A 70554-nucleotide genomic window follows, 5' to 3' on the forward strand; every position below is an offset into this window, starting at 1 on the left:
ATGGACCAGTGGCTTCTGATAAGATTGAAAATTGACATCTGCTCTATTGTTACCAAATGGATATGGCAGGTTACGCTGCTGTAGGTGGCTCCTTTCATAGTGCTTTAATACGGAAACAATATCTCTTTTCCTAGACTGAGACAAAAACAGAAATATTTTGCCAACAGTTTTCAGCTCCAAAGTTTCAGCTGTGATTCTAAAAACCCTTGGCATGAAGAGTGTAATATCTATAGTGAGCAGTTTCTCACATCAAACTGCTTTGTTTTAAGGCTGTATCATTTTGGGTGCTTAGAGAATGGACATCTTATTTTTATTTGTGCTGTATCTATCTGTCAGCTGGCCTCTTTGAATGTCTAAGTCAATAGAGCTACTCCAGGATACATGGCTGAACTGTGAAGGTGTTGGAACTAGGTTGCATTAACATTGGCTTAGTTTAACCAAGTGCCTCCCCCTTCCTCAGACCTATACATTAACCAGACCACCATTTAATGGAAGTTCAAAGACTTCTCCCAAAGGTTCAGAAGTCTCTCTAAAAATATTTGTTTCTTGTTCACTTTCTTGGAAGCCACTTGTTCTGCATAACTGCAGAACTCAAACTGTTCCCACTACTTATGCAGGGGCCTGATCAAAGGCCACTGAGTCAAAAGAAGGATTCCCATTGATTTAGTGATCCCATAGGAAGAAAGGCATTATGGTGAATCTATGTATAAATGCACATGAACATGCATATACCATACATGTGTTTATAAATATTTACATATACATACATGCATACATACATATATATGTAGAAAGGGCTGAATTCCTGCTATAAATGCAAAATTCTATTCTATTTTAACTCCAGAATTAATGCATATAAATGTGAATTTAATGCATTTAATAATGCTGAGATTTCAGGCATGGCACCATAATGAAGGTTGCTTTGAAATTTTCACTTAAAGCAGAGATTTCTCTGTTTTATAATTTAGGGTGTTTTTACATGTGCTCCCAGGGGAGGGAGATGGGGTTGTTGGGGCACTTTAATTAGGGTGGCTCTGAGAGCTGCTCTAATTAAAGCAACTGCAGCTTATTGAAAGAGCTTTAGTTAAAATTGCCCTGCTGCTATTTTGTTGTGCAGGGATGCTTCTACATGAGGCATGGAGGCTGCTGTAGGCACACTAACTTGTATGCTGTAGCACATCTGAGCAGCCTCCTCACACCTCTACAGGCACTCGTAATGACTAAAATTAGTCTCCCTATGTATCACAATATTACTTCATGGCTAAGATGATTTTTCCCTGTTATGGCTCGCTAATATTTTTATATTTTTTTCAGAAGCAGTATTTAAATATATCCTCCAGGGCTTTTTTGGCTGTTTATATTACTTTTCTTTACATTACTGTTGCTAAACAATCACAATCCTCCAAAATACGTATTTTACACTTGGATATTCTAATATCATCTTAGAAATTAGCTAGTCTGGGAATTTTGAGATTACTTGCATAAGGATTTAGACTCCCTGTTCATGATAATCTAATTGATCCTCTGTAAGGAATATCTCTGATATCTGGTAAAACAAGTCATGGCCAGTTTAGAGCCTAAATTAGAGCAGCTTAAATTAGAGCAGCATTTAAGTTGTTTTAACTTGTGATTTTGTACTCAGATACACAAAATCACTACTCAAATACACAAGGATAAGGGAAGTTTTTCAATACAACAGACCCTCAAACCCCTGTGCCCCTCAGGAACCAGCATCACTTCTACTGTATGGTGCTTTCTCACAGTGGAAGATGAGAGTTACTTTCTGAGATTTTTTGGTGAGCAGTAGCCATTACTGGTCCAAAAGGTGCTAGGTTCTGCAAATGCAAAGTATTACAGTTAAAAAGCTTGATAAATGAATTTTTCACTTAGCTGAATCTGTCTTGCTCTTGTTTAGTTTTGCACTAGTCAAAATGCACAGCAGGTCTTCTTCAATAAGTATCTTCCTTTAAAGCATATACGGAAATGTTTTACATTTGTAGCATTACAAATTATGGTGAAAAACAATCTCCCTTTCGAAAGTGAGAGGATATCTTAAAATGCTTTGGACTGGTAAAGTGTTCTTCCTAACACACAGCATGGCTTCACCAAGCAGATGAGATTATGCCTTTGTTTTTTTCAGACAAGCAAGGGAGCAATGGCTCCCATAGATAGCTGGCATACCAGGGTTTTTGGCCTGGGTTGGTGTGTATATAACATAACCTCTGTTCTCCTATTATTCTGAGCAGCTGTGGGGTGTGGGCAGTGACCAGAGTAGCTGATCATGTACAGTGCATCTTTCAAGGGTGGCAGTAACTTAATCTCCATTCCATCACCTTCAGAACAAGAGAGGAACAAAGGAAGAATTTTGCCTTTAACAGGAGTCTGTAAATCATAATATTTTCTAGGACTGTACTTGGGTAAGAACAACTCACACACTGTCCCTTGGTTTGTACACAATCAAAGCTTAGGTAATGAGATAAAAGCCAACGTATGAAACCACATTGTAATGGCAAAAAAAGCGTGAAAGAAATTAACTTAGAACTGAAACCACTCAGGAAATCTTGCCTCTGCTGAGCTGCAGTTTGGATGAATGTAAATGCAAATTCAAGCAATATAAATGTAATGGATATTAAAAAATGGTAGCTTCTGAAAGAGCCCCTAATAACATATTTTCCAGTAATATAAGAAATGTTCATATTTCTGAGGAAACTGAGATTATCTATGTTTTAAACTGAAATAGCTCTGTTGAATCTTGGACTGATTTTTTTTCCCAATCTTGTAATGCCACCATTTAGAATGTTATGCAAATTTAAGAATCACAATGAAGCACAAAAATGGTGGTTTTCACTTTTCTTTTAATTTTCCTTACATCATACCGCATGCTTGATTCTTGGTATAGAAAAAAAGCATGTTGTGTCATGTGTCTTTTGTCGTATTGGAGGGACCTGATTTTCCCCAGATGTGGTGATATGCAGCAAGCAATTCATAGACTCTTTAGGCTCCTTATTTTACATGGTATCACAAGGTCATTTTGTACAGTTTGTAGTATCGTGAAAGGACAGTTAATTCCATAAATTGTACCATAAGCAGAAAGCAACTCTTGCTGTTGAAGAATTTAGGAGCAAGAACTGAGCTCAAACAAATGTATAGCTGTTGGAATCCAGCCCACAGTACTCTAGTTGTTCCCTATGGGTGAAATTCATGCTGGTGCAGAGAGCCGGTGAAAGGTCTTCAGCTCTACCTAAAACCCTTGATGGGGGGGTGTTAAGTAGCATGGCAGGGTTTACGTTTTAGTTTTGGAAAGAAGAAAAGAAAGAAGCTAGAAGCAGCACAGCACAATTTTAACAAATGGCTTGTGAAAGAGCTGACCTACCTTGTTTGTAAAACCAACACTGACAACAATTATTTGGCCTCTACCCAGTATTACTGTACACCCCACTTCCTGCAAAACAGATGGTGAATATGACCCAATCCAAGCATATCAGCAGAAAGGATTTACATATTTCATGTTCAAGGAAGTGGTTGAGTACAGTGGGTTCTCTGGAGGTTCTAAGTATGGCTGTGCGAAATGCCTGTGTTTCGTTTTGGATTTGGCACTTCGAGGGGATTCATTTTGGCATTTTGACTCGCTGTTTCATTTTGTTTCGGCCAAAACTGTTTTGAGTTTCAACACTGTTTTGCTGCTGTTTCGGTGTTTTGGCCATAGGCTATAATGAGGAATGACTAAAATGCCTATAACTTTGTCATCTCTTGCCTGATTCTGATAAGAATTGCAGGAATGATAGTCCTTTCTGAGTGCATGAAGCCTGCCAACCCCTGTAGCTTCCACATGCAGGGGTTTCTGGGAAACTGTACCTCAAGGTGCTGGCAAGCAAAACTCATGATGTGTATGTGTTAAGGTGGAGCAGGGTGAAAATAGTAGGCATGGTAGCCCCTGCTGAGGCCATGGAGCCTGACAATGCTTTGGGTGACCTCGCTCACCTTGGGAATGCACCCAACTGTGTGCCCAACTTTCTCCCACTGTTCCAGGGTGTTCTGCCTCTGCTTCGGGGGGACGGGGGCTTTTCAGCGAGAGGGGAACTTCTTTTTGGGCATACTTCCACTGGTGCCAGGCTGTCAAGGAGCAAGGGCAAGGGGTGGTGCCTGCAGAGATGCATCAGCATCCCTGTGGTGCTCATGTGTTTTGCTCCCTTGTCTCGGCTGGTTTTGGCTCGGCACTGCAGGCAGGTAGCATATGTGAGATCAACTGCCACCTCAAAATGATCCCAGACCACACTAACCCCTTGCTCCTGGGGTGCAGGGGGGGGCTCCTGCCTTACCCCCCTCCTCAGCAGGCAGAGGCACAACAACAGGAGGAGCTGAGCCAGCTGCCCCCACAGCCTACTCTGCAGTCCCTTCTGGGGAGGGGGACCTGGCTGTAGGGGAACTTTGAGGGGTGGGGAGCACAAATTCTGCTTCCCTCTCCTGCCTCAGAATTTCTTGTGCCATCAAGCTGAGGTCCCCTACTTTAAGATTGATTTCCTCTAAGACTGGGAGTGGGAGGCTCATCCTGCAATTGAGGTGGAGGAGACTGTGCTGCTGATGCTACTTGTTGTCATGCTGCTGGTGCTGGGGTTTATTATCACAGTTGGCGTCAGAAGGGTTGCAGCTGCAGACACTGCTGAGACCTCCTTGCTCCCAGTACCACCAGAAGCCTCATGGCTGGCTGAAAAGAAGCTGCATCTCACCTTGGGTGGCGGGGAACTGAAACCTCTCCCAATGCCCCCTCTCACTCCCCTCCCAGACTTGGCAGCACTGGCCTTTCCAGCACACTTCATGTTTTCCTGTGCTGGACAAGGTGTCTGACTGTGTCTAGTGTGTGTATATGTAGGTGTCTCTGTGTGCAATTTATCTAATCTATGCTGTGCTTTCTTGAACAGTGTCCAGCGATCACACTGTGAGGCAAAACACAGATTTCTTTTTCATCAAGTAAAAAAAAAAGCATAATTTCAAAGGAATGGATATAGGAAAAGAAAAGAAATGATATAGGGACAACAATACTAGTATTGAAGTTAGACTGGTAGAGCCAAGCTATCAGTGTAAACTGTACCCTATCCAATCCTTTGCAAGTAGAAGACACACTCCCTAGCTAGAGAGTAGCCGCTAGGGAGCAGTCAGAGTCAGTGGCTTTCAGATGTGCCTCTTGGGGTAACAAGGAACAATGGTCACAAACTGACAGAGAACAGATTTAGGCTAGATATCAGGAAAAACTTCACAGTAAGGGTGGCCAAAATTTGGAATGGGCTTCCAAGTGAGGCAGTGCTCTCCCCTACCTGGGGGGTCTTTAAGAGAAGGCTGGATAGGCATCTGGCTGGGGTCATCTGACCCCAGCACTCTTTCCTGCCCAGGGCAGGGGGTCAGACTCGATGATCTGTTGCGGTCTGTTCCGACCCTAGCATCTATGAATCGGAGAGATGGGATTTAAAAAAATGGCAGAATATTACAAGTCTCAGAAAGTTGAAAAGGTTGGTACAAATAGGAACCTACGTCATGGGATTCCTAAGCAGACCTGATCCAGTGTTTCCACATTTTTAGAGTCTGACAATCTGAGCTAGAATCCTCAAGTGAACAGCCTTTTTTTTACGCGTCACCAGATGTCTCAAGCAACAGGTGTATTACACTGGAGAAAAAAGAATAGGAAAATATCTATTCTCTTTCTGTAAATAAATAAACTTCTACTGATATCAGCAAAAGTTGAAGTCATGCAGCACCTTGCAAGCCTGGATGCTAAAACAGCAATAAAGCTGAAACAAAAAAAAGCATTGGTTTTAGCACTGGCTTGGAATCCATTCAAAAAGTGTGAGCCAATCTTTGAGCATTTGTTTACTATTACTGTGTACACAAAATAGCGTTGTATTGCTGATATGAAGTCAATCAAATAACCAAAGTAACACCATTCAAATTCCAAAGTGATGTTTTCAACAAACAAGGGTGCAATCCACCCTTACTATCTTTAGAGCTTTTCCATGGATTTCAAGTCAACCATTCATATCAGATGCACTGTAGGAGCTAACTTGAACTGACTCAGATTTCATGGAGAAATATAAATACATCATTATCAGTGACTCCAAGGTTATTAAACAAGCTAGAGCCAATGGTCATAATTGGAGATTTACTCATCTTACCAGCTAGGGATTAATTCAGATTTCAGCTACCATCTGTCATGTTCCCATCTCTGCATGTTCCTATCTTTGAATACAATTGTTCTTTCCAAGCTTAGTTTGTGCCCGAAAGCTTGCAAAGAGCATTTTTTCCAGTTATTTAGCTGGTCTAATAAAAGATATCACATTTACCCAAAGAACCTTAGACCAACACAAATACAACCAATAACCCTATGTTTGCATGTTCTCTGCAGTATCTAGAAAAAATATATACGGCTGTGATTCATTGAACCTACCGCCAGATGTCAGTGTTTACTGTGTACAAAGATGAATGAATGTATGCTTATGGTCTGGCAGTAAAAAACACAAAGTCTTAAAGAAAGCAGATGAAGTGTAAAAATCAGTTAATTCATTTAGTTTGTGGTCAGAGTTTGTTACTTTTGTGGCGGTCAAGATCAGACCTTATAAAAGCATGAAATTTTCTGTGTGAGATATACAAGGTAAACATACATTCTTCTACTCTGGTGCTGCTCACATGAAAACTTGGAGATCCAGGTCATTGATTAATAAAATCAGAGAGTCACAATATAATAATTCTACGATATTATGACAACCTACTGTGAGGACTGCATTGTGATGCTGCATCACCATTGAAACTCTATTGTCTCATGCTAATCTGCCCAAGTGCAGGGGGGGATGGACCCGATGATCTGTAAAGGTCCCTTCCAGGCCCTAAACAACTTTGAAACTATGAAACTCTGCCTCAAATTTCAGAATGCAGATATCTGTAACAAAAATATCTGCAGGAACTTTTCAAATACCTGAATGTGGCTAGTATCAGGCTTGCCAGTATTATTTTGTAGATCTGTAGCCCCTTTTTTATTTCATATTTCTTTTCGCTACTTGGACCGCATCCAGAAATTCAGGCACGTGTGGTTTGTGGCAACACAGCCCTCTTTGTGGCGCTGCAAGCTGCATGTGTGGAATGTTAAAATGCGTTGCAAATTTGCAGCATGGGGAAAAAAATTGGTACTGGGATTTCCAGGTAGCAAAAAAAAGTAGCACAGAGCGTGTGAAAATAGCATACACTGGAACAAATGGAGACTTGTTGTCCCGTGAGATACTCTGGCTGCTGGCCAGGGCATCTCTATTGCTCCATTTGTGCCCCAGCTGCTCCAGCATGGTGGGAGCTGGGAGGAGCTGGACAAGGTGGGACAAAGTGGGACAGTGTGTCCTTTAACAAAGCACGTGTACAGGGGCATGCACAGAGTCACAAAGTAAGTCAATTTGTGCTGCTACTTTTTGTGCTACAAGCACCCTCACCTGCATGTCTGGACACAGCCTGGGAGGAAGTTAAAAGCTATGGGGGAGTGGGTTTTATTTTCTCTCTTCCTTCTGTTTCCCCTGCTTCCAGAACAAGCTGTTTGGGTAGATGAAATGGGTTTCAGATAGCTCTGGTCTTCCACTGAGCAGTCTTTTGACATCTAGATAGCTGGACAGGAGCCATTTTTATAGTGACATAGACTTCAAAGAAACTCGATAATCAGAGAGGATGAGTACTGAAGCTCTAGCAGACATAAGTGTTACATAGGGTTACTACTACATATTTCGGTTTTCCCAGACATGTCCTCTTTTTGGATCCTCTGAACTCCACCTGCATGGTTTTTTAAAATATGAACAGATGTCCAGGGTTTTGGTCAGCTCCACTTCAAAGTTTTTCCCAGCTTGCCTTAGGAAGGAGCTGCTTGGGGCTGGGGGGAGGGGAGGGTGATTGGAGGCAGGGCACACATGCATGTGGCTGGCATGTAGCCTTGGCAGCTGGATTCAGGTAAGTCTGGGCGGGGGGAGGCAGGGTTGGAGGACCAGGGATTGGAGACTGTCTTGGCATGTGAGTGCGCATGCATGTGTGTGTGTGGAGGGGGACAGGGGTGTGTGAGGGGATGGCTGTGTGAGGGTGGCAGGTACCTGCCAGTGCTAGGGGAAGCTGTTCTAAGGCTGGTGGGGGCCCAGGGTGGGGCAGCAGGAATGTGGGGCCCAGGCTGGCAGGGATACATAGCCTCTGGGATACATATAGGAATCCAAAGTCATAACTGCCTATTGGCCTTAGCTATAGGCTATTTACCAAATTGTGATTCATGGCAGTCCCTTGGTGTGTTTTTCATATGTATGTTAGTGGCCCAAAGTTTGTTATTTATTACATAAATGCTAGCAGTGTGAATAGCATGTTTAGTTACATTTAGCATTTAATGCATCCTACTTTTTCAGTTAAGTTGGTATAATCAGAGCTCTATGAATGCAATTGAATCAATAGCTTATGATTTAAACATTCCTAAATATTACCTAAATATTGCATCAGGAGGAGAATGTCAAACTTCTAACTCTCAAAAAGGTTTGGAGCCAAGCCCTGAATTGTCATTTTATTCAGTTTATCCATCCCTATGTAGTGCCTCATTTGGACTGGCCACTAAATTAGTCACAAACATATGTTGGTTAGAATTGGCAAGACAAAGAGTAATATGCGACAGTCTTCCACTGAGACCTCACAAATCAGCAGAGGTGATGAGTCAACAAAAATGTGTAATTGCAAACACTTTTATTGCAAGTGTAAATTGTCACTAATTTTAAAGATGCATGATGAGATAGAATGTACCATTTAATTTATTGAGTGCTCAAAATGAAAGTGAATAAACACACTCATCCTACTAAATAACAGGATGATTCTCAGTAATAATCATTACTTAATTCCCAGTTTTAATTACCCATAATCAGTGATGAAGAAAATTTCAGTTTTCTCCTTTTATTCATTAGCTTTCATCAAATGGCTTCAACAACTCAAACCAAATGTTGGCATGATTCACATGTTAATTCACTGAAATGAGATCTGAAGGCATCCTCCAAAAAAGATTCTGCCGCTAATTAAAATTGATTCAATATGGCATTTAAAATGGAAGAGGGAAAAGATTCCTTTCTTTTATATTAAAGGTATATTGGGATTTCAAAATTAACCAATCAAGCAGAGATGTTCTACTGTGCTTTCAAAAAAAAAAAGAAAGAAAAAGACAAAAAGATGGTAGGCCCTATTTTCCAAATAGCTTTTGCGAACCCTCAAAACCTAAATTTTACTTTGTTTAGGAAAATCTGGCTCCAAGTCTCCATGCTTAAAACTGCCTTAAAGTGTGGTTCTGGTCAGAAAAAAATGTTAATGTATAATTGGAACATTAATATTTAGCACATCTGCTCTTTGTGTGTGTGTCAAATCTTTTTATATGAATGACAAGAATAAACTGGGATGGAGGCACGCAGTCTCATTTGGGACTTTGAGCTATTACTATTTTGAGGAAATGGGGTTATGGAAGAGCCAGCTGAATTTTTATTCTGTCTTATGCAACATCAATAACATGGTCAGATAAGCTATATACATATGACATGAATGGATCTGGCTGGGATAATCTAGTTGGGAATGGTCCTGCTTTGAGCAGGGAACTGAACTAAATTGGGGTGGGCAAAACACGGCCCGCAGGCCAGAGCTGGCCCTACAGGCTATTCTTTCTGGTCCACAGGGCCCCTAAAAAAATTAGAAAATTAATTGTTATCTTCCCCTGGCTGCCTGTCAGAGATGACAAGGCCCCAGCAGCAGTAGGACCCAGGGGGAGTTGGGGTCAGGACCTAAGGATGGCAGGACCCAGCAGCCACAGCAACAAGGCCCGCCCAGCCCTGCCCTACTGCCAGCCCCCAAATGGAGCCTCTGCCCAGCAGAGCCTTCTGGCCTGGGACCCTGGGGCTGTTTCCTGCCTCCCTCCACCCAAGATGGAAACTCAGCTAAGAATGGAGGGGAGGAAGTAGGGAGAAGGCAGCCACAGGTGATCACCCCAGTGCTTGAGGCCGGGCCAGCTCCTGTTGAGTCCTGCAGTCTGGCAATGCAGCTAGGAACCATGTGGTTCCAGAGCAACTGGCAGGCAGAGGGTGGGGAGAAGCAGCAGCAGCAGGTGGGAAAGCATGGAAATGGTGGCAGCAGGCAGAAAGGGCAAGTGGAAGCATATGGGTGGGTGAGCATGAGCTCAGCGACAGCTGGGGAGGAGTGTGGGGCATTCCACCTTGTCCAGTCAGGGCTGGAGGAGGTTAGTGGGGAGAGGGGGGAGCCAGCCTAGATCCATAAATGTCCTTGCTGATGATGTACATTTTTAACTGACTGTGCTGTTGTCATGCTCAAAAGTTGCTGATGCAAGTTACTGTTTCCATTCTCTATTCCCTCTACTGAAAACAATATCTTCTAAGGACCATAATATGGAATACCATACAACATTTTGTGCCAGCCCAGATTATTTATGGGAAAGGGATCAAATTAAAAGAACACAATGCAATCCATGCCCTTTGATGTTATCACTGGTCTCCTTTTAATTTCACACTCATCCTTGTTTCTCTTTCCCTTATTTCACTTTTGCAAATGGTGCAGAATATCGATTCTGAAGTAAAGCAGTACTTATTTCATTTTAAAATCCAGACAGTTATTTTCTTGCATTCAGTTTAGCTACCAAATGTCTTTTAAAATAATATACTTTAGCTGCCTATGGGACAATACCAGATAAGAAGCCTGGGTGCTGTTGCCAGCTCACGTATTTTCTGCTGTGTGTGAATTAGGAAAAGTCACTATTATGTGCCATTTTCCCTTTCAGATCTTGGTCTATAAGCACATCAGGACAGTGTCTGAATCTTACTGTCTTTTTGTTGATTACCTCACTTAAGGTCCTGACCTTGGCTGGAATCTCTATGTAATCTAGAGCAATGCAAATAAAAAGCAATTAATAATAATTACCCACCCATGTTCTATTTTGACTCTAGTCCATCTTGATTAATTTATGCTTTAATGCTCCTCAGCTGGAACACAACATATTATTTTTGTTTTGCTGGAATTTGTTTATCAACCCATTATTTTAAGAGTATTTTGACTAGGTTTTAATTTATGAAACCTTAGTACAGATGTACTTTCTGTTGTGCTTGTTTATTTCTTAACCTGACATTTTTCAGGATCCTGTAAAAAATATTCTATTAATCCAGTTCATGATTCTGTATATGGTAAAATACAGATTGAACTAGACTTGATACAGAATGATAATGTGAATTAAAAAAATATAATAGTAAAGAAATATTACAGCATTAATTATATTAGAGACATCATACTGTTTAAATAAAAAAGACACATTTAGAGAGTAAGACTTTGGCTTTGGCAATGAATAATTGGAACAGACAGTCCTGCATATTGTAATGGGTTTTGGATTTTTCCAACTGTCAGACAGTTTGTCCCTTTGAATTAAATCTTAATTTTAAGATTTTTTTTGCAAAATGAAGAATACCAAAGCAGCCAGATTTCTCTATTAAGTTGCACACAACCCTAGGCCTAAGAGGAGAGTGATGGAATGGGCTGTAGGCTTGCTCAGATTCTTGCATGACGTTCTTAATGGAAGACATATTGCATGTGTGCTGAAGTGATGGTTGACATAAACAATGAAGAGAGAAAAATAAGAAAGAAGTTACTTGCTATTTATGCTACTAAGGAGCAAAGAGTGATATGGAAAATGTGAGGTTTCATTTGTTGTGCAAATTATATTAACTGGCTCATTTAATTCAGTATTATTTGTAGTGTTGAATTTCCCCCAATATCTCCAAATTGAATCAGAGGCTTCCAATTCGATTTGGGGAGATTAATGGGCCTTCTGATTCGATTCAGATTTGGAGATTTGGCCACTGAATCGATTGGAACCTCCACCGAATCGACTCAGCAACTGAAGCGTCACACAGCCCTACAGCTTAGTACTTTTGTGAAGTAGCTGAAATAGTTATGTATAGTTGACAAGCCAGCCTCCATAGTGAAAGGAAGAGTTGTGGACTTCAGTAAGCTATGAGCTGAAGTGAGTGGTAGATCATGGAACAAATTATATGTGTTAAATTCAAAAGTTTAAGGTAATATGAATGTTAAATGCAAAATCTGCCTTCCTGAATATGAATAGCAACACAACCCTTGTATGCTAGCAGATGAAACCATCTTTACCACTAAGCTAAGAAACCATATTTATTTATTTATGTGATTTATATTCTTCCCTTCCCAAGAAAGGCTCAGGGGATCTTACAGAAAGAGAAAAAAAAAATGTTTTAAAGCAGGAGAGTGACAAGAGGTGAAAAAAACTTAAAAGCAGAACTAGAATATCAACATAAAGCAGAGTGCCCCTAAACAATATCTCCACCTAGCTTTGTTCGCTACATGCTTATCCAAATGGATTTAATTACAAGCTATTACATTTGATCGTTAATTAGAAGAGGGTAGTTGATTATGGAGCCTACACCTTTCATCCCTTTGCCAAAGCATATTGCCCTTTGCAAGGTTCACCTGTTCTCCAGGATAGAAAACATAACAGTATTTTATTGTGGTTATATGGAAAATGTGAGGTTTCATTTGTTGCTCCTTCACTCTGTTCTTGTTTTACAAATATAGTTTTAATAAGTATGCTCAGAGACCGGAACAGTAAAATTTTTAGAATTTAAAATACACTTATGTCTTTTTATTTGCATGTCAATAAACTTTCAGAAGTGTGCATACTTAGTACTTCTCCTGTATTCCAGGTTGTCCCTAAGGATTGACTAACAATTTTGCTTATAGACAAATGGTACTTCACATATATACTTCACATACTTCCTCACCCTTTTTTTGCCTTCTACCATTTTTCCAAGTTTTGAGCTGAAATTCATGAAATGGTTGTGCAATTCTGTTTCAAGATTATTCAGCTATATTGGTCACAATTTATAGTAAAGTAGTTTAGTTGCCTTTAATCATTGTTAAGAGGTTAATAAATGCTCAGTAGATTTTAATGTTTACATTTTATGTTGTCTACCTAGTCTACAGGTTGCTCCATGATACGCTGTAGATTATAACCATCCCTAACACCTTTTATTTATCTGCTTATAATCACCTATTGGCACAGGACTTATTTATGCAACAAGCTGAAAACATCTCCTGATACATTATTAAATCATTATGAATCGTTTTTTAATGGGAAGTCTAACAGATATGTTGTGGCTATATTTTTATTTTTCATATATCGGATTATTTATATGTTGAACCCAGTGAGCTATTCTTTACATTGTGTCTTATAAAAAATTACAAAGAATGCTATTGTAAAGTAGTTCAAGGTAGAAAACATTTCTTGGTTGTGGGCCAGAATGACCTACCCTGGGTCAGAGGAGGGTGGGACCTGGTTGCTGCTGCTGCTGCTTGTCCTTAGATTGGCATGGGGAGAGTGCCTGCACCCAGTGCCCCTGAACACCAAATGTCACCAAAGCCCTGTGCCCATGGGCAAGATCCAATGGTTCTTCAGGATGGATCTGGCCCAAAGATCATATGTTACCAACCCCAAGACTAGGTGAATTCTGCTGTAGAAGCATAACGTATGGGGGATGCTTGAGGCAAGCAAGGCTGGCACCTCCATCATATGAGAATGTCATGAGGCAAGTGACAGAGAGTAGCACTGGTTAGTGGTACTGAAAGCTTGGGGCTTGCCTCTACCTTGAGAATTGTACTGACACATTTTCATGATCACTTAGTTCTCAGCATGGGATTGGAGTTTATGTCTAGTCCTTGAATTCAAAATCAAGGACTCAGACAAAAGTTAGATAATTTTCTTCCAATTTGGCCACAGAAAGCAGTCTATAGTCCAGGACCAAACGCAGATGTGCAACTGCAGACAGCTTCAAAAATGGCCAGTCAGGTGACACTCTGAACCCTCAGTGCATAAGGGGTCCAACGAAGACGTTTCAAAACAGAAAGCCTTCTGTAACTTCTGTCTGCCTGCCTCCCAGCCTCATGCTGTTTTCAGAATGGGAGGGGGAAAAAGGAGTAGAAGGCTTGTGGTAGAGGGAGTTCAGTCTGGACAGTACCTGCTGGAGGGTGGTGTGGGTGTATTGGAACCCCTCCTGAGGTGGGGGGCCTCCAATTCACCCACCCCACTCTCCAGCACCGGCGGGGGATCCCCTAGAATGAGTTCCCTTTCTCCACTCCCATTCTGACAACTTTGCAGCCTCGCAGGGAGGAGGGGCTCTTGCTACGGGAAATGTGCTGCAGGCTCACAGTCAGCAGCTGGATTACCCTCCCCCCTGGAACCAACAGGGAACTTCTGTTTGGTCCTGTGGATTGATGAGACTCAGAAGGCTTCCTGCAAGGAGTTCTCAGTTACAGTGGGCAGCTGCACTTCTGTCTGCACCACAAGTGTTACAGCAGACATTTTGATTTACAAGAAAACAAAAAGACCTTAGTTAGGTAACAGAAGTTAATATTTTGTAATGACTTAATCCTGTTTTTTTAACACGGAGTGCTCTGTTCCTAATAGCATTTAATAATTTGTTTAGCTTTAAGCTCATGGAGAAGCCCTTAGCTGTGCTTAGATCCCTCCTGAAGTTCATGGGGATCCAAACAGGTGCAGGAGTCCATGAGCACAAAGGTTAATGCCTCATGCTGGTATAAACTGAAACATCCAAACCCCTCCCCCCCCCAACCCCCCCCCCAAAAAAAACCCAACCCACCAAAACAAACCAAAAACCAAAACCAAAAACCCTCTCCAAAACCACCCAAAGACATGGTCCAGAAAGGAAGTCTTTATGTCTTCCTCAGTGCATTCCTAGGTTTGTTTTACCCATGTTTTTAGACAGGAATGGCTTTTATTTCATTTTGAAGGAGCTGAGAGGTAATACTATCTGGCAGGCATATTTTTTCCCAAATGCCATGCAAGGAATGTATTAATATCTCTTTGATGCCCCAGAGGAATGTGGAACGTGCATTCTGACAAGATTTCCTAAGCGCAGTTAGGAGGGCAAATGAGGAGAGAGGCTGGAGTGATGGAAACTCTGCTCTCTGCAGGAAGCAAGGATGGAATTTATGTTGTGCCACAGTTTCACAGTGAGACTCTTTTCAGTTCTGCCAGTGGCTTCCATGCCCAATCATCTGTTCCTAACTACAAGCCAATACTCACAGCTTTCAGATGACCTTGTGACAGTTATTCATGAAATACTACCAGGTTGTGAAGATATATTGTTTTGTGAATTAAAAAACAAAAGTAGAGCAAATATCATATGCCTGTTTGGTGCTAATTTTATGTATGTTTATTTAGCCTGTGAAACAGACTTTCCTGTTTGCTTTACCTAACCCAGCTTACTAGTTTAAAATGTAATTCTTGATTGTTTAGGTTGCTGAAATATTATCATCTAGCTATAAAAGTCAGTTCTATGTCATGCCACCGCTTGTGTTTACATTTTTCCAAAGGAAAAGGTACCATTGACATTTTGATTATTCTGTCTGTTTCTAATCATGACATTTTATGCCTAGAAGAAAAGAGAAATGGAGTCTTTATAATTGCCAGATTTGTAGAGATCTTGACCACCTGCAGCCAAAACAGTGCTTAATTAATTAATCACGAGATCTTAATTAAGAGATCTTGACCAACTGCAGCCAAAACAGTACCTCTTTTCTCCAATTTTGCAGCCAAAACAGTACCTTAATTTCAATGGGGTCAGCACTTTGGGATGAAAAATAAGTTTATTATGGTTTTTACTCATTGAAACCTAATATATGTGGACAATTTTATAACTATCTTAATTCTTGACCTTTTCTTCTTTCTTCTTTGCTTTCTTTTCCTATCTTCCTCTGCTTCTGAAGTATATTTGTATGCCTACGCATATACTAACACAAAACAAATACATATTGATGCTATCTTTCTCTCTCTATTTGTTTTTACTGACATCTGTACCAAGCTGGCCTTAGGGGTGGGTGACATGGGCAATTGCCCAGGGTGCCATAGTCAGAGGGTAGCACCCCCCACACACAGAGGCATATGCACATGTATGTGAGCAGCCCAGTCACAGCAGAGCTCTCCCCCTGCCCCACCATCCTATTTGGTGCTAGTTTTATGTATGTTTATTTAGCCTAAGGAGTAGGAGCAGTGCCCAGCCCAGCCCACGCCACCCCTCATCTACAGGAGGAGGAACAAGGCTGAGCACATGTGGGCAGGATGGTACATGCTCAAGGCTGCCTGCTTTGCTGCCACTTACAGCAGCACCACTGATTTGGGGGAAGGGGAGGGCACTAAAATTTCCTAGAATACTTTTTTTCCGAAGGTCATTCTGCATATATAATAGATTTAAATTTCCATTTGTGAGTTAACTTTCATGTATGCTCTCTAGTTCAGATATCCCATGTATTGATATTAGAACTAGTTTTTCATGGTTCTCTATTAACAGGCTAGTATAAGCATTGTGCAAGCTTATTTTCCACCTTTAATTTCAGCTCCCACTCTATTTTCTGCTTAACGTAGTATGTTGGAAACATGCAGGAATAAATTAATAGCTTTGATTTTCCTTTCTTATCTAAACAGGCCTTACCAGTTTTGAATCTACCACTTCAGTTGTCTGTTTCAGTGGATCTCATGTCTTAAATAGATCAGGATTTATAACCAGCTTTCAAAATAACTGCTGTGTCTTAGGTGTTAGGACAGGACTACTACTGACTTTTTATGTGAATAAGAAACAGAGAAGGATTTTTCAACACATTTAAACTTGTATCAATACAAATGGCAGCAGGTTCATAGGCTGTCAGAATTATTCAGACATTTAATCCTGTTGAATAAGGCTTACTAGGGTTAAAACATATCAATTTTAATGAATCTGTCATGAGCTATATTGCCAGGCCCAATTCAGCAAGGCACTTCAGTGTCAAGTCCTCCTTATTTATTGATTTTAATAGTCCAGCTCACATGTTTATGTGTCTTGCTAAATCAAGCCTAAAATTAGACACTGTGTATTTATGTTTTCACTTATCCCAAACCATGAAAAAATCCAAAACAGATTCATGACACAACAAACAAAATTGGGAGAATGCTGGAGAATATCACATTTTATCCTGAATGTCAGTAGGATCTTTTCCAGTAATACAAGTTCAATTTTTGAAGTTCTTCCTCCGGCAAAATCCCATTGACGTCAATGGGAGTTTTGCCTAGAAAAAGATTTTAGGGTTTGGAATTATAACAGCAGATGAATGTAATTGTCACTCTTATATGTCAACCAGTGGTTCCTTTTGATCAAGTCTGACAACTGTCTGTTATTTCTGCAACACAAGCCAGTGACGACCTGGTCAGGAGAGCTTCTGAACACTCACAGCTTTTATTGACTTGAAAGTGAGGTTATCAGGATCTTTTCAGGTTAAGCTATTCTAAAGTCCTAGTCAAGAATATGGAGGTTGTTTTCTAAGAAAGGCATTTTCCAAGGGTGTTAGAATGAATTGATCATGAATGTGCAGTAGTTTAAAAGTGACAGTGGTCTAGAAATTATGCAAGAGGCAAGAATTTCTTAGAATGATAACTTTTATTGGACCAACTATGTAGTCATAGTCTACCAACTATGTAGAGACTATGCGATCTATCATGGACATGTGAAATATTCCCCCAAGATTTAGTATTGTTGCTAGTTTCATAAAATTTCCTCCCCATCAAGAATATACCTCTATAGTTTTATAACCTCTATAGTCAAATTTAGTATAGTAACTCCTAGATTTGGAGGCTCATAAAGACCTTGTAAAGTTACTCTACTACCCTATTCTACCCCTCCCAGCAGGCTTTTGATGCTATTCTTTCTTTTTTGTGACCTCCACCTAATGTTGCTCAGTGTTCTCAGACTTTCTAGTACCCAATCCTAAACTCTCAAGTTTGAGGATTCTGCTTCCCTGTTATATACCCTCTACCCTTTTAGAGCTGTTATGATATAGTTAATCATGTCTTAAGTGGTAACCCTGACACTTATTCAATCAATGAATGTGGTAAAAAGAGATATAAGCTATGGCAATGTAGCAATGATGTGGATCTACACATGATCACCAGCTAAATTGCCACAGTGGCATACTCCCCTGGTATAGTGTGTCGCTACAGTGACCTAGTAGCAAAATCTAACCATACACCGTGCTCATGGCATGGTAACTGCCCGTTCTGCACTGTGCTTTACTACTTCCAAAAGTACAAAGCACGGTGATGTGTAGACATGCCAAAGCTATTCCACAACATAGTTTCATAGATAGTAGGATCGGAAGGCACCTGAGCAGATCATCGAGTCCGACCTCCTGCCATGGCAGGAAAGAGTACTGGGGTCAAATGACCCCGGCACAGTGTTCATCCAGCCTCCTCTTAAAGACCCCCAGGGTAGGAGCCAGTACCACTTGGCTTGGAAGTTGGTTCCAGATCCTAGCCACCCTGACCATGAAGTAGCGCCTCCTGATATCTAGCCTAAATCTACCCTCTGCCAGCTTGTGACCATTATTCCTAGTCACTCCTGGTAGTGCTTGAGGGAACAGGGACTCCCCCAGTGCCTGCTGGTAGCCTCTGACTAGTTCATAACAGGACTCTAGATCCTCCCTCAGCCTTCTCTTGTGGAGGCTGAACAGGTTCAGGTCCCATAGCCTCTCCTCATAGAAGAGGCTGATCATGCAAGTGGCCCTCCTCTGGACCCTCTGCATATTGTCCACATCCCTCCTGAAGTGCGGCGCCTAGTACTGAATGCAGTACTCCAGCTGTGACCTAACCAGTGCCGCATAGAGGGGGAGGATCACCTCCTTGGATCTGCTTGAGCTGCATCTGTAGATGCATGACAAGGTGTGGTTGGCCTTCCTGACTGCATCCCCCACTGCCGGCCCATGTTCATTTTGGCATCAATGATGACTCCAAGATCCTTTTCTGCCTCTGTACTGGTGAGAAGGGAGTTCCCCAGCCTGTAGGTATGCTGCTGGTTCTTCCTCCCCAGGTTCATCACCTTGCATTTGTTGGTGTTGAATCCCATCCTATTCTTATCCGCCCACCCCTGTAACCTGTCTAGGTCTGATTGTAGCCTATTCCTTCCTTCTAGCATGCCCACATCCCCCCACATCTTAGTGTCATCAGCAAATTTGAACAGGATGCTTTTTACTCCCTCGTCCAAGTCACTGATGAAGATGTTGAACAGTGCAGGCCAGAGGACCAAGCCCTGCGGAACCCCACTGCCCACATCCCTCCAGGTCAAAAATAACCCATCCACTACCACTCTCTGGGTGCGGCCCTCCAGCCAGTTAGTGACCCATTTGACTGTGTAGGTGTCGACACCACAGTCCCCCAGTTTCTTAATGAGAACAGGGTGAGAGACCATGTCAAAGGCCTTCTTAAAGTCCAGGAAGACTATGTCCACTGCTACCCCTGCATCTAAGGATTTGGTGATCTGGTCATAGAAAGCCACCAAGTTGGTCTGATAGGACCTGCCTCTAACGAATCCATGTTGGATGCCCCTAAGAATAATCTCCCCCCTGCTGGCCCCTCGTGGACATGTGCCAGAATAATTCTGTCAAAAACATACCCAGGATTGAGATAAGACTAACTGGCCTATTGTTTCCCAGGTTCTCTTTCCTCCCCCTTTTGAAGATGGGAACCACACTGGACCTCTTCCAGTCCTCTGGCACCACACTAGAGCACCATGAGTGCTTGTAAAGCCGTGCCAGGGGTCTCGCAATGACCTTAGCTAATTTCCTCAGTACTCTAGGGTGGAGATTGTCTGGAGCAGCTGATTTGAATACATCCAGTCCCTCCAGAAGTTCCCTAACTAGTTCCTCACTAACCCTTGGCCTAGGTGCACCTCCCCTGGGGTTTATGGGGGGCCTGGGGGATGGCTGTTCCGGTCCCTGTTCAGGAAAATGGAGGCAAAGAAATCGTTAAATAGGTTAGCTTTGTTGTCTGGTGTGATGACCAAATTTCCTAGCTTGTTCTGCAGAGGCCCCATGTTACCCGGAACCTTCTTTTTGCTCCCTATGTATTTAAAAAAGGACTTCTTATTGTCCTTAATCCGGGAAGCTAGTCCCAGTTCCACCTCTGCCTTGGCCTTTCTGACTGCCCCCCTGCATCCCCGAGCAACCACAGTATAATCCTCCCTGGTGATGGCCCCTCCCTTCCATTGGGTGTGCTCCTCCCTTTTAGCTAGGAGACATTCCCAGATGCTTTTGGTGAGCCAGGGGGGCTTTTGCACCCTCCTGCCCCCTTTGATCCGTGTTGGGATTACTTCCCTTTGGGCTTGGAGGATCATCTCCTTAAGGGGCAACCACTCTTCTTGGACACCTGGCTCCCCTCCCCTCCGGGACCTCAGTGCTTCTCCAACTATTCTCCTTAGTCAACACATGTATGTTGTAACTTTGTAGTTGCTTCCTATCATGTTGTGTCCACCTGACTTCATGTAGCCTCTCCCGTGTAGCTCTGGAGTGTGCACCGGGGGTCTGTTGTGAAGATGGCTGCTGCTGTCATGACATGGGGTTGCGTTCTCTGCAGGGGATACCCCAGTACTCTCCTGTCATGTCTTGGGCATTATGTTCAGTAGAAGAGTTCCCCTTTGTCATGGGGAATATGCTGGGTATCGTTATTAGCAGGCATTCCTGGGGCTCCACCTTCCCTACATCCCAGCCATAGGCCAGCCTACTGGGCCCACCGAATGATGGATGATTCGGCTTCACCTTGCTGTGGTGTCCCACTCCATCTTTGCCGCTCAGGCCCCGGTACCTGTGACAGTCTTTATTCCTGCCACCTAGTTTTCCCTGGGGTGGTGCGAAGGCCTAAATAATGGGCCTAGCTTCTCTGCCTGCTTAGTCCTCAACATCTGTCCTATGGCCTCCTCTCAGGCCCTGGGGCTTCAAGGTAATAGAAAAGAAAAAAGGAACCAAAAGGAACCTCATCATCCAGGGTGGCATGGCCCTTTAAGTTAGGCCCTGGGCCCTTTTGTGGGGTCCTCTCTGCCCCCTCCTTGCAGGTGTCTAGGGTCTCTGATCAGTCCAGGGGGGCAGTCCTGCAACTACCTCCTGCTGCATCCTACCACTGCTTTCCCACCTCCAGCTTTTATTCCTGCTGGGCAACACTCCAGAATGATATCATCAGGGCGTGCCAGCCCAAGCCACAGAGAAAAGTAGCTGATGAAGTGCGTGGGTGCTCTATCCGTTCACGGCTCATCCAGCCTGTCTGTGTCTGGAGGAGCTGAGTTTGCCCTGTTCTCATGGCTTTTCTTCTCATTGCTACAGTGGGTAGTCTCTGCCATGACCCATACCAGGGGAGGGGTCTCCCGCCCCTTTCTTATCATCCCCCTGGGACACATACCATTGATTGAATATGTGACATGGGGTTCCTATGGCTGGAAACCCTGTCAACTGATTGGAGTTCCCAGCTGAGGGGGCCCATGTGTACCCCTGAGCTTGGGAGCTCTCAGCTGAAAGGGCATGCACCCAGCTGTGGGGGTATTCATGAGCTGTGGTCTCCCAGCCATGGGGGTGGATGGTGCACAACTGAGGGGGCCCCCAGCTGTGGAAGCTTGCTTTTTGATGGTGCACAGGGAGACCAGGACTGGGCCCCCTCTGAACTGGCAATTAGGCATGATGGGATCTGAGTCATAATCATACTTCCTGCTATGCACCTGTGGCATGGCTGGAGGTGAGATTGTGTGGATCATACACTATATCCCATCATGCCTTTACCTGTGCATAGGGAGGGGCCCACATTTTGGGGCTGACCCTCTCTGCAGCACAGAGGCAGAGAGGGATCTTGGAGTCATAATTGGCTCCAGGATGAATATGAGTCGCCAATGCGATGAAGCAATAGGCAGAGCCAACCGCACCCAGTCATACAACAACAGGGGCATCACTAACAGGTCCAGAGAGGTCTTGCTCCCCCTCTACGGGACGCTGGTCAGGCTGCAGTTGCAGTACTGTGTCCAGTTCTGGGCGCTGCACTTCAAGAAGGACATGGAGAACCTGGAGGGGGTCCAGAGGAGGGCCACTCATATGGTTGAGGGCCTCCATGGCCAGCCCTGTGAGGAGAGGCTGAGGGACCTGAATCTCTTCAGTCTCCGCAAGAGGAGACTGAGGGGGGATCTTGTGGCTGCCTACAACCTTATCAGGGGCCACCAGCAGGGACTCGGGGAAAATCTGTTCACCAGGGCCCCCCTTGGGGTCACCAGGAACAATGGCCACAAGCTGAGGGAGGATAGGTTTAGGTTAGATATTAGGAAAAACTACTTCACTGGAAGGGTGGCCAGAGCCTGAAATAGGCTGCCCAGAGAGGTGGTGCTCTCACCTTCCCTGGAGATCTTCAAGAGGAGACTGGACAGGCACCTGGCTCGGGTCTTATGACCCCTGCCACCCCCAGTGCTCCTTCCTGCCCATGGCAGGCGGTCGGACTCGATGATCTGTCTAGGTCCCTTCTGACTCATTGATTCCGTGCTTCTATGATTTTCTGCATTCTGGCTCATTCTCTGGGACTTTCATGATGAGATGTTCCACAGAACGCATTATTATACAGAAAAGTCATGGGGCTTGAACATTGTGCTTCCCACAAATCCATTTTTCATTGTTTTTGTTTTCTGTGGAATATTTCAGTATTCCACTGAAAAAAAACAAACCCTGAACAATTTCAGTTTTTTAAATATCAGATGAAATAGAGTCTGGATAAAAATATTTGTTTTAGCCTTTTTGCCAAAAATTTGATATTTTCTACACAACTTTCACCTGTTATCTGATTAGCTTTAGCTTTAGGGAATTAGGTGAGAGAGCAAAATGGTGTTTCAGAGGAGAATCAGGCCATTAAGCAGATGATGAGCGCTTTTTGTTCTGTGAAGAAGAAAGGTCAGGGATTGCCTGGAAAGGAAACCTGCAGCGTGTCATTGGAAATCATTGGCAGTCCAAGCCAAGGGTTTTGGTACCTTAACAAAAGTGGCCCTTAAAAAAGGCCTGAGTGTAGTTAGATGTTGTAAAAAGAATTAAGGTTTGAGCTGTTTTTCTCTAGGATAGGTTCCTTAGTTCTTAGGATTCTTTCCCTCCCCTCTTTTCTTTCCTTCACCAGGAAGGACAAAGGCAGCATTTTCTTTTTCAATTAGAATTTATTAAAATAATCTTATGAATGAAGAGTTTTAAGCTGCTTGTCCCTTACCTTCCCATTTGTGGTACAGGGGATGTGACTACAAGTGACTGCTGGCCAGCTGGACACTGTTTTTGCAAAACTGGAAGCTCTTTCAAAGCTCTAGGAGTAGAGATGTTTCTGAACTTTTATTTCATTGTTTATCTTTCATCCAGAAGTGCAGTGTTTACTTAAATGTTACAAGCTCAGTGTTGTGAATTAACAAGTACTGTTGTAAATTAAGAACCTTGGCTTTAAACTGTTGGACCTAATGTTATAATTGAAAGCAGCTCTACAAATGTTTATCTCTTGAGAATGAAATCTACAGAAACGCCCTACTTGAAAAACTGGACACTCCAAAGAAAATTTTGAATGTATGTAAAACTAATGTCAAGGTATGTCTTTTTATTATCTCTTAGTGCTTATAGAAAATTGCAACATAGAAGACCGAAATATATCCACAAAATGAAAGTTTGGATGCCAGTTGTTCTCTTGGGTTTCTTTTTGTGTTGCTTTTACATAGGGCTTTCTTCTTATAATTGGATGGTAACCTAGTTTCAAATATTAGACTGTGATGTACAAAGTATGGTTAAGATATTATTTCTCATAATTCCAAGGAGCTTACAGGTGGAAGTAAGGCAGTGGAAGATGGGAGGCATTGAGCTGCACTGTCTGAAAGATAGAGTAAATATTCTTAACAACTGGGATTTCAAACAAGCAGTTACTGGGAATGCAGAGTTTGACAGAGTATCCAGGCATAAATTACACATAAATCATTATAAGTGTTTGGGAACCAGTTCAAATGTGTAACACAATAAAAATTCAGTGCACTTAATCTGCTTTCAAAATGGCCCTAACTCGTTTAAGATAAACCTGGACATATGTAGTATCAGACTTAAATGATTTAGGTTAAATCAGTATATTGAACTTCTGTCCCAGATCCCCTCCAGATTCAAGTAAACTCACAGTCCCCAACATCCCAGGATGCTTTGGACCTTCCCTGCAAACTCCCTTTTTCAGGTTGCGTGGGCTAGCCTTGGCCCAAGCTGTCTACTCCAATTGAGCAGGAAGGCATGTTTTAGCATTCCCCTGGCTTTTGTCCTGGTCCACTGCAGGCATGTGGCTGCATTTCTGGAATCAAAAGTGAGTGTTTGTTCACTTGCTTATCAATTTAATCTATGCAGTTTAGACTAACCTGTGAATCAATTCAACCTCAGGCTTTTTGACTGTCCATGCTTAGTCCCAAAGTCTCAGCTCCCTTATTCATGTGGGGCTCAGCATCAGAGAAATGGACATACAGTCAGTCATATGTGTACCCCCTGCCCCTCATCCTCTTGCATGAGTCTCAGAAGCAGGCAGCATCCCTGATAGGTGGATCCTTGCTAGGTAGAAGGGACTCCTCTAGGCGTATGTTTGAGTGAAGGCAGCTAGTTAATAAATAGTGGCCAACAATAGTTAGTTCTTTGTAATAGGGAAAGGGATTCACACTCTATTTGTTCAAAGCCTCTGGTCTATTTTTCAATGTGATCCATCTTCCTTTGGAGGCATGTATCTCACAATTATAATCATACTACATGAAGACAGCACAGATTTTACAAGAAAAAAATACATTCCTAGTTTTCTCTCCCTTCCAAGGCATATATTAGAGGTTTTTGGTTTTGCATTTTTGGTTTATGTTTGGTTAAAAATATGGGATTTACATGTTATCCTTGTCTCCTGCAGAAAAGTCCATATCTGTGGTCCAGCTTGATCTGTGACAAGCAGTACTTAAGTTTCCAGCCAAGGATCCAGGACTCCAGTATTACCACTCTTAGGCTGTGTCTACACATATTGCTCTGGTAATGTTGTTACTGCACTGTCATTTAGTACTTCCTTTTGGAAATACTAAAATATGGTGCAGTAACAGCCCGTATTGAGCTGTGTGTTGTTATTTTTAGGCACTACACCATAGCAATGCGCTATAATGAAGTAACTTATCATTATGGCGAGGTAGCTGCAGCATCACAGTTCTTGCCCATAGATGCTATGTTGCTGTAGTGCCCTTAGAATAATAGAATATAGACAACTTGGTCTGGAAGGGACCTCAAGGGATGATCTAGTCCAGGGGTGTCAAACATTTGGAGCCCTGCCATCCAGCCTCAGTTTCTGCCCCTGGGTCTGATCAGAAACACACAGGGCACAGTGTGCTTGGTAGAAGTCATGTCTTAACAAATTAGGGGCCAAATTTTTAGCAGACATGCCACAAATTAGCCCCATGCCCTCATTGAGTGCCACTCCGATCCCTTTTCTCTGTCATCTGCTACTCTGATTTCTGCTGTCTACTCTGTGCTCCCTGCTTGATCTCATGCTCTGCTTTTTGCTTCCTCCCATCTCTGCTGCTGTGCTGCCTGTCTTCTCCCTATTCTGAGACATGTCACACAGAGCAGCTGCCAGAAGTGTTTGTAGCACTTGTGCTGCAGGTTGGCTACTCATGGTCTAAACTGTTTCCTACAAATATTTGTCTAAAATTTGGGGATTCCAAATGTGTATGTGTACTTTGAGTTTTAAACCACACACACACATGCATGTGCGCATAGTGTATAAGTTGAAGGATCTGCTCTTTCTCCACTTTCTCTGATTGGAAAGGCATCTTTCAACATGTTCACCAGCTATCTCCTGGTGGGATCTCAGGCTCTGTACCTAGATCCCACCCTTTGGGGATTTGCTCATGATTTTAGAGCAAGAAGTGGTTTTTGATGTAGTTCAGGCCAAATCCACTGAGGGTTATAAAGGGTAGAATTGTTACTTGGACACAATTGCCATGGGTATCTTCTAAGTATAGTGGGAAAGACTGTTTTATTTCAGATCTCACTGCTGTCAAATGCTAATTTTAAGGGTCAAGACTATAGAGTGGAAATTCTGACTCATGACCTTGAAGTGATACAGAACAATACCATTGCTAAGCAAGTTATATTGTTGTTGGCTCCTTTTATTATGTTTTATGTCATATACGTGCCTTAGGAGACCAAAATGTTCTGTGTGAGGCACTGGACATAGTGCTGTGGCTTGCCATGGTAAATAATAACATTCTTTAAACCACAATTGCCCCTGTTGGAAGAAAGCTATCAGTTGATTTATTCACCAATAACTGTGTGACTTCTTAACATAAATAGATATGCTGGTGACTTTACTTCATTGAGGACACTTATGCCTAGGGCCTATTTTAAATCATAGGCCTGGCTTGCTAATATTGGCCTGATCATGGCAGGGGCTTGCCATGTTCACACCCAGATCATGGCATCCTGCCCCCCTGCCCCAAGCCTCCTGATTGGCTGAGGGGGCAGGTTTAAGGCCAGGTTTAATTGCAGCAGCAGAGGCTCTGCTCTCAAGGCCTTTGATCACTGGTGAAAAGCCCTTGCCCCTGTCCCACCTCACTGGAAGAGGCAGGAACAGCAGTAGTGGCCATCTGCTCCTGGTTGTTTCTGACAGGCAGGGAGGGGCAGGGGACAGGGGAAGGGAGGGAGCTTGAGGATGAGTAAGGGAGGGACTGTTTGCTTATCTGGCAAAAGTAACGGGGAGGAGAGAGCTTGGAGGTGGGGAGGAGAGGGGCCATTAGCTTCTCTGGGTGGGAAAACTGGGGTGCAGGGAGCTTGGGGGCTGCCTTGGCGGATGGCCCTGGAGCTGGGTAGGGGAGGGGCTGTGCAAGCAGCCATATCATGGCATTTCATTGCAAATCACATTTTTAATGAAAATCACTTAATTTTGTGATTTTCATGGAAAATGTGAAGTCATGATTTAAACTAGGCCCTACTTATGCCCTCTTAAATGTTAGTCTTCTTATTACAGCTGACCCATTTTATACAACCCAGAAAATTTCCACGACTGTTATTCTGGTTAGCAAAATGGAAATAGATTGTTATCAAACATATTTGAGGAAAACTACATGAATTTTGCTAGTATTTTGAAGGTAATAAAGTGTGATATTTTTCTTAGGACTTTTAGAAAAATATTAATACTTTTGGCTTTTCTGAGCAGTGATGCAAGTAACCATCTTGCTAATACATGAAGGCATTTTTGATTCTTGCAGTAAAAAATCCCGGTTACATAAGTTTGCTTTTAATGAGTAGAAGTAGGTAGTTAACTGTGTAGTCTGAACTCAGGCAGCAGGCAGGGTAGAATTGCATCTTATAGACCAACTGAATCAGAGATTAATAAACTTTTGAAAGCAAGGACTTACCTCATTAGATTGTTTATGAAACATTTGCATCTCTGATTTGCTTTTAACACCTTAACAATGAGAAAAAATGTTATATATGTAAAGCCTGGGGATGTTGTTCCTGGTGAAATGGCTACTAAAGCGGGCTGGACTATTGGTCATAATACTAGGATAGCAAGTGTTATTGCTGAGATATTCCCCATAGGGCTAGTCAGCTAACAACTTATGGTGAAACCTACTTTTGTTCATGCCACTGTGATGAATTAAGTGGGTTCAGTTATCCTATGCTGAGAATCTGAAATAAAAGCATTGTTGATCTACCTACCAACATGTAACTTCTTGGACTGTTAAAGCGAAGCATTTAATTTCGGGCTTCTCTTTAAACATATGAATAGGCCATCAGTGGTCAATGGTTTAAGCTTAAATTGTAGTATGTAAGCAGTTTTCTGGATCAAGGTCTTTGGGCCTGAATTTCAGAGGTGCTGAGGACTCAGGACTCTAACTTAGGTCAATAGGAATGGTAGTTCAGCACTTCTGAAAAATTAGGCCCAAAGATTTTAACCTTCAGGGAACTGAGCATCAAAATTTCTCAGCACTTCCCGTCTATCTTTGGATCCTAGTCTGGCAAAGTACATTGGCCTTGATTCAGTAAGTATTTAATTGACTATTAATAGTATAATAGCATATTAATAGCAAAGGCTTTATTTCTTTAACCATGTACAGACTCAAAGCAGTAACATATTGAGTCATTTCTGGCAGCGGCTGGATACCTTCATCTCTCAACAACCGCCTCTATCCCACTTGGCATACAGCTCTTTTTCCTAGTATTACTGGTGGCTGATGTCCCTACAATACTTGCAGTCCCACCTGGTGTATAATATTTTAAGTTGCTTTCTTTCCCTACAGCTTTGCGTGTCTCTTTTTTGCTCAGCTTTTCTACCCTAATCAGGCTCGTATAGAAAGGGAGAGGAAGAAGTACTAAAGATATCATAATTTAATTTTTGTTTTATAGTTCTGGGTCCCCTCTGTTATTTTCACCTCTTAGTTTACTCATAGATATAATTGCACTTAGGAGTATAGAGGGTCACACGTATGATTTCTTTAGGAAAAACAAATAACTGTATATCTGCACTGAGCTGCAGTGCAGTATAACTTTTTGCAGTATAACTTTAAATGAGCTAGCATGGAGTTCTGTATCACTCCAAGAAGTAGGGTAGGTAAATTAGTAGGCGGCTGTCAGAGCTATTTGCCATTACATCCAGGCTGCTATTGGGACTTGAGCTTGCTTAACATTATTTTGGGTATCACTACAGATTTTGTTGCCTGTAATGTAGGTATACCCTTAGTTTCTAATGTAATACTCGGTATTGACATTATCCATTTCCGTTCTTTGTCATTTTCTAGCTCTGTTTATAGCTCAGGAACAGCACATGTAGGGTGGAGGAGCTTACATTTCTGCATGCTTATAGTAACCATTGGCTCCAAATCAGGAAATATGTGAGCAACATTTATTAAATGTGATCAATTGCAGACATGTAAGTTCAAGTCACTTCCACTAACATTTTTCCATTTTAACTCTTAATTCTCCCCCATGTGATTTCAGAACAGTAATTTATCACAATCTGCTAGCATTCACATCATGCTGATGTTACAAGCAGAGATTTGGAAATGTTTAAAGTACAGACGATCTCAAACCAGGGCATCAAACCCTAACCTGCAAAACCCTGAGCAATGAGGACATTTGAATTGGGATTTGAACTTTGTGGCCCAGTCCTATAAAGGGACCATTCAGCTCAATGTGAACAAACTCTCTAATCATGAGGCTGAAACTTGCTACTTTATTTAACTGTAGAACCAAGTGGGAGGAAAATCTCTGAGGGTGTAAAGGAGAGGTGAATCATGGCTCCCATAATACCTTCCATAGCCCAGTTAATTCCAATTTGATCACTCTGCTACACCCATTCTGTAATACGTTGAAGTACATTACCTCAGATTTTTTTGAGGTCTTTGGCATCAGCAAGGCTGGATTTCTCTCCTGATCTGGACTTTATAACTCAGGCCCCTATCAACTCTGAAGGTGTATTAGAGAACATTTCATACATCCTCCATTGTAGACAGTTGTCCTTAGATATCAAACTTTCTCTATCTCTGCATTTTTATTACTTGGAAAGTTTACATGGAACAGCAGAAACTCCCTATGCCAGAAGAAGGGTGATTGTGCCTGAAAGCTTGCAAAGAACTTTTCCCCAACTACTCAGTTGGTCTAGGAAAAAATATCACATCTACTCATAGAACCTTGCCTTCCTACGCCCTCAGACCAACGTGACTACAACCAAAAACCCAGCTACATGGAACAAGGGTGTTTGTATATTCCAAGTTTCTCCTGCTTATTGTTCTGTGGTATTAAAAGTTGTGTGCAAGCATTCACCCAAATGCTTGCACCCCAATCAATTAGAGCTTCAGCCTGGTCTGACATGGTGGAGATTTCCACTGTGTCGACCATTTTTTTGAATGTTTGAAGAAGCATGAATGCTTGTTCACAGAGCATTTCAACCAGTGGACCTGTGATTCCACCAGTTGAAATGTAACAGTTTTACATATCCTTAATGTGCTCCACACCAGCCAGTAGTGACATCGCAGAAGGTTGTATAGCTTCTGGAAAGGGAAAAAAAGTATGAAAACAACTACCCCCTTACTTTCTTGGAAATGAGCAGAAGTACCTAGCGCCTGGCTTCCATATTGGTATGCAAAGGGAAGAAGTGTACCTGAGCTCTCTCTTCCATCCCAAGATCAGTGGTTAGAAACAGTAGCAGTCAATCTAGTGAGCAAGACATCTCAAAAGCAGCCACAAAAGGCAGGGTCATAATGGAAGCTGCTTGAGATCCAGATGGGTATACATGCAGCTCATTAAGAGGTGATATGGATTCAGTTCCTCTGTAAGCCAGAGAACTTCAGAGATAATGTGCCCCCTTGAGCAGTTTAATTCTGCACTGCCACTATGTGGGCTATTGGCAAAAGCCCACAACTTCAAACACAGGCAGGATATATTTTAAATGAATTCCACCTATCCCGCACATTTTCCAGAAAGGATTGGCTGCTTTCTTAGCTGAAATAATGTTTGATAGATCAGTAATGAGAGACAAAGGGCAAATTCCTCCTCTCTCCTCCCCCCACTTTTTAAAAAAATCCATATAATTTAATACAAATAAAGGATCAGAAACATCAAAGCTCAGGAACTGTATGTATTGAGCAAAGCATCAGGGTTTTGTGCTTTTTTTTAAATTTTGACATATGTTGTGTAGTGTGATTATAACTATTAAGGAAGTGCAGCGCTTCTGCTATACAGTCCTTTTGTCGTTTACAACAATCCTATGAAGTCTGTTTTGAAGCTGCACAGACGCGTACAGAATTATTATGGGGTCTCAGTGCAGGTGGATAAAATGCATCTGCATCATACTCAATTAGACTAAGCAGTAATGATTCCACTTCTGAAGAATAGGCATAGATGAGATTTCATAGATTTTCATAGATTTCATAGACAATAGGGCGGGAAGGGACCTCGGAAAATCATCGAGTCCAGCCCCACACCCGAAGGGCAGGAAGTCAGCTGGGGTCATAGGATCCCAGCAAGATAAGCATCCAATCTGCTCTTGAAGGTGTTCAGTGTAGGTGCTTGAACCACCTCCGATGGCAAGCTGTTCCAGACCTTGGGGGCTCAGACAGTAAAGAAATTCTTCCTGATGTCCAGCCTGAAACAGTCTCGCAGTAGTTTATAACCGTTCGACCTCATCATCCCTTGGGGCGCCCTGGTGAGCAAACGTTCCCCCAGATCCTGGTGGTCACCCTTGATAATCTTATAGGTGGCCATCAGATCACTCCTGAGCCCGCACTTTTCCAGGCTAAAGAGCCCCATGGCTCTTAGCCTGTCATCTTAAGGTCTGTTTTCCTGAACTCTAATCATGTGCATGGCTCTTCTCTGGACTCTCTCAAGCTTCTCCACGTCCTTTTTGAATTGTGGAGCCCAAAATTGGATGCAGTACTCCAGCTGCGGCCTCACCAAGGTAGAGTAGAAGGGGAGAACGACGTCCTGGGATTTGCTTGAGAAGCATCTATGGATGCAAGCCAGTGTTTTGGTCGCTTTACTAGCCGCAGCATCGCATTGGAGGCTCATGCTCATCTTGTGGTCAATGATGACCCCCAAGTCTCTTTCTTCCATAGTGCTAGCCAGCATAGCACTGCCGAGCCTGTAAGGATGCCGCAGATTTTTCTTCCCAAGGTGGAGAACCTTCCAGTTTTCGGTGTTAAACACCATCAGGTTCTCGTCCGCCCATTTGCTGAGCCTGTCCAGGTCAGTCTGGATCACCTGCCTATCTTCTGGCGTGGATGCTTTGCCCCAAAGTTTGGTGTCATCGGTGAACTTGTCCAGTCCGCTCCTGACTCCAGTGAGATACAGGATACAGTTCAAGCTTTTGTACATGGTAAAATTCCTATTTCTTCCTTAATCAGGGTTAATAGCTCTGGCAACATTGTTGTTATATATGTATGCTTACATGGATTTTGTTATTTAGGAGGATATTTGTGGGGAATTCTTGCTAATGGGGCAGCTGACACTTTCATTCGATGTGGCTGAGGTGGGACTGCAACTGAGTTTTGTAAGGATCTAGCCTTTAGGACTTTCTTTGCTTTATCTTATCATATGTATGAGGCAGTGTGTGAGCTTGCATTTCTCAGTGCAATCTTTAATCCATTAAATAAGACCTGTAAAGGTAGGACTGGGGCAGGATGAAACAAACTTCTAAAAATGTAAATCATTCAGGAGACTTGATGATAGATGAATGGAATGACGTGAAAACAACAGAAACTTCAACAAGGCAAGCAGGTAGGCATATTGAAATTCATCCAGTGGTGGCCTATTAGGGCAGAAAATGATGAGTCCTGAGGTTTTGGCTCTTCATTGACTGAGTGCATAATTTTGGGCAAGTCACTGAGGGCCACTGTCACACTGCTGCATAGCTGATAAATGATCTTGTGAATACCTGAAACAGGGCCCTTCCCCAACTTGCCTGCCATCTTTTGATGGTATCAAAAGAATTGAAGGAGGGGTTCAGTGATGTGGCTTCAGATCCGGGGCTGCTTTGGATGCTTTGGCTGGAGTGAAGTGCAAGCTCATTCAAGCTGTCCTAAGCAGTTTGGAAATAGCTTTGGATGCTTTGGATGCCGATAGTGAAAGTTAGAAGAGGGAGAGGGAATGAGGGAGGGAGGGAGTGCGGGGGGGGAGGGGAAGTTGGGGGGTGGGGCAAGACTGACATATGTAGGTGGCCAGTGAGAAGGATTTCTCTCTGGCTGCCTTTCCAATGACAGCGTCTGTGGGGAGGGACCTAGAAACAGCATAAAAGCCTCTGTTTGGAGGCGTGCTGTGCCTTTTGCTAGCTTGTTCCCTCTCAGGAACTGTGTAAGAAAGGTACCCTAGCAGACTCAGGCATCTCAGCTCGGTTACTTTACCCAGTAGTTGAACTTGCCTGCTGCTTTTTGTTGTTAGAAAGGATTGGGTAGGATTTAGCTTATCTTAGCTTAGCTTAACATCTTTTAGTACTATTCAATTAATTTCTTTCAATTTATATTTGCTCTTTTTTTTGTTGCAAACTTTGAAAAAAGAAAGCTGTGTTTTCCCTGCCAGCATGATCCATCATTGTGCAGGGAGGCACACAGATTACACACATGCGTATACATGCACATGCATACACACACACACAATATATAGAAAAAAATCAGATATTCATAGGAGAAGAAGACAGACAGACAGCACACAATTTTTACATAGTTCTTAACATTGAAGCAAACAATCAAAGAAAAGTCCAGTGCACGCACACAACAGAGGGAATAAAACACATAACACAAAAGGATTCACACACACACAGAGACCTTTGGCAGCACAGGAAAGGTTAATATGAAATATGCTGGAAAGGCAGGTGCCAGGTCTTTTGGCAGGGGAGGGAGATGGGGTAGGGGGAGAGCTAGAGCTGCAGCCCCCGCCCCACCAAACACAGACGCATTCTCTTCCCAAGCAGCTGGGGATGACAGTGCTGCCAGTGGAAGCAAGGAGGTGGGAGTAGTGTCTGCACCTGATGTCCCTGCACCTGCACCACCTCCCCTCAGCCCAGAAGTAGGCACCAGCAGTGGAATCACTGTTTCCTCCACCTCCAGCATGAGCCTTCCACTGCTAGAGGAGGAGCTGGAACTGAACCAGGGATGCTAAGTGTGCTGGCTCAAGCAATTCTGGGGACTGAAGGGGAATCAGAGTTTGTGCTTCACACCCCTCAAATTTCCCCTAGACCCAGGTCTCCTCCAGAAAGCAGCACCTTGGAGGAGGTTGTGGAGGCTCAGGCAAGTGGCTCAGCTGAGGCATCTACTCCTGCTGTTGATCCTCAGCCTGCTGAGGAGAGGGATAAGGCAGGATCCTCAGCCTCAACCCAGAAGTGGGGGAGTAGTTTAGTGTGGGAGCATTTTGAGCTGGCAGATGACCCCAGGTTTGCCATCTGCCAGCACTGCCGAAGGCACATGAGTTGTGGCAAGGATGTGAGACACTTTTCCACCACAGTGAGGCTGCTGCATCTGAGGAGGCAGTACCCCCTTGCCCTTCTTCCTGCTCAGCCTGGCACCATTGCGAGCATGCCGAAAGGGAAGTCCCCTGCTCACTCCAAAACCGCTTTCCCCCAAAGCAGAGGCAGGCCACTCTGGACCAGTGGGAGAAAGGTGGACAGAAATGAGGACACGTTCCCAAGGTGAGCAAGATCACCCAGAGCATTGGGGAGATGCTTGCTATGGATAGCCAGCCCTTCTCCCTAGTTGAGCAACCAGGGTTCAGGTGGTTCATAGCACTTCTGGCCCCATTTTACAAAGTGCCTGCATGCACCACCTTTAGCAGGACCCTCCCTGCATGGAGTATGCAGGGAGTACTTGAGGGAGGAGCTGTGCAAGGCAGGGCTGCAGGTAGCCTTGCCCTTCACCTCTGACATCTGGAGCAGCTGGGGTGGTGATCACACCTACTTCTCCCTCACAGGGCACTGGTGTGATCAGTGAAGCTGTCGGTGGGCTGTATTGCAAACCAAGGTGCTGGTTGAGTCCCACATGACAAGGGAGATCATGGGGGCCATGAACTGCATGGTGCAGGGGTGGCTTATTGGGCGGGCCTAGCTCACCCGTGGGTTCATGGTCACCGACAATGGGGCCAATATAATGAAGGCTGTCCATGATGCCAACTTTGTTGGCATCCATTGTGTGGCACACAGGCTGCACCTAATAGTAAGGGATGTCTTGGAAGGGGACAGGGCTGCCAGTGACAGCATGGCCACCAGTACTGCTACAAGCCAGCTGATTTCAAAATGCAGGAAGGTGGCCGGCTACTTCCACTGCAGCATCAAGGGGGGCGAGATGCTGCAGGAGAAACAGGCAGAGCTGAGCATCCCGCAGCACAAAATCATGCAGGATGTGGAGACTCAGTGGAACTCCACATACCTGATGCTCAAAAAGCTGGTAGAGCAACAGAAGGCCATCCATGAGATGGCCTTGCTTGGGGAGATTGGGATCAGTGGCCCCCTGAACAGAGCTGAGTGAGGTGCCATCTCCCAGATCTTGGTGGTCCTCTAGCCCTTCCTCGAGGCCATTGAGATCTTTAGTACTGGTGATGCCCTCCTCTGCCAGGTGATCCTCCTAGTGAGGGAACTGGAGAACCAAATGGAGAAGTTCCAGGGGATCAACATTCCTGGCTGGGGCAGGCTGCTGTCACCAGACATAGAGGCACTGATGAGGTGGCTGAAGGAGGGCATCAGGAGATGGCTGGATCCCTTGTGGTCCAGTATGGTTCACATGATGGTAGGCATGTGCGACCTGAGGGTGAAGGGGAGCATGTGCACTGGCAGCACCAAAACCCTCGATCACTGGACACAGGTGCTGGTCAACAAAGTCAGGGATGCCAAAGGGCAGAGGTGAGGGGATGTGGAAGAGGGGGATCCACTTTCCCGTGCCAGCACTCCCAGCACCAGCACCAGCACTGGCATCGGCCAGTCTTCTCCACACCAGCCACTGCCAATGAGGGCCAAGGGCATGGCTTCAGTGTTGGGGTCCAAACACACCAGACCCCAGCCTCAGGCAGGTAGCATTGAGGCTTCGGTGGCTACCTATCTTGCTAAGGATGTGGAGCCAATGGACTGTGACCCCTTGGCCTACTGGGCAAACTGGCTGGCAGGCTTCATGGCCTGGCAGAGCCCAGCACTCACTCAGGCCTGCTCTAGGACATACACACACAGCTGGCAGGCTTTGTGGACTCAGTAAGAGCTACCAGCCCTGAAGTTTTTAGCCCCATGTGGTGTAACACACAGCCGTGACATGAGTTTGGCTTTCAGGAATTTGGGGTACAGTTTCCCCCAAGCCCCTGCACTGATCTTCTTGAAACTTGGCAGGTTTCTTGCTCTTAGCAGAGGCTACCAATCCTGCAAGTTTCATCAAAATCAAAGAGAAAAACCCAAAGTTATAGATCTTTCATTGATTCCCTATGGTTGGCTTGGGAGTCACTACAGCCGGATTGAGGTGGAAACCTGGCCCAGAGCTATGGATCAGATCGCTGCCATCTGAAATGGCTGGATCTGAAGCTGGATCGGATCACTGCCGCCTCACACAGCCCTACTGGACAGCTGCCAGCAGCACCCTGGACAGGGGCATGGCCAGGGACTAAGCTGTGCTGCAGTTGCACTTCACCACAGTGCCTACAAAGGACAGAACTGGGGGTGAGGAGCATCAAGGAGCAGGTGCTGGCTCTGCTGCCATAGAGAGCAGGGCCAGAAGCCCTGGGGGGAATCTCAGGGCTGCTCAAGGGATGCAGAAAATTGCAGCCCTTTGCAACACTCACCTGTGGCCAAGGAACAGCTCTGGCTAGGGGACAAGACAGGCAGAGGCTTCCTGGGTCCCGTCCAGGGGGGCATACAGGACCTGATGGACTCCTGCACAGTCCAGCACTCCTGTTCAAGCTTCTAAGCAGTGTGCCCCAAGGCATAAAATGGCTGAAGGCTTTTATAGTCCGCAGCTAAGTGCTGTCAGAGAGCAGCCCAGCCCTGGGGGAGGAGAGACTTCCAGACAGCAGCTCTGGGGCTGGGCTCTGGCTGGCTCCCTAGTGTTTGGGAAAACCCAGCACCAAAGTCACTGTATTAATGGGCTTTAATGTGTCTACAAATGAGTCAGTGTACTTTAACTAATTGTGCCTAAATTTCCCATTTTTAAGGTGCATTAAAGGTGCTCACGTGTAGATGCATGCTGTTAGTGCACCTTAAGTTGGACTATTGTGCATTAAATGTGCATATGTAGATGCACCCTCAGTTTCTCTTTTGTTAAAAACAGACATCGAGAGCATTTATACACATATGTTTGTGTACTCCAACATGCCAGAAATTCAGCATGTTGGAGCAGTCTTTATTTATCAAATCTGCTCCACATGCGAGCTGATGTGCCCAGCACTGCATCACTTGCATTGGTATAAATGACGAAATGCACATCAGCACTGAGAAAATGGTGGCTGTGCACTTTTGAACTAACACCTCTGATGACTTTTAGTCCAAAAGCATGCTGCCACCATTTTTTCAGTGCTGTCGTCCATTTTGCCATTTATACAAATGTATGTGCCACAGCACTGAGCATTTTTAAAAGCACCCAGTGCTATGGTGTGAGCATGTGTCCAAATGCCCTGAATCTCTCCCAGGACAAAGGCTTTTATCCTGAAATCCTAGCCACTCCTCTACACATTGCAGTTATTACACAATTAACTTGTTAATAGCACAATTAACTGAGACCAGCTACAAGTTCAAAGTACCTATCATGCCATAAAAAGGTCCAACCAGCTATAAAGTTAGACTTTGTAAATGTGTGCTAACTTTATATTTACCAGGAAGTGTGAGGTATCATTGTAATAATTTTTCTCTGAGCAGGAAAAATCAAAGGAATACAAAGTATTTAAAAAATGTACCTTTATTGGTGGAGGCCAAACAGAAACTACCAGGAACTTCTGGGGATATGAGATTTTAGGAGAGGAATATATATATGTTGCTGTGGTATTTATTGTCCATTGGTTGGCCAGGTAATTATTTTGCTGTAAAATATTGGTAGGTGGTACTTGAGAATTTTATGCATAACTGTTGTCATAGAGAGATGTTTTAAAAAAACAGAAGTGAATTAGATAGAAAAAGAAAACCTCAATGTTCTACTACTTGCTCAGGTATTTAAGGTCAAAATTTAGCTTCATATTGAAAAGAAATACATAGTTATACAAAAGACTCTTATATACAAGCTCCAGCCCTGCCTTCAAAAATAGAAACTTCTGATCCTAAACCTGTGATTATTTATGATTAGAATCCTTACTAATGTTGCACATTGGCAGGAATTTCAAAGGAAAATAAATACAGTATTCTGTAGACCCTCTTCATAGTTGACATAAAATAGGGACAAGGACAACCTGATCCCCAGAGTGAAGATACAATTTCATCTTTTCATTCACATATGCTAATCTTGGCCCCCAGATACAAACTTTAGAAATTAAACATGAATTAATAAGGCTTCTAGTAAAAAAATAAATGTGCATTCTTGTGGTTTTATTCTTTGGCTAGATCGTATAAGGACACTAGGCAAGGAAGAAAGATTATTATTTCTTATATCACATTTTCTACAGATACAACTATCAGCCAAAGATGAAACAAGGATGAAAATTAAAAGCATATGAACAACATAATGCACTGCTGTCCTCCTGGATCTTTAGGCTTGTTCTTTCCATGTGAAATGGACTCCCTGGGGCTTGATTCACCATTTATTAAGCAACCAGAGCTTCCACTGGAGCCAACAAGAGATTTGAGTATGTTGGTAATGCAGAATCTGGTCATATCAGACACTGTTAATGCCATAAGAAGTGACATAGGACATGAACAAGGCTCTGTAATCACTACTAGTACTGGTGGCTGGAACTTGTCTTGTATTTCTTAGTGGCTGCTGTCCAGCCTAGAATATCAGTAACCTGCTTCTTACCTGGTTCCTACCCCTTGACCTGTCTGGCTTGGGTGGGCTTTCCAAAAGTTACAGCTCTTGCTTGCACAGCTATTAAGGTCACTGGAACATACACACATTTGTACTGTATTGAGGTGTATTCCTTGGGAATGGAGACATTCTACTACAATTAGATTTTTTAAAAGGAGCATGTGGAGAGTGAAAATTAGAAAAAAAGAAGACAAACTGAGGGTTGAAACATAAGTGTCATCTGAGCTAGTATTCATTAAATCACGAGTCCCTCTCACATTTTAATATAGCCCACAATGGTTTAATACACATCAAAATAATCTGCATAGATAATGTATCAAGTCTGATATACTAATCTGTGAAGGTTTTGTTCACTGCTGCCTCTCACTATGATACCCAAGAGCTACGCACCACCCCACGAGCCTCCTGGCCACCCCCGCAAGCCTGGGCGGGCCGCTCCCCCCCAGCAGCCGGGGGGGCTAGCTCAAGTGGTAGAGCGCTCGCTTAGCATGCGAGAGGTAGCAGGATCGATGCCTGCGCCCTCCAGGGGGTGCCGGGCTGCCGGCTCCTTTTGGCCGAGGCGGTGGCCCGGCCGGAGCCCCAGCACGGCTGCTTCCCAGGCCCCGCGTGGCCTCCCGAGGTACTACCGGGGCCTGGATGGCTCGTTTCTCCTGCCGGTAATCTCTGCCTCGCTTCCGGGGCTAGCGCTGCCGAGGCAAGGCTAGCCCGGGTCGCGGGTGCGGCGGAACAGTAGGGGGCGCGGAGCCACCCGCCTGGGCACGCCCCACCACCTGCCAAGCGCCAAGCGCCTCCCCGGGGCTGCGTCACGTCCGGCCGACCCCCTTCCACAGCCCAGCCGCAAGCCTGGGGGTACCGCCGCCCCTGGCCATCTGGCCTGTTTTTGGCCCTGTGCCCCCGGGCGCACTCAGGCCTTGTGCACCTTGAGGGTGCTTACCCTGCTGCGAATACCGGGGGCGCTTCTTTTTGCCTGAAGCACAAAATATGACAACGGGCAGGCAGTGCGGGGATGCAGTCAGGAAGGCCAACCGCACCTTGTCATGCATCCACAGATGCAGCTCAAGCTCAAGCAGGCCCAGGGAGGTGATCCTCCCCCTCAATGCGGCACTGGTCGGGCCGCAGCTGGAGCACTGCGTCCAGCTCTGGGCGCCCCGCTTCAAGAGGGAGGTGGACAACAGGGAGAGGGTCCAGAGGAGGGCCACTCGCATGATCGGGGGGGCAGCAGGGCAGGCCCTACGAGGGCAGGCTGCGGGACCTGAACCTGTTCAGCCTTCACGAGAGAAGGCTGAGGGCGGATCCGGTGGCCTGTTACAAAGTAGTCAGAGGGGACCAGCAGGCCCTGGGGGAGTCCCTGTTTCCCCGAGCACCGCCAGGAGGGACCAGAAATAACGGTCACAAGCTGGCAGAGGGTAAATTCAGATGAGACGTCAGGGGGTGCTACCGCTCTCTCAGGGCGGCTAGGGTCTGGAGCCGACTTCCAAGCCAAGTGGTGCTGGCTCCTAGGCAGGCGGGGCTTTAAGACAAGGCTTGACAATCACCTTGCTGGGCTCCTTTGACCCCCGACCCTCCTTCCTGGGGTGGCAGGAAAGGGGGTCGGACTTGACGATCTGCTCAGGTGCCTTCCGACCCTACTAACTATGAAAAAGTAGCCTCCCAGAGTCAGCCGGACCGAGGGGGCAGGCAGGCCTAACCCAGCCCCGCTCCCAGCCAGTCCACCACGCTATGGACACTGGAGATCTTCATGGCTTGCAGACGGAAGGCCTGTGGAATGCTACGGGCTGCAGGAGAATCCAAGAACAACCTAAGACCAAAGAGTGTGGCTACGTAGCCGTCGAGCACGCAGCTGTATCACAGGGAGCTCGATATCTGGGTAGATCTCAGGTAAGTTACTCACAAGTGTCATCCAGAGGCTGCTGAAGCTTTGCTCTGGAGGCATGGTGTGTCAGTGAGTTTCCAGAGAGATCCCCACGTCTCTGCCTGCTGAGCCCCGGGGAGTACATGGTCCTTCCAGGTCCAATCAGGGCAGGTGTTGTTGAAGGCTAAGCAACCAATTTGTACAGCGTCACGTGTCACCCCGGGGAGTGACAGCTCCTGAGCCCCTGCCCCTGTGCCACGAACTCCGTGCTTCAAACAAGGAAGAGAGGTGGGGCCCCGCCCCGCTCTCAGCTGGGCCAGGTCACGTAGGCGCAGCTGGTGGCAGAGCACCCGAGGTGATAGGCAGGGAAGAAGACAGTGAGGAAGAAGGAAAAACTGGGACAAGCGAGGATGGAAAGCCTTGGCAGAGGGGCAAGCGGCTGAAGAAGTCGGCTGCAGGCCTTGACTGCGGGAGGCAGCAGGAGGGCTTCCCACTCTCCACTCGCAAGCGCGCTTTACAGGTGCGGGGCGGGCCAGGCTGGCTGCGGTGGCGACTGAGGTAGTAAAAGCCCAGGGTGGCCAGCGTGGGGATCGAACCCACGGCCTTGGCGTTATTAGCACCACGCTCTGTCCAGCTGAGCTAGCCGGCCGAGGCCACGGGGGCTTCCCTCGCTGGAGCTGGCTGCCGACCAGCCCGAGTCAGGCAAGCTACGCACCACCCCACGAGCCTCCTGGCCACCCCCGCAAGCCTGGGCGGGCCGCTCCCCCCCAGCAGCCGGGGGGGCTAGCTCAAGTGGTAGAGCGCTCGCTTAGCATGCGAGAGGTAGCAGGATCGATGCCTGCGCCCTCCAGGGGGTGCCGGGCTGCCGGCTCCTTTTGGCCGAGGCGGTGGCCCGGCCGGAGCCCCAGCACGGCTGCTTCCCAGGCCCCGCGTGGCCTCCCGAGGTACTACCGGGGCCTGGATGGCTCGTTTCTCCTGCCGGTAATCTCTGCCTCGCTTCCGGGGCTAGCGCTGCCGAGGCAAGGCTAGCCCGGGTCGCGGGTGCGGCGGAACAGTAGGGGGCGCGGAGCCACCCGCCTGGGCACGCCCCACCACCTGCCAAGCGCCAAGCGCCTCCCCGGGGCTGCGTCACGTCCGGCCGACCCCCTTCCACAGCCCAGCCGCAAGCCTGGGGGTACCGCCGCCCCTGGCCATCTGGCCTGTTTTTGGCCCTGTGCCCCCGGGCGCACTCAGGCCTTGTGCACCTTGAGGGTGCTTACCCTGCTGCGAATACCGGGGGCGCTTCTTTTTGCCTGAAGCACAAAATATGACAACGGGCAGGCAGTGCGGGGATGCAGTCAGGAAGGCCAACCGCACCTTGTCATGCATCCACAGATGCAGCTCAAGCTCAAGCAGGCCCAGGGAGGTGATCCTCCCCCTCAATGCGGCACTGGTCGGGCCGCAGCTGGAGCACTGCGTCCAGCTCTGGGCGCCCCGCTTCAAGAGGGAGGTGGACAACAGGGAGAGGGTCCAGAGGAGGGCCACTCGCATGATCGGGGGGGCAGCAGGGCAGGCCCTACGAGGGCAGGCTGCGGGACCTGAACCTGTTCAGCCTTCACGAGAGAAGGCTGAGGGCGGATCCGGTGGCCTGTTACAAAGTAGTCAGAGGGGACCAGCAGGCCCTGGGGGAGTCCCTGTTTCCCCGAGCACCGCCAGGAGGGACCAGAAATAACGGTCACAAGCTGGCAGAGGGTAAATTCAGATGAGACGTCAGGGGGTGCTACCGCTCTCTCAGGGCGGCTAGGGTCTGGAGCCGACTTCCAAGCCAAGTGGTGCTGGCTCCTAGGCAGGCGGGGCTTTAAGACAAGGCTTGACAATCACCTTGCTGGGCTCCTTTGACCCCCGACCCTCCTTCCTGGGGTGGCAGGAAAGGGGGTCGGACTTGACGATCTGCTCAGGTGCCTTCCGACCCTACTAACTATGAAAAAGTAGCCTCCCAGAGTCAGCCGGACCGAGGGGGCAGGCAGGCCTAACCCAGCCCCGCTCCCAGCCAGTCCACCACGCTATGGACACTGGAGATCTTCATGGCTTGCAGACGGAAGGCCTGTGGAATGCTACGGGCTGCAGGAGAATCCAAGAACAACCTAAGACCAAAGAGTGTGGCTACGTAGCCGTCGAGCACGCAGCTGTATCACAGGGAGCTCGATATCTGGGTAGATCTCAGGTAAGTTACTCACAAGTGTCATCCAGAGGCTGCTGAAGCTTTGCTCTGGAGGCATGGTGTGTCAGTGAGTTTCCAGAGAGATCCCCACGTCTCTGCCTGCTGAGCCCCGGGGAGTACATGGTCCTTCCAGGTCCAATCAGGGCAGGTGTTGTTGAAGGCTAAGCAACCAATTTGTACAGCGTCACGTGTCACCCCGGGGAGTGACAGCTCCTGAGCCCCTGCCCCTGTGCCACGAACTCCGTGCTTCAAACAAGGAAGAGAGGTGGGGCCCCGCCCCGCTCTCAGCTGGGCCAGGTCACGTAGGCGCAGCTGGTGGCAGAGCACCCGAGGTGATAGGCAGGGAAGAAGACAGTGAGGAAGAAGGAAAAACTGGGACAAGCGAGGATGGAAAGCCTTGGCAGAGGGGCAAGCGGCTGAAGAAGTCGGCTGCAGGCCTTGACTGCGGGAGGCAGCAGGAGGGCTTCCCACTCTCCACTCGCAAGCGCGCTTTACAGGTGCGGGGCGGGCCAGGCTGGCTGCGGTGGCGACTGAGGTAGTAAAAGCCCAGGGTGGCCAGCGTGGGGATCGAACCCACGGCCTTGGCGTTATTAGCACCACGCTCTGTCCAGCTGAGCTAGCCGGCCGAGGCCACGGGGGCTTCCCTCGCTGGAGCTGGCTGCCGACCAGCCCGAGTCAGGCAAGCTACGCACCACCCCACGAGCCTCCTGGCCACCCCCGCAAGCCTGGGCGGGCCGCTCCCCCCCAGCAGCCGGGGGGGCTAGCTCAAGTGGTAGAGCGCTCGCTTAGCATGCGAGAGGTAGCAGGATCGATGCCTGCGCCCTCCAGGGGGTGCCGGGCTGCCGGCTCCTTTTGGCCGAGGCGGTGGCCCGGCCGGAGCCCCAGCACGGCTGCTTCCCAGGCCCCGCGTGGCCTCCCGAGGTACTACCGGGGCCTGGATGGCTCGTTTCTCCTGCCGGTAATCTCTGCCTCGCTTCCGGGGCTAGCGCTGCCGAGGCAAGGCTAGCCCGGGTCGCGGGTGCGGCGGAACAGTAGGGGGCGCGGAGCCACCCGCCTGGGCACGCCCCACCACCTGCCAAGCGCCAAGCGCCTCCCCGGGGCTGCGTCACGTCCGGCCGACCCCCTTCCACAGCCCAGCCGCAAGCCTGGGGGTACCGCCGCCCCTGGCCATCTGGCCTGTTTTTGGCCCTGTGCCCCCGGGCGCACTCAGGCCTTGTGCACCTTGAGGGTGCTTACCCTGCTGCGAATACCGGGGGCGCTTCTTTTTGCCTGAAGCACAAAATATGACAACGGGCAGGCAGTGCGGGGATGCAGTCAGGAAGGCCAACCGCACCTTGTCATGCATCCACAGATGCAGCTCAAGCTCAAGCAGGCCCAGGGAGGTGATCCTCCCCCTCAATGCGGCACTGGTCGGGCCGCAGCTGGAGCACTGCGTCCAGCTCTGGGCGCCCCGCTTCAAGAGGGAGGTGGACAACAGGGAGAGGGTCCAGAGGAGGGCCACTCGCATGATCGGGGGGGCAGCAGGGCAGGCCCTACGAGGGCAGGCTGCGGGACCTGAACCTGTTCAGCCTTCACGAGAGAAGGCTGAGGGCGGATCCGGTGGCCTGTTACAAAGTAGTCAGAGGGGACCAGCAGGCCCTGGGGGAGTCCCTGTTTCCCCGAGCACCGCCAGGAGGGACCAGAAATAACGGTCACAAGCTGGCAGAGGGTAAATTCAGATGAGACGTCAGGGGGTGCTACCGCTCTCTCAGGGCGGCTAGGGTCTGGAGCCGACTTCCAAGCCAAGTGGTGCTGGCTCCTAGGCAGGCGGGGCTTTAAGACAAGGCTTGACAATCACCTTGCTGGGCTCCTTTGACCCCCGACCCTCCTTCCTGGGGTGGCAGGAAAGGGGGTCGGACTTGACGATCTGCTCAGGTGCCTTCCGACCCTACTAACTATGAAAAAGTAGCCTCCCAGAGTCAGCCGGACCGAGGGGGCAGGCAGGCCTAACCCAGCCCCGCTCCCAGCCAGTCCACCACGCTATGGACACTGGAGATCTTCATGGCTTGCAGACGGAAGGCCTGTGGAATGCTACGGGCTGCAGGAGAATCCAAGAACAACCTAAGACCAAAGAGTGTGGCTACGTAGCCGTCGAGCACGCAGCTGTATCACAGGGAGCTCGATATCTGGGTAGATCTCAGGTAAGTTACTCACAAGTGTCATCCAGAGGCTGCTGAAGCTTTGCTCTGGAGGCATGGTGTGTCAGTGAGTTTCCAGAGAGATCCCCACGTCTCTGCCTGCTGAGCCCCGGGGAGTACATGGTCCTTCCAGGTCCAATCAGGGCAGGTGTTGTTGAAGGCTAAGCAACCAATTTGTACAGCGTCACGTGTCACCCCGGGGAGTGACAGCTCCTGAGCCCCTGCCCCTGTGCCACGAACTCCGTGCTTCAAACAAGGAAGAGAGGTGGGGCCCCGCCCCGCTCTCAGCTGGGCCAGGTCACGTAGGCGCAGCTGGTGGCAGAGCACCCGAGGTGATAGGCAGGGAAGAAGACAGTGAGGAAGAAGGAAAAACTGGGACAAGCGAGGATGGAAAGCCTTGGCAGAGGGGCAAGCGGCTGAAGAAGTCGGCTGCAGGCCTTGACTGCGGGAGGCAGCAGGAGGGCTTCCCACTCTCCACTCGCAAGCGCGCTTTACAGGTGCGGGGCGGGCCAGGCTGGCTGCGGTGGCGACTGAGGTAGTAAAAGCCCAGGGTGGCCAGCGTGGGGATCGAACCCACGGCCTTGGCGTTATTAGCACCACGCTCTGTCCAGCTGAGCTAGCCGGCCGAGGCCACGGGGGCTTCCCTCGCTGGAGCTGGCTGCCGACCAGCCCGAGTCAGGCAAGCTACGCACCACCCCACGAGCCTCCTGGCCACCCCCGCAAGCCTGGGCGGGCCGCTCCCCCCCAGCAGCCGGGGGGGCTAGCTCAAGTGGTAGAGCGCTCGCTTAGCATGCGAGAGGTAGCAGGATCGATGCCTGCGCCCTCCAGGGGGTGCCGGGCTGCCGGCTCCTTTTGGCCGAGGCGGTGGCCCGGCCGGAGCCCCAGCACGGCTGCTTCCCAGGCCCCGCGTGGCCTCCCGAGGTACTACCGGGGCCTGGATGGCTCGTTTCTCCTGCCGGTAATCTCTGCCTCGCTTCCGGGGCTAGCGCTGCCGAGGCAAGGCTAGCCCGGGTCGCGGGTGCGGCGGAACAGTAGGGGGCGCGGAGCCACCCGCCTGGGCACGCCCCACCACCTGCCAAGCGCCAAGCGCCTCCCCGGGGCTGCGTCACGTCCGGCCGACCCCCTTCCACAGCCCAGCCGCAAGCCTGGGGGTACCGCCGCCCCTGGCCATCTGGCCTGTTTTTGGCCCTGTGCCCCCGGGCGCACTCAGGCCTTGTGCACCTTGAGGGTGCTTACCCTGCTGCGAATACCGGGGGCGCTTCTTTTTGCCTGAAGCACAAAATATGACAACGGGCAGGCAGTGCGGGGATGCAGTCAGGAAGGCCAACCGCACCTTGTCATGCATCCACAGATGCAGCTCAAGCTCAAGCAGGCCCAGGGAGGTGATCCTCCCCCTCAATGCGGCACTGGTCGGGCCGCAGCTGGAGCACTGCGTCCAGCTCTGGGCGCCCCGCTTCAAGAGGGAGGTGGACAACAGGGAGAGGGTCCAGAGGAGGGCCACTCGCATGATCGGGGGGGCAGCAGGGCAGGCCCTACGAGGGCAGGCTGCGGGACCTGAACCTGTTCAGCCTTCACGAGAGAAGGCTGAGGGCGGATCCGGTGGCCTGTTACAAAGTAGTCAGAGGGGACCAGCAGGCCCTGGGGGAGTCCCTGTTTCCCCGAGCACCGCCAGGAGGGACCAGAAATAACGGTCACAAGCTGGCAGAGGGTAAATTCAGATGAGACGTCAGGGGGTGCTACCGCTCTCTCAGGGCGGCTAGGGTCTGGAGCCGACTTCCAAGCCAAGTGGTGCTGGCTCCTAGGCAGGCGGGGCTTTAAGACAAGGCTTGACAATCACCTTGCTGGGCTCCTTTGACCCCCGACCCTCCTTCCTGGGGTGGCAGGAAAGGGGGTCGGACTTGACGATCTGCTCAGGTGCCTTCCGACCCTACTAACTATGAAAAAGTAGCCTCCCAGAGTCAGCCGGACCGAGGGGGCAGGCAGGCCTAACCCAGCCCCGCTCCCAGCCAGTCCACCACGCTATGGACACTGGAGATCTTCATGGCTTGCAGACGGAAGGCCTGTGGAATGCTACGGGCTGCAGGAGAATCCAAGAACAACCTAAGACCAAAGAGTGTGGCTACGTAGCCGTCGAGCACGCAGCTGTATCACAGGGAGCTCGATATCTGGGTAGATCTCAGGTAAGTTACTCACAAGTGTCATCCAGAGGCTGCTGAAGCTTTGCTCTGGAGGCATGGTGTGTCAGTGAGTTTCCAGAGAGATCCCCACGTCTCTGCCTGCTGAGCCCCGGGGAGTACATGGTCCTTCCAGGTCCAATCAGGGCAGGTGTTGTTGAAGGCTAAGCAACCAATTTGTACAGCGTCACGTGTCACCCCGGGGAGTGACAGCTCCTGAGCCCCTGCCCCTGTGCCACGAACTCCGTGCTTCAAACAAGGAAGAGAGGTGGGGCCCCGCCCCGCTCTCAGCTGGGCCAGGTCACGTAGGCGCAGCTGGTGGCAGAGCACCCGAGGTGATAGGCAGGGAAGAAGACAGTGAGGAAGAAGGAAAAACTGGGACAAGCGAGGATGGAAAGCCTTGGCAGAGGGGCAAGCGGCTGAAGAAGTCGGCTGCAGGCCTTGACTGCGGGAGGCAGCAGGAGGGCTTCCCACTCTCCACTCGCAAGCGCGCTTTACAGGTGCGGGGCGGGCCAGGCTGGCTGCGGTGGCGACTGAGGTAGTAAAAGCCCAGGGTGGCCAGCGTGGGGATCGAACCCACGGCCTTGGCGTTATTAGCACCACGCTCTGTCCAGCTGAGCTAGCCGGCCGAGGCCACGGGGGCTTCCCTCGCTGGAGCTGGCTGCCGACCAGCCCGAGTCAGGCAAGCTACGCACCACCCCACGAGCCTCCTGGCCACCCCCGCAAGCCTGGGCGGGCCGCTCCCCCCCAGCAGCCGGGGGGGCTAGCTCAAGTGGTAGAGCGCTCGCTTAGCATGCGAGAGGTAGCAGGATCGATGCCTGCGCCCTCCAGGGGGTGCCGGGCTGCCGGCTCCTTTTGGCCGAGGCGGTGGCCCGGCCGGAGCCCCAGCACGGCTGCTTCCCAGGCCCCGCGTGGCCTCCCGAGGTACTACCGGGGCCTGGATGGCTCGTTTCTCCTGCCGGTAATCTCTGCCTCGCTTCCGGGGCTAGCGCTGCCGAGGCAAGGCTAGCCCGGGTCGCGGGTGCGGCGGAACAGTAGGGGGCGCGGAGCCACCCGCCTGGGCACGCCCCACCACCTGCCAAGCGCCAAGCGCCTCCCCGGGGCTGCGTCACGTCCGGCCGACCCCCTTCCACAGCCCAGCCGCAAGCCTGGGGGTACCGCCGCCCCTGGCCATCTGGCCTGTTTTTGGCCCTGTGCCCCCGGGCGCACTCAGGCCTTGTGCACCTTGAGGGTGCTTACCCTGCTGCGAATACCGGGGGCGCTTCTTTTTGCCTGAAGCACAAAATATGACAACGGGCAGGCAGTGCGGGGATGCAGTCAGGAAGGCCAACCGCACCTTGTCATGCATCCACAGATGCAGCTCAAGCTCAAGCAGGCCCAGGGAGGTGATCCTCCCCCTCAATGCGGCACTGGTCGGGCCGCAGCTGGAGCACTGCGTCCAGCTCTGGGCGCCCCGCTTCAAGAGGGAGGTGGACAACAGGGAGAGGGTCCAGAGGAGGGCCACTCGCATGATCGGGGGGGCAGCAGGGCAGGCCCTACGAGGGCAGGCTGCGGGACCTGAACCTGTTCAGCCTTCACGAGAGAAGGCTGAGGGCGGATCCGGTGGCCTGTTACAAAGTAGTCAGAGGGGACCAGCAGGCCCTGGGGGAGTCCCTGTTTCCCCGAGCACCGCCAGGAGGGACCAGAAATAACGGTCACAAGCTGGCAGAGGGTAAATTCAGATGAGACGTCAGGGGGTGCTACCGCTCTCTCAGGGCGGCTAGGGTCTGGAGCCGACTTCCAAGCCAAGTGGTGCTGGCTCCTAGGCAGGCGGGGCTTTAAGACAAGGCTTGACAATCACCTTGCTGGGCTCCTTTGACCCCCGACCCTCCTTCCTGGGGTGGCAGGAAAGGGGGTCGGACTTGACGATCTGCTCAGGTGCCTTCCGACCCTACTAACTATGAAAAAGTAGCCTCCCAGAGTCAGCCGGACCGAGGGGGCAGGCAGGCCTAACCCAGCCCCGCTCCCAGCCAGTCCACCACGCTATGGACACTGGAGATCTTCATGGCTTGCAGACGGAAGGCCTGTGGAATGCTACGGGCTGCAGGAGAATCCAAGAACAACCTAAGACCAAAGAGTGTGGCTACGTAGCCGTCGAGCACGCAGCTGTATCACAGGGAGCTCGATATCTGGGTAGATCTCAGGTAAGTTACTCACAAGTGTCATCCAGAGGCTGCTGAAGCTTTGCTCTGGAGGCATGGTGTGTCAGTGAGTTTCCAGAGAGATCCCCACGTCTCTGCCTGCTGAGCCCCGGGGAGTACATGGTCCTTCCAGGTCCAATCAGGGCAGGTGTTGTTGAAGGCTAAGCAACCAATTTGTACAGCGTCACGTGTCACCCCGGGGAGTGACAGCTCCTGAGCCCCTGCCCCTGTGCCACGAACTCCGTGCTTCAAACAAGGAAGAGAGGTGGGGCCCCGCCCCGCTCTCAGCTGGGCCAGGTCACGTAGGCGCAGCTGGTGGCAGAGCACCCGAGGTGATAGGCAGGGAAGAAGACAGTGAGGAAGAAGGAAAAACTGGGACAAGCGAGGATGGAAAGCCTTGGCAGAGGGGCAAGCGGCTGAAGAAGTCGGCTGCAGGCCTTGACTGCGGGAGGCAGCAGGAGGGCTTCCCACTCTCCACTCGCAAGCGCGCTTTACAGGTGCGGGGCGGGCCAGGCTGGCTGCGGTGGCGACTGAGGTAGTAAAAGCCCAGGGTGGCCAGCGTGGGGATCGAACCCACGGCCTTGGCGTTATTAGCACCACGCTCTGTCCAGCTGAGCTAGCCGGCCGAGGCCACGGGGGCTTCCCTCGCTGGAGCTGGCTGCCGACCAGCCCGAGTCAGGCAAGCTACGCACCACCCCACGAGCCTCCTGGCCACCCCCGCAAGCCTGGGCGGGCCGCTCCCCCCCAGCAGCCGGGGGGGCTAGCTCAAGTGGTAGAGCGCTCGCTTAGCATGCGAGAGGTAGCAGGATCGATGCCTGCGCCCTCCAGGGGGTGCCGGGCTGCCGGCTCCTTTTGGCCGAGGCGGTGGCCCGGCCGGAGCCCCAGCACGGCTGCTTCCCAGGCCCCGCGTGGCCTCCCGAGGTACTACCGGGGCCTGGATGGCTCGTTTCTCCTGCCGGTAATCTCTGCCTCGCTTCCGGGGCTAGCGCTGCCGAGGCAAGGCTAGCCCGGGTCGCGGGTGCGGCGGAACAGTAGGGGGCGCGGAGCCACCCGCCTGGGCACGCCCCACCACCTGCCAAGCGCCAAGCGCCTCCCCGGGGCTGCGTCACGTCCGGCCGACCCCCTTCCACAGCCCAGCCGCAAGCCTGGGGGTACCGCCGCCCCTGGCCATCTGGCCTGTTTTTGGCCCTGTGCCCCCGGGCGCACTCAGGCCTTGTGCACCTTGAGGGTGCTTACCCTGCTGCGAATACCGGGGGCGCTTCTTTTTGCCTGAAGCACAAAATATGACAACGGGCAGGCAGTGCGGGGATGCAGTCAGGAAGGCCAACCGCACCTTGTCATGCATCCACAGATGCAGCTCAAGCTCAAGCAGGCCCAGGGAGGTGATCCTCCCCCTCAATGCGGCACTGGTCGGGCCGCAGCTGGAGCACTGCGTCCAGCTCTGGGCGCCCCGCTTCAAGAGGGAGGTGGACAACAGGGAGAGGGTCCAGAGGAGGGCCACTCGCATGATCGGGGGGGCAGCAGGGCAGGCCCTACGAGGGCAGGCTGCGGGACCTGAACCTGTTCAGCCTTCACGAGAGAAGGCTGAGGGCGGATCCGGTGGCCTGTTACAAAGTAGTCAGAGGGGACCAGCAGGCCCTGGGGGAGTCCCTGTTTCCCCGAGCACCGCCAGGAGGGACCAGAAATAACGGTCACAAGCTGGCAGAGGGTAAATTCAGATGAGACGTCAGGGGGTGCTACCGCTCTCTCAGGGCGGCTAGGGTCTGGAGCCGACTTCCAAGCCAAGTGGTGCTGGCTCCTAGGCAGGCGGGGCTTTAAGACAAGGCTTGACAATCACCTTGCTGGGCTCCTTTGACCCCCGACCCTCCTTCCTGGGGTGGCAGGAAAGGGGGTCGGACTTGACGATCTGCTCAGGTGCCTTCCGACCCTACTAACTATGAAAAAGTAGCCTCCCAGAGTCAGCCGGACCGAGGGGGCAGGCAGGCCTAACCCAGCCCCGCTCCCAGCCAGTCCACCACGCTATGGACACTGGAGATCTTCATGGCTTGCAGACGGAAGGCCTGTGGAATGCTACGGGCTGCAGGAGAATCCAAGAACAACCTAAGACCAAAGAGTGTGGCTACGTAGCCGTCGAGCACGCAGCTGTATCACAGGGAGCTCGATATCTGGGTAGATCTCAGGTAAGTTACTCACAAGTGTCATCCAGAGGCTGCTGAAGCTTTGCTCTGGAGGCATGGTGTGTCAGTGAGTTTCCAGAGAGATCCCCACGTCTCTGCCTGCTGAGCCCCGGGGAGTACATGGTCCTTCCAGGTCCAATCAGGGCAGGTGTTGTTGAAGGCTAAGCAACCAATTTGTACAGCGTCACGTGTCACCCCGGGGAGTGACAGCTCCTGAGCCCCTGCCCCTGTGCCACGAACTCCGTGCTTCAAACAAGGAAGAGAGGTGGGGCCCCGCCCCGCTCTCAGCTGGGCCAGGTCACGTAGGCGCAGCTGGTGGCAGAGCACCCGAGGTGATAGGCAGGGAAGAAGACAGTGAGGAAGAAGGAAAAACTGGGACAAGCGAGGATGGAAAGCCTTGGCAGAGGGGCAAGCGGCTGAAGAAGTCGGCTGCAGGCCTTGACTGCGGGAGGCAGCAGGAGGGCTTCCCACTCTCCACTCGCAAGCGCGCTTTACAGGTGCGGGGCGGGCCAGGCTGGCTGCGGTGGCGACTGAGGTAGTAAAAGCCCAGGGTGGCCAGCGTGGGGATCGAACCCACGGCCTTGGCGTTATTAGCACCACGCTCTGTCCAGCTGAGCTAGCCGGCCGAGGCCACGGGGGCTTCCCTCGCTGGAGCTGGCTGCCGACCAGCCCGAGTCAGGCAAGCTACGCACCACCCCACGAGCCTCCTGGCCACCCCCGCAAGCCTGGGCGGGCCGCTCCCCCCCAGCAGCCGGGGGGGCTAGCTCAAGTGGTAGAGCGCTCGCTTAGCATGCGAGAGGTAGCAGGATCGATGCCTGCGCCCTCCAGGGGGTGCCGGGCTGCCGGCTCCTTTTGGCCGAGGCGGTGGCCCGGCCGGAGCCCCAGCACGGCTGCTTCCCAGGCCCCGCGTGGCCTCCCGAGGTACTACCGGGGCCTGGATGGCTCGTTTCTCCTGCCGGTAATCTCTGCCTCGCTTCCGGGGCTAGCGCTGCCGAGGCAAGGCTAGCCCGGGTCGCGGGTGCGGCGGAACAGTAGGGGGCGCGGAGCCACCCGCCTGGGCACGCCCCACCACCTGCCAAGCGCCAAGCGCCTCCCCGGGGCTGCGTCACGTCCGGCCGACCCCCTTCCACAGCCCAGCCGCAAGCCTGGGGGTACCGCCGCCCCTGGCCATCTGGCCTGTTTTTGGCCCTGTGCCCCCGGGCGCACTCAGGCCTTGTGCACCTTGAGGGTGCTTACCCTGCTGCGAATACCGGGGGCGCTTCTTTTTGCCTGAAGCACAAAATATGACAACGGGCAGGCAGTGCGGGGATGCAGTCAGGAAGGCCAACCGCACCTTGTCATGCATCCACAGATGCAGCTCAAGCTCAAGCAGGCCCAGGGAGGTGATCCTCCCCCTCAATGCGGCACTGGTCGGGCCGCAGCTGGAGCACTGCGTCCAGCTCTGGGCGCCCCGCTTCAAGAGGGAGGTGGACAACAGGGAGAGGGTCCAGAGGAGGGCCACTCGCATGATCGGGGGGGCAGCAGGGCAGGCCCTACGAGGGCAGGCTGCGGGACCTGAACCTGTTCAGCCTTCACGAGAGAAGGCTGAGGGCGGATCCGGTGGCCTGTTACAAAGTAGTCAGAGGGGACCAGCAGGCCCTGGGGGAGTCCCTGTTTCCCCGAGCACCGCCAGGAGGGACCAGAAATAACGGTCACAAGCTGGCAGAGGGTAAATTCAGATGAGACGTCAGGGGGTGCTACCGCTCTCTCAGGGCGGCTAGGGTCTGGAGCCGACTTCCAAGCCAAGTGGTGCTGGCTCCTAGGCAGGCGGGGCTTTAAGACAAGGCTTGACAATCACCTTGCTGGGCTCCTTTGACCCCCGACCCTCCTTCCTGGGGTGGCAGGAAAGGGGGTCGGACTTGACGATCTGCTCAGGTGCCTTCCGACCCTACTAACTATGAAAAAGTAGCCTCCCAGAGTCAGCCGGACCGAGGGGGCAGGCAGGCCTAACCCAGCCCCGCTCCCAGCCAGTCCACCACGCTATGGACACTGGAGATCTTCATGGCTTGCAGACGGAAGGCCTGTGGAATGCTACGGGCTGCAGGAGAATCCAAGAACAACCTAAGACCAAAGAGTGTGGCTACGTAGCCGTCGAGCACGCAGCTGTATCACAGGGAGCTCGATATCTGGGTAGATCTCAGGTAAGTTACTCACAAGTGTCATCCAGAGGCTGCTGAAGCTTTGCTCTGGAGGCATGGTGTGTCAGTGAGTTTCCAGAGAGATCCCCACGTCTCTGCCTGCTGAGCCCCGGGGAGTACATGGTCCTTCCAGGTCCAATCAGGGCAGGTGTTGTTGAAGGCTAAGCAACCAATTTGTACAGCGTCACGTGTCACCCCGGGGAGTGACAGCTCCTGAGCCCCTGCCCCTGTGCCACGAACTCCGTGCTTCAAACAAGGAAGAGAGGTGGGGCCCCGCCCCGCTCTCAGCTGGGCCCAAGTAGGTGTTTCCTGAGTATCAATCAAGTTCCTGAGATGTTCCAACCAGATAACCCCTTGTCAATAGAAAAGACAGTTTGATTTACACTATTGAGAATGCTTGAAAGAAGCTGAACTGGAGGTATAAAAATCTGTAAAAGAAGCAGCAGTGCGTGTGCTGACACCACTCGCTTTCTTCTGGAGAGGCTGCAGGAGGAAGATCATCTCCCTTCAAGGATCGTGCTGAGAACTATGACCTGTCAGCTCTGCAACCCGAGTGCCTTGGACTGGTGAGATCCCAGCTCTCTCTCTCTTTTCTCTTCTCTCTCTAATCATAGATTTCTGAACTTGAACTGTATTAGTTAAGCTTGAGCTAAGTTTCCCCAAATACTTAGTGAAACCAGGGTATACTGTGACTGTTTGTGTTCGTTTTTCCTTTGCATGTCTATTACTACTAGTGCCAATATATATTTCATCTACTTAGCAATAAATAACTTTTATAGTCAAACTGGTGGTAATTGGGTATGTTTTGGTTTCTTTACTTCTCTTTCCCCACTTGCTCTGCAGCAACGCCCCTTTTACCTAAGCTAAAGATCCCTGTGAAGCCCAGAAATACTGTGGGGTCTGCTCATCGAGAGGCTAAAAGATTGGGACGTGCTGAGTTTGAAACACATAAGGGGATCAGCTGGTACAGGCTGATTGACCCAGTTTGGCTCAGACGTGCCCTAATGAACTGAACGCTGGCCCATGAAGGTGTCATCTGGACACCCAGCCAGATTCAGAGGTATTCTGTTTAACTGTGTGCTTGTGTCTGACTGTAATTTATTGTTGCTCTGATGAACTGATTTTTGGCATATGAGGGTGTGAGCCTGTCCATGCTGATCAACCCGGCCAGGTCAGGCGTGTCACGTTAATCTGTGTGTGTTTGTGTGTAAGACTGATTTGGGGATAGGAGGAACCCAGCCCCACTGAACTGAGTCCTGCAAGATAGCTCCACTGGGGGTGAGGGCTTGCAGAAGGGAGAGATACAGCTCCGTATAGAAACACAAGTAACACAAGCAGCACATTGATAGAATTACCAAGACCCTAGCCCTAATAAATGAGCACACCCCAAAGCAGCGGGCAAATCTGGTAACAGCCAGGTCACATAGGTGCAGCTGGTGGCAGAGCACCCGAGGTGATAGGCAGGGAAGAAGACAAATGAAATTTAATGGTAGAATTGAAATGAGGATTACAAGATGAAGTGAGGGACAGAAGCCAACCCACTGCTCTGCAGAACACTTCATTTTTTAAAAGGGAAATTTGGAGAATTTCTTGCATGTCATTATTGGCCACTGTGTAATTCACACCTCAAACTAGGAGAAGGCCAGTAAGGGAAACAGTAAGGGGACAAGCCTGAGGCATTATTATGTTTTTCTTTCTTATTCTACCTCCAAAAGCATGTTGCTAGAAACAGCATGAAATGTATGCATGCAAACCAGAGCCTCAGCTGTGCTCCTACCTTCTGCAACGTACCGCATACCTGATTAATGGTGGGTTTGTCATACTTATTATTATCATACTTATTATCTGGAGGTTCCAATCATTCCCTGGGACCTCTTGGCATTACCAAAATAATAACCATAATCAGCTGAGTCTTAAGGGTATTTCAGGAACTACCTGGATTAAGGACTTAAATATTCTTTTGGCTTTTAAGCCTTTCATTTACTGCCAAGAAATGCATCCCTCATCAATTTCTGTTTTATTAAGTGCCAGTATGGCCTTGCATAGAAATAATACTCAGAATAAAACTGTTGACATATTTTCTGTCTGAGGAATTTGATTTGTATTTCCAAATTCTTCTGCAGTTAAGAGGATTATTCTGCCTCTATGGTTCACTACTGCAATTCTGCTACATTGATCATCATACAGTATACCCTGGAGGCTGCATTTTAGTATGCTGCACAATAAATTGCATTCTTAGTATCAATTTGTTTCCAGTGATGCTTTTCACTTTCCTAGCGATAACTTTCAAGTAAATGTGGAAGCAGACGTTTCAGCATTCCTGTGTACAGGGTGTTCACGTACATCATTGGAAAGTATCAATATTTTATAAATATAGCTCTGCTCTTGTGGTTAACATGATTTCTTACTTGGAAAAAATGTCTTAAGGACCTTAATTAGAATAATAGAAAAATAAGATTAGAAGGGATCTCAAGAATTCATCTAGTCCAGCACCCTGCTCATCTCGTTACAAACCTGAATTTTAAAATCTGCTAGTAATGGAGATTTCTCAGTCTCTTTAGGTAATATATTCCACTGCTTAGCCACCCTCATATATAGAAAGATCATTTAATAGATATACATCTCTCCTTGCAGTTTAAGAACATTTCTTCTTATCTTGTACCTTATAGACATAGAGAATAGTTGTTTGCTACTGTCTTTATAACATTTGTATTGGTAGACATTATCAAATCGCCCCTCAAATATCTCCTTTCTTGACTAAATCATCCCAATTCTCCCCACTTTTTCTTATATTTCATGTTTTCTGGGCCTTTTTTTAAATTTCTGTGCTTGCTTTTGGAAACTTTCCAATTTGACTATAGATTTCTGAAACTGTGAAGACTGAAATTATTTAGTACTCCAGGGGAGGGCTCACCAGTGCTGAAGACAGAGGAAGAGTAACCTACAATAACTTGCATATGACATGCCTATTGATACATCCCAGAATGCCATTCTTTTTTTCCCACAGAAATATTGCAGTGCTGTCTCCTATTCAGTTTGTAATCCACTGTAAACCTCAATGGATTCTGACTGTGGATTGGTTTTTGTTTTTTTTTCTGACTAAATTTCTACTTTTCTACTACTTCTACAAGCTTATGAAAGGGGATCCTTGAAGGGGATTTTCTGCACAGAAAATGCAGGCACATAAACTGGGCCCCTGCACACAGCTGAAAGTGTGCCTGTCAAGAGCAAATTTGCTCCTGACAAGAACAGTTGAGTTAAGGCTGCTCCTGCCATGCTTTGCCCCCCTGCAGCAACCAGACTGGTACCCCTCAGCTGGCAGGAGAATGGGGGATGGCCCCAAATTCCACACGGTAGGACAGAGCTCTCCCAGTTGCCTGGCAGCTGTCTCCCAGGCAGTTGGAGATTGGGACAGGTCCTGATTTCCATGTGGCTAGAAGGCAGCATCCCACTGAACTGGGATAGCACTTCCCCTGTGACCCCCTGCTGGCTAGGCTGACTGGAAGCAATTTGCTCCTGGTTAGAATCTACACATGCACTCTAGCACACTAGTTTTAATGTGCCAGTTTCTAGAATCTCTATCTACAGGTACATTAGACTAATCTACTGTGAAATAATTTATGTAGATGCTGTTATATTGCTCACTAGATTAGTCTAATGCACAATAAAGCATCTCGTGTACAAAAGACCCATTGTGAACAAAACACCTTTTCCTCATGGCTTGCCCTGATATACATCCATGTTTAGACATGGTTGGCCAGATTCTATTCTGCTTCTAAGTAGATTTACTTAGACCTAAGTGAATCCTATTCCACACTTATAGTCATTGTTGTCCTTCCTATTTATTTGTTCTTTAATACCTTTACTCCCAGTCCTCTTCCTTCCTTTTCATTCCATTATTCAGCTCTCCGGTTGTGTTACCACACTACACAATATTAAAAACATATTTGGTATCTGACAGACTTTCTTCATACATGGTACACTGTATTTTGAGTGTAACTTTTAACTATGTTCACATATATATTTCAGCTGCCTGTAGGGGGTTTAGGATTGAAAGTGTGGTTGGGGGTAGAAAGGTAAGAAAGATTTATTGACTTAAGAAAAACATAACTATGCATAGTAACAAGACAAATGATGACTGACAAAAGCAATTTGCGTCGGCAACTTATTGGCAGTTCCTCTGATGCCTGATATACAGCAAGCTTCTCTTTCCACATGCACTCTAGCACATTAGTTTTAATGTGCCAGTCGCTAGAATCTCTATCTACAGGTACTAGAAAACAGTACATTAGACTAATTTACTGTGAAATAATTTATGTAGATGCTGTTATATTGCTCACTAGATTAGCCTAATACACAATAAAGCATCTCGTGTACAAAAGACCTGCGAGGTCAGGAGTCCCCAAACAATGCTGTCTGAGGGGTGCCGGGAAGGACCCTGGAATGCAGTTCTTGGGCTCCTCGAGGTCCACGGGCCCACTGATTCAGGCAACAGCTAACTAAACCTGTTTACAGAGCTGCATCTTCCTTCTGAATGGTTTCCAGATATTTCAGCTAATTTATAGCTTCTGAATGACACTGATAATGTATGACCACTTCGATTCCTTTTTTTCAACTGTCCTTAGACAACCAATAGCAGTACAAGCCTTGCATTCCTTTGATAAGGTAATTTGAACTGCGCCACAGGGCCTTACTACTTCTAGGCTTTGCTAAATTTACTAGGCTTTACTTTATACAAGGCCTCACTACATCTTGAACTATAATTAAGCTTTTAGCAACAACTTATAGCCTAATATCTAAACAAATACAAAAAAACACTTGGTCTAATCTTCATAGAGCCTTCAGCAAGCACTTTTATCACACAGACATACTTTTCAGCTGCCACAATATAGGTGGGCCCACACTGGAGAGATGAAATTTAACTTTAAAAAAAACTAAATAGGAACAGGAATTGCTAAGCACTGAAAGAAAAAAGCTTTTAATTTTGCCTACTTGAAGCGCCATTAGGCCATAATGCCACAGTAATTTGCATCTTAATAATGTCTGGTTTATATCATAAATTTGATATTCAGTATTTAAAGGAAATTAATATGAAAAACAAACACCCAAAGCCTAGGCACAGACCATACTGATTATTAGTATATAGGACCAGTCAGCTATGGTTTGTTTTTTTAGAAAGAAAGCAAAGAGGGAATAGATTCACTTACACAGTATTGTTCCACATGAAGCCAGACAAGAATAAATTCATTATGTCTAACACTAAGTGAAAACCACACTGGCTGACAGTAACAGTAGGAAAGAATTAGAACTTATTTTATGATGGAAACAAACACATGGGATCCTAAGTCGGGCTGTGAGGCTGAAAGATTTATCTGAAGTTAGTAAGATCTTCATTCAGGTGCATTCTTCGAGGTTCACTGGCTTGAATGTATGGAAAGGTCAGTAGATATAGATTGAGTACACTTGCTTCAAGATGTATTTGTTTTAAAACTGGTGGTCTGATAAGATACAATCACTTGGACAGCATGTCTTGGACATAACATTTTCTCATTTGTCACAAACGTGTCAATTAACATTTCAAGAAAGCATTTTATACTTTTCATATGAACCAGACATTCCTAATTTAATATTTAGCCTGGATGTCAACAGCTAATTTGAGTCTGATGTATTATACAGTTTTCTAAACCAGTCAGAAGACACAGGGATAAGAACTAAACTTTCTATATCTCTTTGTTGCTTTCAGAAGATTAATCATGATAGTTTTATTCTGTGCATATAAAAATATTCATTATCATAAAAGAAAAATTATCCTTATGTTGGGAAGCAATAACTCCAGTGAATCAGATGGTTGTTATTATTATTTTTCATAAACATCAAGTACAACAGTAATTGTTTTTCTTTTTATATGGTTCATGCTTATGTAGTATCACTCCAAATATTTTCTATTATGATATGGAAAAATTCTTTATGAACCTAGTAAATATCTATTCAGGGAGCTAATGAGTGAAGTATGTGGGGCGGGGGGGGGAAGTTTTGAATATTCCTATACATTGCTCCTTTCCAATGGTTTCATGGGAACACAGCTATATTGTGTAAGGTTTGAGAGGTACCATGGTAGCAACATGACATTTCAGAGTGGAGCAGGCAGGTCTTGTGAGAAAGTAGCATAAACAGGCCCTTCAATAGCTGTGTGCTTGAATTCTCACACAAATGAGAATGGTCATACAAATGAGTAAACAGAACCAAGCTGTTCCCCTACTCTCTGTGTGAGTTAACCACATTGCACACTGTACGTGGATTCTTTGGGAGAACAGCGGTCAATGAGGTACAATGCCTTTACCACAGAAGTGGCTATGATATGAATGGACAGGGAGGATCCTATCCCCACCTGTATTCCAGCCAATAAACCATATCTGGTTCTGCAGAGGAAGCAATCTGTGCTGTGAAAAGAACTTGTGCAGGTCCCTTCTCATAGAATCATAAAATCATAGACATGTAGGGATGAAAGGGACCTCCAGAGGTTATCTAATCTGACCCCCTGAGACAAGATCATTTTTTCCAGACCCTGACACAACACAGACATAACCCCCTAACCTGCCATAGGCAAATTGGGGGACCCCAGAAGCCAATGTCCTTCTTCTATGATATAGTGTCAATATGGGCATTTATATATGAGCTCCAGGAGCGGGGGTGGGCCTTAGGGGAGCTCCAAGAGCTGCTCTAATTAAAGTGCCTGGAGTGTCATGTATATCAGCATCCCCATGCTGAAAAATGGCGGTGGGGATGTTTTTACTAAATGTTGTGGAACACCCCCACCACCATTTTTCAGCATAGGGACGCTTACATATACGACACTAGAGTCTGCTGTGGTAATAACCTTGCTCCAGTAAACTCAATTAATTGAGTCTGCTTTGCCATGGTATAATTACAGCATGCCAGAGCAGCCTCCCTGTATGTTTATAGATGTTCTATATGTTCAAGAGATCCCAGGTAGAGAGGAACAGATAAGTCAGACATAGTTGTTTTGTTTTTGTGAAATGTTAGACTATACTTTATTAATTTTGCTAACTATCCCATTTTGGTCACTGCATAATAGAAAGGAGCTTTAGACCAAACTCTTGCCGTTTATGTATGCTTTCCCTTTTCAAAGTACATTTTTTCGGAGAGGAATGCAAAATTGACTCTGAATTCATTTTATTCTGTTCATTGTTGCACATATTAATGTTTCTGAGATCTCTCAAAACAAAACAGATACCACTTTGATCCCCTTCTCTGTGGAAGTTGCCAAAAGAAGCAGCTCAGATATTATGAAATACTTAGATTAAATCACCAGCATTTCTGTTGGTGACCACTTAATCTTATACATATGTTAAAGGAAGTTGGGTTCTTAATTATTATAGATTTCAATTTTCCATAGCAATAGTGCCTAGGGAACTTGGTTATTTTTAATATATAAACTATGCTCTTTCTTTGATGTTTTAAAATATACAGGTATGTGGGCCTGTTGCTATTTTCACCGGTTCTGGAAGCAAGAAAGGAATTCCTTGCATATCATAAGCATTTTCCTGGCTTTCATCTGCTGATAGTTTGTAGGATAAAAAGTCACTAACTCAATTAAATATCTGCATGGATTTGTTTTTCCATTTTTCTGTCACATCTCCTCCTATTCCTGAATATATCAACACCATTTATGTCATGTTTAATTCAAGCAGTCTATTTTGATACAGAGCAAGAACACTCAGATCCTGCACTGACTGGATCAAAGAGCACAGAACAATTTCAGCAGGCATTGCATTGATAATCCTGGGGTGCATCCTGAAGTTCTTTATTCAGGTGTTATTAAATCCAAACTTTTATTGATGTTAATGGAATTTACCCAGGATTTAATGCTTTATCTTTTTAAATCGGCACCATAAGTGAAGCTTGGTCTTAATTATATCCTAGTTCCTTTGGTTTAACCTAAAATAATCCAGAAAAAAGACTGGAATAATCCTACAAACCCATGTAAGCCCAAACCACAGTGGAAATCCTGCATTGCTAGTCCATGTTTGGACAACTGTCCACTAAAGATTCAAAGGGATTCCATGCTTTGCTTTTCCTGTATGGCTTGTTGACAATTTAAACTTAAAAAAATTGGGCAAAACCAAACTGTTTTTTCCCCCTCTAAATCTCTGTCCCTTTCCCCATTAAATGAAAGCACTACCTCTCTATAGGCCTGTTAATTAAGGCCATCTTTGCCACCTTTTAGGGCTGTGTGTGGCTTCCGTCCCTGATTCAATTCGGCAGAGATTCGGCCTGATTTGGTGGCCAAATCTCTCAATCTGAATCAAATCAGAGGACCCTTTAAATCTCTCTGAATTGACTCAGAACCCTCCAAATTGATTCAGAGAGATTCAGAAAGATTCAGAGATTCGGACATAGACACAGCTTTAAACATTTTGTCTACATACTAGACACAGATCAATCGTTGTGATTCTGGGGCACATGGAGTGTCCCACAGGAGTGCAGGGAGACCCTTCATGTGCTCAGCGGTGAACTTGGAAGTGGACCAGAAGCCAGGTACAGGTGGAGATAGATCGCATGTGTTGTTACATTCATTTTTAACTAAAAATATATGTTTATGAAACCAAACAGATATTATTACACCATTCTCCCTTACCTTTCATATGTTACTTGCCCATTTCACTGCACTCTGACTGGGAGAGAAACTCAGCAATTCCTGCAGATTGTACTGTAGTGTCAAGGTGCCTTAGATCAACCCCCTAGTGTGTGCCAATTAGATGCAAACAGAGACATTTTCTTTGGCGTGCCAGGAGGTGTGTGAGGAAATTGTTTTAAAAAAACATTTTTTTAAGTTGGAGGCGGAGTCAGAGGAACACGGGAGGGACGTAGTCTGCATTCTGCTGACTCCGCTCTTTGTCCCCAGGCTGCACCCTCCAGCCCAGCTTGGGCTTTGGAGGGCAGCTGCGGATGGGTGAGGTCTGGACCTGGGCAGGCACTGCAGAGGGCTGTTGTGCTGGAGGCTCCTGGCTGGCTCAGCCCTGAGCACTGCCTGCAGCATCTGTTCCCAGGGCCCAGAGGGCTTCTGAAGCTGGGCTCCACATCCAGGATCATGCACTGGGGGTGGCTCTGCCCCATTCATGCTGTGCCCAGCACACAGGGAGACTGAGCCCAGAGCTGGGAGTCCTTTGAGTTTGGTGTCCTGCCCCAGCCATGTGGGCAGCTCATGGACAGGACAGCCGTGGCCCATTCTTATGGAGCTGCATGGGCTGGGCCAAATCAGGCCAGGCCCCACCTCAGGTGCCACTGGGACTCACCATGGCCCTAGTCTGTGGAGCCCCGGGGCAGCCCCTGCTTCCTGCCTGGTCCCTTCTTTCCTCCAGCTGCTGCCTTCCCAAGGGCCCAGCCAGGCTGGCCTGCCTGTGGTGACTCCCCCCATGCCTGCTTCTCTCTGCACCACCTGGACCCTGCCCTAACTGCCTGGCCCTGGTGCTCAATGCCCCAGTGCTTCTCCTAGCTGGGTGTGGTGGGACATCTGTCTGCCTGATCCCCAGCCAGGCCTTCCCTCCCAGCTCTGGGCGAGGGCTCCAACTGCTCTGGGACTGTTGGGGAGGCCTGAGCACTCCGGGCCTGCTGCCTGCTGCTGGGGAGTCACTGCCTCCCTCTGGTGAACACTGCACCGGACCAGTGGGCCGAAGCTGCAAATGGTAGCACTGGACAACAAGGGGCACACCCTCTTTTTATCTTTTTCCATTTTTTCTGTCTTCTCTCTCTCTTCTTTTTTTCTTCTCTTCTCTCTCTCGTCTTTCTTTTTTTTCCCCTTTTTTCTGTCTCTTCTCTCTTTTTCATAGATTGTAAGGCCAGAAGGGACCTAGTAAGATCATCAGTTCTGGCCCCCTGCATCAAGCAGGAAAGACAACTGGGGGTCAGGTGACCCCAGAAAGGTGACTGTCTAGTCTCCTCTTGAAGATTTCCAGGGTAGGTGATTGCATCACCTTTGGAGGCAGCTTATTCTAGAGTCTGGACATCCTGACTGTGAAGAAGTTTTTTCTAATGTTGAGCCTGAATTGATTTTCCAGGAGTTAGTGACCATTACTCTTCCTGGCTTTCCTCTCAGGTGCCCTGGTGAACTGCTCACTGAGTTCTTGATGTACTCCCCTGATGTAGCGGTAAGCTGCTACCAGGTCCCCTCTCAGGCTGAAGAGTCCCAGATCTCTCAGTGTTTCCTTATATGGCTTACCTTTTATGTTTCTGATTATATGGGTGGCTCTTCTTTTAGACTCTCTCAAGTTTGTCCACGTCCTTGTTAAAGTGGGGTGCCCAGAACTGGACGCAGTACTCCAGCTGCGGTCTCACTTGTGCTGAGTAGAGTGGAAGAATCTCTTCCTTGGCTTTGTTGGAGATGCACTGATTGATGCATGCCAAAGTATTATTTGCCCTACTTGCTATAGCACCGCACTGCTGGCAAATATTCATGCTATTGTCTATTATTACCCCCAGGTCCCTTTCATTTGTGGTGCTAGACAGTTTGGTGCTGCCAAGTCTGTAGGTGTGTTGGGGGTTGCTTGTCCCACGGTGGAACATTTTACATTTCTCAATGTTGAACTTCATCAGGTTATGATCTGCCCAACTTGCTAGCTTGCCTAGGTCCACCTGTAAGTGTAGTCACCCCTTTTCTATCGCCGCTCTTTTTTCTTTTTTTCCCCCTCTCTTTCTCTCTTTTTCTCTCTTCTCTCCTCTCTTGTCTCTTTTTCTCTCTCTCTCTTTTTTCCCCTTTTCTTTTTCCTTTCTCTTTTTTCTCCTCTCTTCTCTTCTTTCATCTCCTGTCCTCTATTTCCTCTTTTTCCTATTTCCTTTCTTTCTCTTCTTTTTCTCTTCCTTTTTCTTTCTTTACCACTTTCTCTCTCCTTTCCTTTTTTCCTCTCTCTCATCACAATATGCTTAACAGAAAAAGAATACACAAGAACAAAAATAGTATGAAGTTTTATTTGTTGTTATCAGGTTTAGAATTTTTAGAAAACCTGGTATTTTAAAAAAAACAACCCTCCCCGCAAAACCCCCCATTTCTGATTATTAACTATATTAGTAAACAGTGCATCCTGCCATGTACACTCCACTCTGCTTTTGTTTTTTCTGTCATGCTGACACTCTAGACTCTTACAAGGTAGACATAGAAGTTTTTTTCAGCACGACTGTCAAAAGCATTGCCTACCCCTGCCTTAGATAGTTTCCAAGTAACAACTGTGCATACCAGGAGCATACTAGCCTTGCGTTATGTGCTTGGAGCTGCAGAATCCACCCAAGAAGCAGGATAAATTAGCTTCCATTGAGCTTCTTGCTTCTGTGGTCAGACTGCTATTGATAACAGATTTAAACTAGGTAAATCAATCTTAAGTATCCCTAGCTTAAACTTGAGTCTGCCATGTAGCTATTTCCACATGTAACACCACAGTGTTCAAAGCTTGACTGAGACTTTTGGGTGTCATGGCATTGTGAGTATTAAATGAGTATTAAAAATGTACTTGGAATGACAAAGATTTAGTAAAACTACATCTAAGAAGTTTTTTATAAAATTCAGTCACTAACTTAAGTCCTTTGACACAAATCCTCTGAGTAGCCTTGTTTATATTAAACAGGAAAACAGCTGTGCTTAAGCTGACACACTTCAAAACCATATTCTAAGGCACATAATTATATTAATGAGGGATTTAATACTAATTATTTTCCTAAGTCATTTTGCACTCTGTCAGTAAGCACAACAAACTTAAATCTGTTTGATCAGAACAAAGCAGACTGACAGAACTCTATAGAACAAAAACAAATGTGGTATATTATACCAACAAGTTTTGTATATTGCATCCTTTATTTTAAAAAAAAAAGAAGAAATTAAACCCTACATTAGAGTTCAAAGTTTGAGGGTCAGTTAAGATCACTGTAAAAGCCAGGGTGGCCTTATTAGAAAAAAGTTGCATTTTACAGAACATTTGTTATTGATATGTTGAGAAAGTGTCAGGCTCGTGGGATGACTGAAGTGTACTTGCATGAAATATTAATAAGAAACAGTTTAGTGTACTAGATTACTAAAGCATGCCTAATTTTGAAGCCAAAACCCACACATTCTTAACTCTGCCCCGCCCCCCCCAGCTTTAGCTGCAGTAGATGCATACACTGTACAGGAACTGAAGCATTATTCTTTGAATCCCAGTGTTTAGAAAATCTGAAATTGAGCTAACAGCACAGTATATAGGCATCACACAGGATGTTATTTTAAGCGGTAATGCAGAAATGTCAGTACACTTGATATCTTTATTTGCAGCATGTGTGTTTGGAGAAAACAGGTTACATACGTTCTTGCTTTCCAAGTACTGTGTAACTGGGATGGTTTCATTTGCCTTGGGAAGTTCATGATCTGTCAAACTGACAGGAGTTCTGTTAAACTTCCATGGAAGATCAGGCAATATACAGGAATATATAGTATGCTGTTTCACTTTGTATTCTTCTTAAAGATGAACTTTTGAGAGTGAAGTGTTCTAATCATCTTGGGAGCATTCTGAAAAGACAAGTTAATCTCTATGAACTACAGACAATTTAGCAGAAATTGCTGTATAGCATCCCAAGCTATTATTCCCAATTTCTGGAAACATTCATCTTCTTCCCACACATTAAACACAACAGTAAAGAGCAACACAAATGGTGTTTATGTTGTTTAGATATAATTCTAAACTCCATTATTTTGGTATGTCTATTACCCAGGGTAACAGAATACAATGCACAGTAATAATTAAGACAGCATGAAATTGTTCAGATGAACAATCTAATTTGCTAATTGAAGAATTTCCAACTGACTGAAATTATTAATGAATTTGTAACATTCAGCAAAAAAGTTTAGCCAAAAAAAGGAAAAAATATATAAAGTTACAATGTTTTGTTTTATGGAATAAAATGAGACATTTTGAATTTCTACTTTGGAACATTTCAAGACTAAACATACTTGATTTTTTGTAATGAAATGTAAATTACTTGATACAAGTTGTATATGTTCTTTGTTTCAGTCATCAAATAGGGGGAAAAACAATTTATACAGTTTTAGTATTAATATGGTTTTGTTGTTCTGCTTTTTTAAAATGGGACACTTCATTCTTCTACATTCTGTGGAGGTTCTGAGTGGCCTGAGTTTACCTAATTGTGTGAGGGGAGGCAAAAGCCCCCCCCAACTCACCCCAGCCCCCCTCCCAATCCACCCCAGTACTCACCATAGGGGTGAAGAAGAGTGGCAGCTGGGGAGAGATACGGGAGCAGGCTGGGCAGTTCTGGAGCTGCCCAAGCCTGTAAATCAGCAGGTGTCAAGGGCAAGGCCTCAGAGAAGCACAGGCTACTCAAAGGTAGCTGGAAACACAGCTGACCCAGTGCCAGGAAGAGCAGGTCAGAATGCCGGTGGGTAGACAGCAGTTTTGGAGCTGGGGAGCACAAGCCCTGGGCACAGGGGAAGGAGGCTGAGCATCTGCCAGAGGATGCTGGTAGGTGAGACAAGGAGCCCAAGCCCTGGGAGCAGGGGGACACTGGGAAGCTCCATTGGCGGGAAGCAGTCCCTGGGACACCCAGGAAGAGCATCAAAGCCCCAACAGGGAGCCCAGGTACCATGGCAGGAAGTGGCAGTGAGGGGCCACTGACACCCTTGAGCAGCCCAGCAAGGAGGGAGGCATGGGAGACCATGCAGCCCAGCATGGGAGACACAGGCAATGCTGGCTGGTGGGACCCAATCAGCCTAGCCGCAGGTCAGGCAGGCTTGAAGGAGGAAAGGACATAAACCCAAGCAGGGCTTGCCCGAGAGGGCTAGCAGAGGCCTGGCACAGGGCAGCTGACCCTTCCAAATGCCTACTAGGCAGAGAGGGACGGTAGAGTCCTCAGCAAGACTGAGGGCCCCTAGGAGACAAGATCCCAGGAGCCCATCAGCAGACACTGACCTCTTATGTTCAGTTTTACTTCTAAGTTACAGTTAACCCCAGACTGGGGCATGTTTAGTTACCCAGGCTGCATTCCAAAGATGAAGGATGGCCTTGGGAGGAGTGATGGCCAAGACAACTCAACCCGTGGAGGCGGGCAGCATGGATGAGATAGGATCATCCCAGCATAAGACCTACGGACAGCAGAGCCCCACCATCTGTGGATGTGGTGAGTGTGGGATAAAGGGGAGATTGGAGCCCCATGAAGAAACTCAGGGTTGAGATCTCCTCAGGCCGCCTACAGGGAACTGCCTCCAAAGCAAAGAACAATGAACATCAAAGACATGACAGGCGAGTAGGAGCAGCACCTGAATCATCTCGGTGGTGCCAAATCTGGATCTCACCTTTGGGTTGCTGGGGGGGCAAGGCACCCATGAAGAAGGGGACAAAGCCCTGTAACACCTACCAGTGACACTGATCCATCCAAGGTTGTTTACCTTTGAAATGCCAAAGGTTTGGTGGCTCATAGGCTGGTAACCCATAACTGAGAGGCTTTGCAGAGGAATTGTAGTTGCTCAGTCTTACCTTTTGTAATCTTTCTGAAAAGTCTAGGGGAAGACATTAATGCAACTGTGCCCAACCCACAGGGTCTTTTAGATAAGTAAATAGTAGCTCAGGATAAAGAGCACTAAGGTCTATAGGTAGCTACAGTAATAACAACTATTAAAGACCCCTACATATTATTCTAGAGACTCACAACCACCAAGACCAATGTGATTTCCACTTTCTGTCTTGACATCTGTATGAGTGGATTCCAGAAAGAATAGAGATATCAAATGCTGAAGAACTGGGTAGCCACCATTTTCTCAATAACCTTTCTAAAAAGGATAGGTAAGAAACTGAGCAGAAATTAAAAGTTATTAAAACAGGTATTTTTTTTTCTTGAATACCTCAACCCTCCTTGTCTTTTCTCAAGAAGAGTGTAGGCAATACACAATGGCTCTAATTAAGGAAACAGAGCCCTAGCTTGGTGCTGTTGGAGTGGGACCTTCCTGAGCACCTAGAATCTTAACCATTCCTGAGAGGTGATGTTGCTTTCATGAACATACAGTTCTAGTCCCTGATTTTGGAACTTTTTAATATGTTTATAGTATTGCCAACTCTCATGGTTTTTGGCATTGTTCTTAAAGTCTATGCTTCAGGAATGTGAAAAACTTAGCTCTTTCTTTTATATATAGAGAGAAAGAGATGTTTTTCACATTCTAAAGTGCAGACTTTAAGAACAATGCAAAAAATCATGAGAGCTGGCAACAACCTTGTGTTTATGCCTTAGACAGTCATTGGTTAAAAAGCAGAGGCTGTAACTGTGATTTCTGCTCCCTAGGGGCAGCAGGCAGTGCTGTAACCACTAGATTGCAGACACACTTCCACCTGCTTGCTCTCCTCCCTATATTTTTCCTATGTTTTGCTTAGGTGTTTCCAGACATAAACAACATTGGACCCTTAGTCTTCACCAGAACCACAGCAGAGTTTTATGTAAAGAATTGTGGTAATTCAACAGTGAAAATTGTCACCAGTCTACCACTCCCAACACTGTCCTCTCCTCTCAACAGTAGACTGTCATTTGTGATCTGGTAGGGAAGCAGAAAAGGGAAATAAAATCTAGGGGGAATAGTTATTTAAGGTCATAGAATAGTTTTTGTAAAAAAGACAAATAATAGTAAGGCAAATATTAGAGCAGTAAATATGAGTGGATCTAGGATTTTGAAAATGGGGGATGCAGATGTTCTGGCACATCATCACATATAACACAAACATATTTTTCTTCAGTTAAAGAGAAACCAAAGCTTTTTAATATATTAGGGGGCTATCACTAGATTATAGCGTTTAAGATCAAGGCAAAAAATAAATATACCTACTAGAATATGCACTAATTTGCTAGATTATATATTATGTTTAGAAATATAATAGGTAAAAATAATCAAAAGATATTGTATCATTAGTTCTGCAGTCATTATAGTTAAATGAATGTCTCTTATTCAGATTATCTTGATAGTGCAACCAATACTTCACTGTAAATCATTTCTACACTTGAGTTAATGTTACCCCACCTGAATTAAGGTGTTTAGGTAGAGTTAGAACTGTCTGTATGGCTATGGATGTGATACAGGAGAGATCCATGGTCAGAAATGACTAACAGACAGCAAAATTGCAAAAGAAAGGATAATTTGAATAGTGAAACATCAGGACCTTTATAAAGGTTAGACAGTCATTAATACCTGTGAAGTAGAGAGATTAGCAGAAGCCAGGGAAATGACAATAAGGCACAAGTGAATAGATGGTCTCAGCACTGCCTAAATAAAAAGGTTGCTGCCCCTCTCAGGCAGTTGGTTTTAAAATTTGGGTAGAGCAGGAATCAAAAAAGGGTGCAGCTGCACCACTGCACCCCTGGCAGTAAATACTTTTTCTACTTCCTTTTGGCCCAAATGTAGAAACTCCCTCCTCCCCCCCACCCCAATTTGAAGTAAAACAATGCAAGTCAAACAGAATAATACACATTTGTGTATCACAGGGAAAGTAAGTTTGTAAAGTCCATTTTGATTAAGATTTAAATTTACATCACAAATCATTTATCTATAGTACGAAGGCATACTTAACAGTTAATTTATTTTTTTCCTCTATTCTAATACTTATGTTCATTTTGGGTGTTTGTACATGTGACAGGGTTTAAGCCTCATTAAATTTAATAGGTTTATTAAATTAAAAATGATTTGTTTTAAATCTTAAGTTAACAGCAGAAAATGAATTCAAATAAGTTTGATGGGATACCACCAATATTTGGCTTTCATATAGAACACACATTATAGGTTTATTCTACACATAATGAAACTAGATGCTTTTTATATATTGTTTATCTGTGATACATTTGAGCAAGCCCTGAATGCCTATCTACAAGTTTTAAATAAACAGTGATACATGTCATCCAAAAGAGATCAGGTTTGGGTGTGGAAAATGGTCAGCCATTTAGTTTTATTTAGCTAGTTTTATCCTTTCTACTATTTTTCCAATCACTTCTTTTTTTCATCCTTGTTATTCTGTTTTGATTTTATTAATCTTTTTATCTCATCTCTCCATTCCTGGAGCTTTACACAAGGTTAGGTAAAAAAGTAGCATTTAATACCTCTTTTTTGACACTCAGTTATGATTCAGATGAAATTGAACAATATAAATGATTTCAGTACCTTCTTTATCAGTATAAAAGTAATTTTTGGACTATGAATTAATGGTCCAAACCTGTA

At 47.2% G+C, this 70554-nt stretch overlaps 13 non-coding genes across 13 annotated transcripts; 7 read left to right on the forward strand and 6 right to left on the reverse strand.

Annotated features, from left to right (window-relative positions):
* The first annotated feature begins 38827 nt into the window (after positions 1 to 38827).
* TRNAA-AGC (transfer RNA alanine (anticodon AGC)) lies at positions 38828 to 38900 on the forward strand. Its single transcript has one exon. It is a non-coding gene; the product is annotated as a tRNA-Ala (tRNA).
* Positions 38901 to 40802: 1902 nt separating this feature from the next.
* On the reverse strand, positions 40803 to 40876 carry TRNAI-AAU (transfer RNA isoleucine (anticodon AAU)). Its single transcript has one exon. It is a non-coding gene; the product is annotated as a tRNA-Ile (tRNA).
* A 128-nt stretch (positions 40877 to 41004) lies between these two features.
* On the forward strand, positions 41005 to 41077 carry TRNAA-AGC (transfer RNA alanine (anticodon AGC)). Its single transcript has one exon. It is a non-coding gene; the product is annotated as a tRNA-Ala (tRNA).
* A 1902-nt stretch (positions 41078 to 42979) lies between these two features.
* Positions 42980 to 43053, reverse strand: TRNAI-AAU (transfer RNA isoleucine (anticodon AAU)). The gene has a single exon. It is a non-coding gene; the product is annotated as a tRNA-Ile (tRNA).
* A 128-nt stretch (positions 43054 to 43181) lies between these two features.
* TRNAA-AGC (transfer RNA alanine (anticodon AGC)) lies at positions 43182 to 43254 on the forward strand. The gene has a single exon. It is a non-coding gene; the product is annotated as a tRNA-Ala (tRNA).
* A 1902-nt stretch (positions 43255 to 45156) lies between these two features.
* On the reverse strand, positions 45157 to 45230 carry TRNAI-AAU (transfer RNA isoleucine (anticodon AAU)). The gene has a single exon. It is a non-coding gene; the product is annotated as a tRNA-Ile (tRNA).
* A 128-nt stretch (positions 45231 to 45358) lies between these two features.
* TRNAA-AGC (transfer RNA alanine (anticodon AGC)) lies at positions 45359 to 45431 on the forward strand. Its single transcript has one exon. It is a non-coding gene; the product is annotated as a tRNA-Ala (tRNA).
* A 1902-nt stretch (positions 45432 to 47333) lies between these two features.
* On the reverse strand, positions 47334 to 47407 carry TRNAI-AAU (transfer RNA isoleucine (anticodon AAU)). Its single transcript has one exon. It is a non-coding gene; the product is annotated as a tRNA-Ile (tRNA).
* A 128-nt stretch (positions 47408 to 47535) lies between these two features.
* On the forward strand, positions 47536 to 47608 carry TRNAA-AGC (transfer RNA alanine (anticodon AGC)). Its single transcript has one exon. It is a non-coding gene; the product is annotated as a tRNA-Ala (tRNA).
* Positions 47609 to 49510: 1902 nt separating this feature from the next.
* TRNAI-AAU (transfer RNA isoleucine (anticodon AAU)) lies at positions 49511 to 49584 on the reverse strand. Its single transcript has one exon. It is a non-coding gene; the product is annotated as a tRNA-Ile (tRNA).
* Positions 49585 to 49712: 128 nt separating this feature from the next.
* On the forward strand, positions 49713 to 49785 carry TRNAA-AGC (transfer RNA alanine (anticodon AGC)). The gene has a single exon. It is a non-coding gene; the product is annotated as a tRNA-Ala (tRNA).
* Positions 49786 to 51687: 1902 nt separating this feature from the next.
* On the reverse strand, positions 51688 to 51761 carry TRNAI-AAU (transfer RNA isoleucine (anticodon AAU)). Its single transcript has one exon. It is a non-coding gene; the product is annotated as a tRNA-Ile (tRNA).
* Positions 51762 to 51889: 128 nt separating this feature from the next.
* TRNAA-AGC (transfer RNA alanine (anticodon AGC)) lies at positions 51890 to 51962 on the forward strand. Its single transcript has one exon. It is a non-coding gene; the product is annotated as a tRNA-Ala (tRNA).
* The last annotated feature ends 18592 nt before the right edge of the window (positions 51963 to 70554 follow it).

Source organism: Crocodylus siamensis, chromosome 2, assembly GCF_052110815.1.
Source record: "Crocodylus siamensis isolate JL-2025a chromosome 2, ASM5211081v1, whole genome shotgun sequence".
Taxonomy (NCBI): Eukaryota; Metazoa; Chordata; order Crocodylia; family Crocodylidae; genus Crocodylus; species Crocodylus siamensis.